General features: G+C 47.5%; 1 protein-coding gene across 1 annotated transcript; it reads right to left on the bottom strand.

Annotated features, from left to right (window-relative positions):
- Positions 1-32,746: 32,746 nt before the first annotated feature.
- Positions 32,747-59,537, bottom strand: LOC143390222 (leucine-rich repeat-containing protein 38). The gene is made up of 2 exons (XM_076842736.1): positions 58,904-59,537; positions 32,747-33,000 (listed from the first exon to the last, which is right to left on the bottom strand). The coding sequence occupies exons 1-2, from the start codon at positions 59,535-59,537 to the stop codon at positions 32,747-32,749; spliced, it is 888 nt and encodes a 295-aa protein (XP_076698851.1).
- Positions 59,538-72,089: the final 12,552 nt, after the last annotated feature.

Raw genomic sequence — 72,089 nt, 5'->3', positions numbered from 1 at the left:
GACAATAAACAAAATTCTTAGAGTTTACTGTCGTGTTTCCATTCCAACTTGAGGACAATTTTCAGGTGAATTTCTTTCACTTCTGGAGCACAGTTAGATAAGCAACTTATAGAGTATTTTTCTCTTAGAAGAGAGGAGTGTAAGAATTTTACTCAAACATTCAGGCACATTTAAATCTACTCTTCAAATATAGGTTGCTTAATTCACATCTGCCAATATGATATTAGCAAAAGCATGTCACCTGTCAAGTTCAACAGCAGTGTGGAAGAAATGAAAAAGGGCAAAAAACATATTTACTGAACAATAACACAAATAGTCTCAGGTAGTCAGGAATGAGGAATTGTCTTTATGAGAAAAGTATTTGGAACATGGGAGATAATTCAGCTTATTTTTGCCAAATGAACTAAAGACATATGTTTTACTGACAGTCATGTATTTAAGATTAGGCCTACTCTTCCCCTTACCTTATACTTTATTATCTTATTTTTTAAAACTCTATTTCCAATTATAAGTGCATTTTATTTATGATTTCACTTTTGGTTACAGTTATTCTTCTTTATAACAAGCCCTTTATAGAGCACTCTCATTTCTATAACTTCCCCCAAATATATTATCAACATTGGAATAAATATTGCCAATTTTTAAATAATTTTCACTGACTAACATGCAGTATTATAATGAACAAGTTTTGATTCTTGTATATCACTTTGTATTTGAGCACCATTCTTGATCTAGGTCCAGGTAAGTAAATATAACTATAAAATTATCAAAACCAATTTCATCAAGAAATATTGATATTTTCACAAGAAATGTTCTTTTTACCTTGTGCAACTCTAATTGTGGCATCTCTGTCATGAATCAGTCTCTCTGATTATTTTAAATTTATTTGGTTAGTTAATTTTTTTTTTATTAGATAAAATTGGAAAATGCCATGTATTCACATACCCAATTATAGCATAAGTAATGGTATTAAATATTTTGGGAAAGTGTGCTACTATGATGTGATTAGTAGAATGAATGAAGAATTAATCAATAATTCTCAGAAATATACACTTGTTTTCTTGTCTAAATTATGCTCCTGTTCAGATAGTTTTTATTATTGAAAATAATATATGAAATGTAACATGAAAGCGACCTGAAATATCATTTAGCCCAGGGGTCAGTAACTATTCTGTAAAATGTCACATAGTTAACATTCCAGACATTGTGAACCATATCACCTCTGCCACAAATTCTCAACTTCACTGTTGTGATGTGCATTTTCATAAACAATATGCTAATGAATGTGTGCTTCAATTCCACTATTTTTCACAAAAACAGGAAGTAAGCTGGATTCTGTCCATGTGCTGTAGTTTGTTGAGCCGTGATCAGATAAAGTAACTGAGACTCAAAGGTATGAAAATATGATGCTATAATTATTCATGAAACTTCTATTATTTGTTGAAGATTATATATCCAAATTAAACCAAATATGAGTTTGAAATCCAGCATTCCACAGTCCTAATGGAAAATTCAATTATCTTTTACTAAACTACTCTATCACATGGGATGGAAATTCATAGCTTGATTTATTAAGCATAAATATGATTTGATATCCTGACACATGGCATTTGTGTTATTTCACTAGAGCAGGTGAGATATTGTTTAAAAATATATGCATACAGTGTGACTAAGTTTGCTATTCATTGCTTTAACTTGACTGATATGGTGAAGTTTTAAACCAGGTGTAGTGGAGCATGTCAGCATTCATGGCTCTTCTAGAGGCTCAGGATTGAGCCAGGAGTTGGAGGCAAGTCAAGCTAACATAGAGAGGGATATCTTTGGAAAAGAAAAATAAAAAGTGAAGTCCTAAAATTCAAGATAAATTACTTCTTATATATATTTTATTACTTAGATAAATACATATTTTTCAAATGATTTCACAGAATTCAAAAGAGTTTTAATGATGTGCTAGTGTTTCAAAATATTTGGTTATTTATTAAATGAATAATTTATCAAAAGTGCATATTTTGACAACTAGTTATCTTTTGTATCCCATATAATTTATTAATTTGTGTATTTATAACAATTAAATCAAACAATATTTCCAAGTGATTTCACATATTCATACTTCTAAATCATATTGGTGTTGAGACTATACACAGTAAATTATGCATTGCTAATAAAAATAGTAGAGAAAAAACTATTATGGAATTTATAGCTTTTATATATTTTACCAACTATATTACCTATTCAAACATTAAAAATAATTAAATCTTAAAAATCAAATGATTACTAGACATGGCACACACCTGCAATTCCAGAATGCTAGAGGCTAAAATGGGGGCATTGAAAGTTCAAGGTCAGTCTGGGCAACACAGGGAAACTTTGTCTCAAAATAAAATACAGAAGCCTAGAGATATAGGTCAGTAGCAGAACACTTTCGTGTCTGTGTTAAGGACTGGGATCAGTCTGTAGTACTAAAAAAGAAAGAAAAACTATCAAAAACTAGAACAAGCCCACACAAATGGAAATGTATTTTATTTTTCTATTTGTTTTCTGGCAGTTTTTTTGTAAGTGGAATTTAGTTGGGAAGAGGTGTTTTCAAGTTTCCTAATGAGAGCTTTGTGGCCATCTGTTTTTCAATTTTTCCTACTTTGAGATGAAAACACATACAGAATCTGGATCTAGATTTCAAGATGATAAGATCAATTATTGGCAGCAGTTACTCCTCCAATGTACAGACACATTTTTCGAGAGTAGGAAAAGCCACAGTCATGGTGCATAAGATATAATTGGAATCCTGTGGATTGATTGTTTTTCCCACTCTAGACAAAGGTCAGTATAATTAGTTATCATTGCAAATAAAATAATTAATGCTTTATTACATTATTCAGCATCTTTAACTAGCAAAATATAAATATAAATACAATAAAATCAGTGCAAGTATTTAAGGAAGTTTTCCTTATCAAATTTGCAAAAGTTTATAAGCTTTATTTTTTCTTATTTTATAGGAACAATGCATGGATACACTCAATATGTTAGATAATTTTAAAATTATATTTATTTTGTAGACTATTATATTGTATTTTGAACTTATCAGATAAAAGACTAAAATTTTATAATGGAAGAAGCTGAGGTAAACTTTTTTGTGTGAGATGATGCCATTGACTTAAAGTGAGTAAAACATGACATATGAGTGACAAATGGAGTATATATCAGCCTACTGTGAAATTTAAATCAACATAATCCTTTGAAAAGTAGCACCAATAAATAGATAGTATTCTATCTATTTACTTGGTGCAGTATAGAACAAGTTTCATATAGCATTACTTTAATAAAAGGCTGATGCATATCAGTTAATGTCAAATAAATAAGAAAAGATCATTAATTATTACATGCCATTGTTTTTGTAGTAGTTAAGATATCCAATGTAAGTAATAAGGATTTCCATGATGAGATAACCAAAGATTAGGATGATCAGATTTTTGCAAGGAAAAAAATAGGGTTAATTTCTCACACTAGGTATAGACAGTCATTTTAATCCTTAATGTAAAAAAATAAAACAAGTAACACTTAGAAGTAGCATATAATATCTTAATGACCTTGAGATAGGTAAAATCCCTTATACAAGACATAAAAGTAAAATCAATATGAGTGCATTGAAATTAAGAATGTACATTCATTAAAAGGCAACTAGAGATGGTAAATAAACAACCCACATGGAAAAACTATTTGTAAAAATTTTTCAGATAAAGCAGTTGTAGCTTTAATAAAAAAGTAATGCTTCTGGGCACAGTGGCATATGCCTGTAATTTCATTGGCTAGGGAGGCTGCAGCTGGAGGGTTACAAGTTAAAAGTCAGCCTCAGAAACTTATAGAGACCCTATCTGAAAATAAAAAGTACGGAGGATGTGGCTAAGTGCTAGAGCATCCTGAATGCTGGTAAGTAATGTTTTAAAAACTCACCCAAGACCCAAACAAAAGAAGAAAATGAGTAAAAATCATTGAATAACTTCCTCAAAATCTTTCTACTATACACAAAAAAGAGACTCAAAATGGCAATATAAGGCAAGATGAGAACCCATATTGTCAAAAATTAAATATCACAAAGATGTATATTAGGAAATATTGGTAACTGTATTGAGCAAGACAAACACTCATTAATTACTTACATCAGTATATATTGGTCTGACCCTGATTCAAAAAATAAAAAAAAGTGAAGTCTGAGGATTGTAGCTCAATGGTAGAGCACCCCTGGGTTCAGTCTCAGTACCACCAGAAAACAATAACAAAAGCCTCTGGAGGTGAGAGCCTGAATTATTTATTTAGAATACTTAGCCAAGAAAGGGAAAGTGAGCATCAAATGAATGAATATGGGAAAAAAAACCCAAAAGTTTAAATATTACCATTGGTAATTAATAAATCATGGAGATTATCATGGTTTATTAATTACCAATTATTATGACTATCAAAAGAGTTTTGGAGTGTGGAGCATGATCCAAGGAAAACACTAAACATAGGGTCAGGAGCAATTAAAGAAAAAGAAGTATTTAAAAGATCTGTTAGGTCAATTTGTTTATATATTGCTGGTTGAATAAATAGGATAAAAAATAAGCATACCTTGAAGAGTGCGAATGTGTGAATTATAGGTGACCTGGATGGGGAAAGGATTCTTTGAGAAAAGGATGAAAATAAAATTAGTATTGGTTGAAGAGAAGGGTAAAAGACTAACTCGAGATAGTGGTACAGCTAGTCCTTTTATTATGCACAGCAATAAAGAAGAGAGGCAAAAATGGAGCAAAAAGAGTGAAGAAGCATTGAGAAATTCGTTTTCCTTTGCTTTCTTTCTTTCTTTCTTTCTTTCTTTCTTTTTTGTTTGTTTGTTTTTGTTTAGATGGGAAACAAATGAAGATGGAAAAGTTCAGTCAGGGAGAGGATATCAATGAGGAAGTCCAACAACTATTTCTAAGTGGCAAGAGATTAGTTTAAGCACACACTTAGGTATGTATCTGCACTGTTATATTATTAAAACTACTCAATAAACAGGTAATTTATTTGATAATCATATTAACTCAAATTTCAAGGGTCCATTTTTTCCTCATACAAGTACAACTGACTTTTTTTTAAAGTAAACAGACAAGAAGAACCTACAGACATAGATGCAGAAATTCTAGTTAATAAGATTAATACAGTGAAAAAAGTTTGTGAAGGATCTTATCTGTTTCTTTTTTGTTTTTGTTTTTGTTTCAATGAAAGAAGAAGCAAGATCAAAGTGAAAATAAGGAGAGTTGGGCTGGGATTTGAGAACAGAAAATAAAGTATGAAGTGTTGCTCTAGGAGAGTAGAAGGGTAAGTGGACTATGATAATGTAACCCCATTGTGGGCCATCATGAGGGGCTTACGTGGAATTGAAGACTAGTCAGTATGACAGGAAGGTCAAATGAGTCATGTTGTCTGTGTAGGTCAACCTGGAGCACTAGACTGTCTGATTTAGTGAGATCTGTGATTTCAACAACAAAACACAATGCAGTGAGATAAGAACACAACGTTGAGTAAAGGGTAGATTTTAATTATTGACCTAGAAGCTAACTTTCAGTTGCAGAGAAGTGAGGATAGTGTATTTGACCCAGCTATCCCTCTCTTCGGTCTATACCCAAAGATCTTTAAAAAAGCATACTACAGGAACACAGCCACATCAATGTTTATAGCAGCCCAATTCACAATAGCTAAATTGTAGAAACAACATAGATGCCTTTCAATAGATGAATGGATAAAAAATAATGTGGCTTATACACACAATGGAATATTACTCAGCAATAAAAGAGAATAAAATCATGGCATTTGCAGGTAAATGGATAGAGGTAGAGAAGATAATGCTAAGTGAAGTTAGCCAATCCCCAAAAAACAAATGCAGAATGTTTTCTTTGATATAAGGAGGCTGATTCATAGTGGGATAGGGAGAGGGAGCATAAGAGGAGTAGACAAACTCTTTATAGTACAGATGGTTTGGAGGAGAAGGGAGGGGGGCATGGGATGGAATGTGATGGTGGATTGTGATGATCATTATTATCCAAAGTACAGGTATGAAGACATGAATTGGTGTAAATATACTGTGTATACAATAAGAGATATGAAAATTTGGGCTCTATATGTATAACAAGAATTGTAATGCATTCTGCTGTCATATATATATATATATATATATATATATATATATATATATATATATATATATCATATATAGATAGTATTACAATTTTAAAAAAGAAGTGAGGATAGGAAGAATTTTAAACACTTAAAGATGACCATGGATCATGTAGTTTCCTCTGGTGTCAGAATTAAGACAAATAAGCACAATGGTGAGAATTTAGGTAGTCAGCCTTTGTCAGAGTTTGAATTTAATTTGGGCCTGCTGTGTTCAATTAAACCAAACCAAAAACAAAAACATAATTTTAAATTCAATAAAATAAATAAATACTTTGGAAGATTTATTAGACCAGGGAAAATGTTGGTAGTAAGAGATGGATCAGATAGAAAAGATAGATTGATAGATTTAACAACTGGAACTAAATAAAATAAATCTACAAATTCAAATATAAATTTATTAAAACTTCAATTCTTAAATTTTAATAATCAGTCCAGCCTGTTTAGGTCTGTGAAAATCTAGAATTCTGCCAAAGAAAAAGGCAGTGGTTGATTGGATTCTGAAGCTGTGGGAAAATAACCCAATTCTGACACAGGAATTATATTCTCATTTTCACTGATCCCCTAAGATATACACTTGATTAAGTATTCCAACTGTGGTGTAATTGACACAGTAATCCATGAGGGAACACACCTGGTAGTAGAGAGTGTCAGAATGCAGACAGTGAAAAAGATTCAAAGAGAATGCATCTAAGTACCATGCTAACTGATAGCTTTCAGCAATGAAAGTTAAACTACAACATTGTGGTCATTGAAACTCAGTTTCATATGTAAGCAATAGTGAATAGTGTTGGTTTACAAGAAAATCAAATATTTTATTATTCACTTGAAATATAAAGGAATTTCATGCTAGATTTCCCCCAATATGAAAAAGAAAGAAATGTATTATTATTATTATTTTTAAATAGAGTAGTTGACTCTAATACAATTCCTAATCCTTATTTAAAATGTTCATTAAAAATGATTTGACATGTCTAGGAAAAATTATGCTACTAAATGTGTTAATCTAGTATATTTAAGTAAAATTAGTTCCAAGTTAATATTGGGGATTTCATTCATGAAGGAAAACAAAATCATAAAACATGGCATATTTTAGGTCCTCTCAATGCCACAGTCTCTGGCTGGGCACAAATCACGAGTCTCCACACAGCTTATAGATTCAAACAGCAATTCTTTATTCCCGAACTCACACCTGCCATCTACAAACACATTCTGGGGGAATCCACGTTCTCTGCCCAAATCCACTTCTGCCCAAATCCACTACTCTGCCCAAATCCACATCGCATGGGCTTCTGTCTCCCAAAATATACTGTCTGACCCTAAGAACTCAAGAGGAACTCAGCAGCAGGATACGCCCTATTCTAAAGGGGGAACACCCTAATCTCCTATTATGCTAAACCACCCTATTCTAAAGGGGGAATACCCTAAACACGGATCCGCCCTGGTCCTTGAGCAAGGTCACCTTACATGCAATGTCCTGCAAAATGTCCTATTTCCATGAGTCCTTCCACTAAAGAAACATGGGAGTACGCTGGCAAGGAAATTGTCATTCCTACTTGGCTGATGGCTCCCAGCATCTCAATATCATTATGAATATAAGTTTGAAGTGCAACAGAACTGTTTATTCCCTAGATATGTAGTTTACTACTCCTGTTCTCAGAACTACTGTAATATGGATTTGCATTATGATGGTGAACAGTTTCCACTTGAAATAATATATCATGAGAAGATACTATTTCAATCTCCTATCCTCAGCCTTAAATATCACATTATAATAAGAAAATGCCACTGATATATTGTGGACTAAACCTAAGTTCTTTAAAGAAAACAAAATATTAGGCATCCTTTCACAAGATTCTTCTTCCTAAAGAACTCAAAAAACTTAACAACAAAAAAACTAATAACCCAGTCAATAAATGGGTAATTGAACTGAACAGACACTTCACAGAAGAAGAAATACAATGGACCAACAAACATATGAACAATGTTCAACATCTTTAGCAATTAGAGAAACACAAATTAAAACTACTCTAAAATTTCATCTCATTTAGAATGGCAATCATCAAGAATATAGGCAGAAATAAATGTTGGTGAGGATGTGGGGTAAAAGGCACACTCATACATTGCTGGTGGCATTGCAAATTGGTGCAACCACTCTGGAAAGCAGTATGGAGATTCCTCAGAAAACTCCGAATGGAACCTCCATTTGACTCTGCTATCCCACTCCTTGATTTATACCCAAAGGACTTAAAATCATCATACTGCAGTGATGGTGCCACAAGAATGTTTATAGCAGCTCAGTTCATAATAGTAAATTATGGAACCAACCTAGGTGTCCTTCAATAGATGAATGAATAAAGAAAATTACATATATTTTCACTCAATGGAGTATTACTCAGCTTTAAAAAAATAATAAAATTATGGCATTTGCCAGTAAGTGGATGGAGTAGGAGAATATCATGTTAAGCAAAATAAGCCAATCAAAAGAAACCAAAGGCAGAATGTTTTATCTGATATGCTGATGCTAATTTACAATAGGGGGCAGGGGACACTAGGGAAGAATACAGTTACCTTAGATTATGTAGAGGGGAATGAGGGGAAAGAAGGGGAGGAGGTATGGTGGCAGGAAGCATAGTAGAATGAAACAGACATTATTACTTTATGTATATAAATGAATGCATGACTGATGTGAATCTACAACATGTACAATCAGAAAAATGAGAAATTACACTTCATCTATGTATAATATAGCAAACTGCATAAATGTATTCTATTGCCATCATGTATAACTAATTAAAACAAATTTAAAAATTAAAAAAAGAAAATCATTTATATATAACAAGTATACAACAAGAAAAAAAGCCTATGCAGGTAAGAAAGTCAAAGCAGATGTGGTTGCAAATAATTCTGTTCAACGGTTGTCTGCTTGTTGATATAATTTACAAAAAAATAAATCAATTAATGTCCACTTAGTTTTAGGTTCTGAGCACAGTCCTTGATATAAACAACCTTGTATTTTATAGATGAGTCTGCATAAAATTGAATCAACTAAAAAATGTTGATATTCTTTGTACACATAGAAGTGGCATTTTGACTGAGTAAGCTCTGAAGCTAGCAAACTTGAGCTCTGTTGGATTTTACTTCATAGTACTCATACATGTAAAACCAATGCTTGCTCACACTCTCTGCACCTCTTTCTTTTTAAAATTACATGGGAGACTCAATTTATCAAATCCAATGTTTTTGAATGGGGACTTATAGAATGAACTAGTAAGATGATGCATGTTACCTGCCAGATAAATCACTTCTTTGCTGATGGAGTCACTTCTATCTTTCCTTCTCTGTTTCCAAGGTGGTGGGAGATGTCCAAAGTTAAGGTGAAATAATGACAGGTAGGGAAGAGTTGCCAAAGTGTGCCAATTACATTTATAGAATTTGCATATGTGAAATGTAAAGCTGCTCTTTTAATCTACAGAAAATTCAGGTTTATTTATTACCCAGATGAATCTATTACTAGCTATGTGACTGTAGGCAAAAATATAAGCACACATAGTTTTAGATTTCCTCTCTATCAACATAACAATATGAAACACAAACATGTGAAATATTACCAACTTTATGTTTATTTTTTTATGCTTAAGAAAGGAATGCATGTTGAAAGAACTCATAAAGAGTGTATTTGACATTTTTATTCATAAGAATATCCCCATTTATTCTATCAACATTACATAAATGAAGTATATAATATTCATTGGGGATTTTAAATTATTTATTTTGCAAACAAATATTTGATTTTTAAAATTTTTATTTATGTTTTGTTTCAAGGGATAGAAATCAGCAGCACTTAACCATTGAGCCACATCCCTAGCCATTTATTATTATTATTATTATTATTATTATTATTATTATTGGTTTGAGTCAGGTTGTCACTTAGTTACCTAGGGCCTCACTAAGTTGCTGAAGCTTGTTTTGAACTTGTGATCCTCTTGCCTAAGCCTCCTGAGCTGCTGGGATTAGAGTCATGCACCACCACATCAACCTAAATACTTTACCTTTATAATTAGCTTCAATCACTTATACATTTATACTACGAATTACCAAAGGCAGTATCTCCTGCTGGGAGGAAGGGGAAGAAGTTCTCTAACTTTCTAAGCAATGTGTAAAGGAAAGGCTACTGCCTAATGCAGGTGAGGTCAGGATTTCTAACTTAATATGATGTCCATACATTGAAGTGATGCTATTTTAAATTTTAGAATGGATGCACATGTCATTTCAAATAATAGGGCTTTGAGAGAAATTATTTCTAAGAGCTAAGCCTAAAAGAGTCAACATGGAAGAAAATGGTAAATGTTTTCAAAACCCAAATGCTATTCCACTAATGAGATTGTCTTTAAAGTTAATAATCATTTAAAATGTATAGCCTCACACAAGTAAAATTCTCCATTTTATGATTTCATTTTCTACAGTTTCAGTTGTGTTGTGGACTGATTCAAGAAGACAAAGAAAATACTTAGATTTAGATAAAAAGTAAATATATGTGGAGATCACAAGAATTTTTTACCTTTAAGTATAAAGAATTTAAATTATTGAACAAAAATTTAAATTGTTATAATCATTGTTGTCATTATTCTTTAAACTCATTTTCTTAAAAATCACATAACACAAAATGAAGTTTAGTTAGTAGGAGCCAGATTAATTTATTTAGATTTAACAAACAATGTGTAAATGGTTTTACCTCTACATATCAAACAATAAATAGAAATAATAACTTAGGTAGTGAAAATACAATTGATATGTAGATAGGTTATTTCTTAACATATATTGTTTTCTATTTTATAAACAGGATCCAAAGTTTCTCATACAGCTATTTTTGATGCACTGGATGGAGATGTACATGAGTGCTTTAGAACTCCTTATATCTCTCTCACTCTCTCTCTCTCTCTCTCTCTCTCTCTCTCTCTCTCTGTCTCTGTCTCTTTTGGCACAGAAGAGTTTTGCTCATTTAAACAAAATGTATCTTATTATGTAGAATTTTACATAATTTAATTTTTATTATATATTTACTTGGATTACAGACTCTGCTCTGTTTTAGGATATAATCCAATAACAACAAGTACTGTTTGTAAAACTTTTCCCTAATAGCATAGGTTCACATAGCCTAGTGAGCTTCACAATGTACATCTGAGGAAAATATGCACTAATTGTGTATATAGTTATATGTTTCACAAGTGAAATAATACCCAGGGATTTCGGGGAGGACAAAGATTCATTGTTTTTACATGTTCTGGTGTGAGGTGCTTTGTTTTTCCAGTACTGGGTCTTACACATGGTAGGGACATGCTCTTCTGCAGAACTATATCCCCAGTCCCAGGCCCTTTGAATTTCATTTGAAGTCAGGATTTTTCTAAGTTGTCCAGGCTGGTCTCACACCAGCCATCCCACTGACTTTGCCACCTGGGTAGCTGGAATTTCAAGCCTGCTGCCACAACTGGCTACAAAGAAAACAATTCTGATTTTAGTCTGTAAAAGATGGGAAAAACGTTATCAGACATTCTGGGGAAAAAATCAATAACAAAACAGAACTGAGATTTGGTTGATGCTTGGGTGGGGTTCTATTCAGTGGTTTCCATTAGTCCTAGCTGCTTCTCAGGAGGATTCCCCTCTGAGGAATGAGCAGAGTTGTCTTCTGAATGACAACACACCACCACCAAGAATTGCACCTGGAGTTCAGGGCCCAGTACTGCTACAGAGTCACATATATTCTAGAGTAAAATAATTCCAAAATATACAACCGCTGTAAAATAGCTGTTTCTTTCCTTTTTCTCTCTTTCGTATTGACCTTTAAATGACAAATTCCTTTTTATTTTGTTCTGGTACATTTAAAAAGAGTTCTTTAAAAAAGCAGAAATATTATACAATGGGGAACAAATACATGGAATCTGTAAAACCAACTAAACTTCTCCGCCTTTTCACAGAAACGTTTATGGATCCTAGTTGACATTACCTATCTCCTCTTCTTCTAGCTTTAACATTCTTTAATTTTGACAGATAAACTGCCGCAGTCTGGCTGGGCACAAATCATGAGCCACCAAACAGCTTGTAGATTCAAACAGCAATTCTTTATTCCCAATCTCACACGAGCCTTCTACAAACACGTTCTGGGGGAATCCACGTTCTCTGCCCAAATCCACACCTCATGGGCTTCTGTCTCCAAAATATATTGTCTTAATCCCTAAGAACTCAAGAGGAACTCAGGCAGCAGGATACGCCCTATTCTAAACGGGGAAATGCCCTAATCTCGGATTATGCTAAACCGGGAACACTCTAAACACTGATCCACCCTGGTCCTTGAGCAAGGTCACCTTACATGCAATGTCGCTGCAAAATGTCCTATTTCCAGGAGTCCTTCCACTATAGAAACATGGGGGTACACTGGCAAGGAAATTGTCATACCTACTTGGCTGATGGCTCCCAGCATCTCCCCCCTTCTGATTAATTAAACAACAAGTAATGTGGCTTAAGGACCGTGCCTGGTAGGTTGTCCAATTCAACATATGGTCCTTACCCGTCATTGGAAAACTGACCTTTAGGCGTCAGCCTCCTGTCTTAGGTTGATACCACTGCAACTGGATCATACCCGTCACTGACTACCAGTCCAGCATACAGCCATACTTGTGGATAGGTCTATGCACCAGTGGGGGGTGAGGTTCTTTACCTCACCTCTGTTGGCCCCCAAATTTGGTCTTGGTGCCAGTGGGGGAGTGAGGTTAATGTGGCTTAAGGACCGTGGCTGGTAGGTTGTCCAATTCAACATATGGTTCTTACCCGTCATCGGAAAACTGACCTTTAGGCGTCAGCCTCCTGTCTTAGGTTGATACCACTGCAATTGCATCATACCCGTCACTGACTACCAGTCCAGCATAAGCCATTGGCCCCCAAATATTAGACCATCACTAGCAGAAGGGAGGAGGATACAGAAATGCCAAGACACCAAGCCAATTGACAGCTCCTTTGGAAAAATTGCATCTCTGGTGACACCATCAGCAAAGATATGCCAGCATTACCACAATTCGCTGCACCAAACGAAATTTACATAGTCCAGGCAAGTTCTGCAAGCAGTTCAAAGCGGAGGAATCTATCAATATGTCCATCTCCTCCCAAAATCTGTTTCCTCCCAAAGTAAGTTGACTCCTTGATTGAGCATACTTGTTGAGTTATATTCATTGGGATGAAGATAGGAATTCTGGCAATGATGCTAAAGAGACATTATCCTGAAAAGAATTATTAAATATAATGAAAAGGAAAGGTGAAAGTAAACAAACAGATCTGTTAACTTCCTTTAAAAACAATCCTTAACAGCTGTTTACCTGATTTAAATTAAGCCATTTAAATCACGTGAATAAAAAAATAATAATTTGGATACATTTTTCATGAGTGCTCCTCATATATGAAATATGGACATACGCACACACAGACATACAACACAAAACACAAGAGTACACAAACGTACAACACATAAGACAATAATAAAGGCCTTGTAACTTTACCTAGGAGAAATCTCCATTGCAATGTTTAAAAACTCCACAGTCAAAAAATAAAACTGATCAGAAAAACATTAACCTAGGTTTGCATAAGCTCAAAAATAAAAATAGAACCTTATGATGTGGAAAAATGCAATAATAAAATAGATATTGAAAAAAGCATCCTGGTTAATCACTGTCGCAGATGTAAGAATGGCCAAGCTGGAGTTCTGGATATCAGCTGTTATGGATTTGAGTCAAATCATCTTCTTTTTGATCTATAGAAATTGTTTTAGTTAGTCTTTCTGGAATCCAAATCGGTTGCTGTTCTCCCTGTGGAAACACACAAACAGAGCCCGAACTCCAGACAATCACAGGGTCAGGACCTTTCCATTGTCCTGTTAGAATATCTCTCCAAAGTACTTTAGGCTTATGTACATTTTTTGGATACATATGTCTTTCCACAGCACTAAGCTTGATGAATTCAAATTTAAAAAGTTTAGAGTAAAAAGGGTTATTTTAAGTTTATCTTTGGGGGATATATACCCCTTTCCAATTCCCTCTTTTTCCTTTAATAAGTATGTTTTAATTCTATCTTGAATGTCTGTATCTAATAGTTGTCTTAGCTTTTTGCATTTTTTATCTGAAATACCTTTACTTGACATTTTCAACAATTTTCTTTATCTTGTTTCTATCCTCTAGTTTTTTTCTAAGGTTTGTACATTCACCCTTAGTTGCTTTTTTTCCTTAGTTTTCTTTTGTTCCCTATTTTGTGGGTTTAAAATTTTTGTCTTCCTACATCTTCTCTATCTTCTTACATCTTCTCTTTTTTTTACCTTTCTGTACTTCTGTCTTAAAGTTTTTCACTTTAAATTTTTAATCTTCTTTATCTAAATATCTTTTATCCTATTATCTTCCCATTTTCATGTTTTTTTTCATCATGAAGGCATCTTAACCACCTTCAATTTAACCTTTTAAAGCCTTTTAATTATCATCTATACTGTACTTTTAAATGTACTTTTTCACCATCTACAGCTTCACTCTTTTAAACGAGGCTTTGATTCTGTTTAAATCGTTTAATGTTAGTTTACATGGCTGCCCTTCAACCAAAGGCCTTTTTTACTCCATAAAGAAGCTTTGTCTCAATCTGACATGTACAAATACCTTTTTCTTTATTCTTCCTTTCTGAAGCTTTTAAAGTAAGTCTAGTTTCCTCAAAATCTTTTTAAATGGCATTTTACAACTTTTTACTTTACCATACAGAGATTATCTCATCTAGAAACATTTCTTTTTCTTTTTTTAACCTTTATATTAAAATATATTTTCACATCTTGAATCTTTTTATCTCTTTTTTAGCCATTAACCCTTTTTATAAATTCACATTCTGAAATAACCCTTATAAAATTTTTGATTTAGACAAATTACTCCACTTTAATAAGATGAAATACTTTCATCTTTTTTTTATGGTACTATAATACTATAATTGAAACCCAACTGAAAATTCTTATACTCTTTGTATATAAATTACACATGATAGAATCTTAACTCTTAGTAACCTTGTTTCAGCAAAGACACAGACCAAAGCAATATTAAATCTTTTTTCCATTTACCAATTTATGAAAACACACATCGTTTAAATATATTACCTTACAGAACTTAATAAGTAAAGAACACTTTATTTTATATTTAGTGGTTGATATTTTAACACTTTAGCTTTGTAAATTAATCAGATGTCTGTAAAAACCAAGATCTTAGACAAGCATAGTAAACAGAATTAGCCATCTCTTTCTTGTTGAAGAAAAATCCTTCTACAGGATACCATGATGGTGCCATTGATATACTTAATAACTCATCTTTAAAAAGCCATGGGCTAGATTTTTGTATTGTATCAACATATGCCCTAACTGTTCTTGGTCTTACTGTAGTTCCTCCTTCCTCTAACAATTTCTCTTCCATGGAGGCGAACAACTTCCAACCTTGAGTCAACCATTTTCCCCAGTTTGCCTGAGAAAGTTCTAGGAACAGGCAACTTGAAATAAAAACAAAATAAATCAGAACAAGAACACATTGTTTTTTGAAATGGTCACCCATTCTCTCACCTTCCCTCAGGGGTGAGCAATTTCACTTACCCCCAAGCTTCAGGCATTCCTCGTACGTGCCACCAGATGCCGCAGTCTCTGTCTGGGGACAAATCATGAGCCACCACACAGCTTGTAGATTCAAACAGCAATTCTTTATTCCCGATCTCACACCAGCCTTCTACAAACACGTTCTGGGGGAATCCACGTTCTCTGCCCAAATCCACACCCACTGGGCTTCTGTTTCCCAAATATACTGTCTGACCCTAAGAACTCAAGAGGAACTCATGCAGCAGGATATGCCCTATTCTAAACGGGGAACACCCTAATCTCCTATTATGCTAATCCGGGAACACCCTAAACATGGATCTGCCCTGGTCCTTGAGCAAGGTCACCTTACATGCAATGTAGCTGCAAAATGTCCTATTTCCAGGAGTCCTTCCACTAAAGAAACATGGGGGTACACTGGCAAGGAAATTGTCATACCTACTTGGCTGATGGCTCCCAGCAATAAACATATATTTAAAGATGATAGTGATTACTCTTATCAAATTTAATTTACTTTACATAATGGGCAGAAAATGGATGACTTACCTAACATATAAAGAAATATAATTTCATTTAACCAATGCTCAAATACAGAATAATACAGAATAACAAAACAGAGTGGGGGAAAATGATCCACAGAAAATTAAACTATCTTGTTGACAAAAACAATGCTAGAAGCTTAGGCAAAATTCCCCATCATGCACAATTAATGTTTATGGATATTATTACTTAGTTGGGTCAGTAAATTTATTCAGAGCTTCAAATTGTATTTAGGGTATATAATTAAAGAATATACATTCTAGTGGATAATTAAAGTATTGTCTTAGACAAATTAAGTTATCTAATCACTATGATTATTCATGTAGGTATTTAGAAAATCTGAATTATCTTCTCTATTCAAAAAAATCAATAACATAAGCAATTATCACTAAACAAAATCAGGTGTCTTTGCATTTTATTTAAGTTTGATTTTCCTGCAACAATTCAACAAAATATGTAAAGAATTTTTCATTGTTCAGTGCAAACCTGGATAACTTTAGCTGCCTCTCCATGGGTATTCCTTCAAGAAGCCACAACATAAATCACATTTCTATAGGACACAACTTCACAATCAAAATGAGCAAAACCATATATGCATTTTATTAATGTTGATAGTTGCTCAAAAGTTGTCAACCTTGCAATCAGCAAAAATGACCCACAATCCCTGTACTCAGAAACAAAACAAAATCCAAACATAATTTGTACTTTAATGGTAAATAATCATTTTAGTATTTGGATAAACTTTAATCACAATTTTATCACTTGTTTCTATGTGTTAGTATCTGCCAGTTTATTGTAAAGTGGTTCAGCCTCCTTTGAACCAATATCCCCAAAATGTGAGGTTCAAGATATATATATATATAATATATATATATATATATATATATATATATATATATATATATATATATATCCTCCCTCCTTTCTAATTTCCCCTGCTTATATATATTCCTCTCCTTTCTATATTCCTCTGCATTGCCAGCATGCTGCCTTGGGGTGTAGAAATATCATATATTCCAATCCGAGGGGAAAGTTGCCACAGGCAGCTTCTGCTCCACTCTTTATCTTCTTTGCCTTTGTTCCTTTGTGCCAATGGCAATTTTTGTTCTGAAGTGGTTATCAATGGCTTTCCCAACAGAGGGTGTAAGGAAAAGTTGAACAACAGCTGAGGATTAAGAGTAAGGGAATGCTGCTTCAGGCTTCCTTACTCCATTCAAAAAGGACATATAATCATTCCTACTTTATGCAGCAACTCCAGTTTGCATAGAAATTTTATAATTTCCATATATCTGCATTCTCAAATGTAAATATGAACAACATTACAATTATGCAAGTATCCCTAAGAACTTCTGTATGAAAAATACCTGAATTACTTTCTGATTTGAACCTCTCTGCTTACATTGGGAGAGCCAATCAACTTGAGGTAACATCTGTGACTCTGAAAGTAATAGTAGGTAGAACTAGTTAACCATTCTGTGTACAAGGGGAAAAAAATCCAAAAATGCTACTTTTGAGATCCTGATGCCACACTTCTTGGAAGAACTGATCCTCTGCTTGGCAAGTAGGGCTAATTACATTACTTGGACCCTGACAGTTTTGGCAATGATTTTATTCAGGTTACAGGGCCCGTTTGGAAGAATCTGACCCAAGGAAGAACCTCTCTACACATGGTGACAGGGGTACCAACAGCTTGAAATATCTGAGGAGGCTACAAAGTGGAGTTCCTCTGGTTTCACATAGCTGAGATTCAGCCATGTCTCATATCTCTTTGGAGGCTGAAACTAAAGGTCAGATACTAGAAAATAACTGAGCTCGAAAATGATCTTTTTATGTTTAATATTAGGGGTCAGCTTGGCTACACTATGGTGTCCAGATGTTCTGACAAATGCCAATCTAAATGTTGTATAAAGATATATTTTTACACATAATTAACATTTAAATTAATATGCTCTGAATAAAGAAAATTTCCTTGCATAATGTGAATGAGGCCTCCTAGAGGAAGAATTTTTTCTGCCTCCTATGCCCATTTCCTGAGTTTCTAGCCTACTTGTCCACCCTGTGCATTTCAGACTTCCCAGTCCCTAAAACTTCATGAACCAATGTTTTAAATAAATTGCTGTCTTTCATATGTATTTATGTGTGAAAATACATATAAATAGATAGATACAAATGTAGACAGACATATAGATACAAAAAGATATAGACATATATATACGCATGTACCATTTTGGTCTTATATCTCCAAAGAACCCTAGATTAATATAGGTCTGCAAAGATTATAATGATAGTACTAGTTTTTATTTCCTGCTTTATTTATAGGAAAAGATGACACTCCAGCACATTCCCTACCTGAAGTTTTCACCAGATGTTGGCAAGAGGGATGCCTTGCATACCCATATGCAATCATAGATTGCCTGTGCTGACAGCTGAATACCTTTAGTTGGTGAGGGTAATAATTTGAAAATAAATGTAGATTCTTAAAGAAAGAAGAAAAAATGGTTATTGTAAATTCAGACTCACTCCTTTTATCCAGGATGAGGTGGCCAAATTTTTAACTCATCTAGTTGGCCCATCAGGGTTTAAGTACACATAAGCCATACTGACTCTACCTCACTGGGCATTGACTGCCATTGTTTTTACTAGTTGTAAATTTTTTTTTATTATCAGTTCCTGGCAAAGACAATGTACTATGCATCTTCTTTGATTGGTTACACCTGTTCTTAATACTCTGGACTTCATGGGCAATGGAGGCATTTGAAAGATTCATGGTCTTCTCAATACCAGGAGAAGATAAAAGGAAATGGAGCTAAAAATAATTGCAACCTGAAAACTACTGCATCATGGTCCAGATTACTCTGGATGGTGGGAACTACATGATAAAGGAACTGGATTCCCATATTACGTTTAGAATTCCCTTTGACAAAATGTTAATACCTTATAGTGTACAATAAGTCGTTATGCAGTAGATCTGCAATTCCCTCTTTAGTGGGTGGGCACCCCAAGAGAATAAAGATGATCCAGGTAAGCAATAGGCTTGTATAACATTTGAAGTAATGTATTTATCCAGTTTTGAGCCTCTGGCTAGAGATGGGTGAGTTCCCCCTCTTAACCAACTGACAAAATACATACCTGAACCATTAAAGTGTTGTTCATACCCTAGCAACCCTATGGCCAAGTTAAAATTGAGGTCAGGTCCTGTATCCTGGATTTCAACAAATTGTTCAAATTACTCAATCCTCAGTGAGCCTCAGCACCCTCACTAACTCTATCCCACCTGCCATGCACATGCTACTTTCTACACCTCCAGATTGCTATTAACCCTGTCTTCACATTCAACCATGTGTGTGGCCTTGCCTGGAAGCTTCTGTATTTTGGAGTTTTATATGGAAATCCTGTCCAAGTAATTAACAGAAGTAATTAGGGGTCAGATGGTCACAAATGAAAATCACTCAGTATCCAGCACTGGTGCCAGGGCCAGCAGGGCCAAGGGCAAGGGGCTGGCCTGATGATGTGGCAGTCTGACCATGGCTCTGGGGGACGGCCAGGTGGCCTAGCAGCCTGAGCTATGACAGAGACAGGCAACTATCAAGGAAGGAAAGGTAAGCGGCTCCCAGAGCACCAGGCTCAGGGCCGTGCCCTTTGTAAGGCAGAGAGGGAAGTTTCCTTTAATGTAGGGAGTGTGGATCTCCCTGTCCCTGGGCCTCACACAGGATGTGCAGCTTTTTAATCCTTGAAAAGGGCAGGAATTTATCACCCATCCATTCATCCCACCCACCTGCCATCCGCAACCCACTCATCTGTTCATAACCCACCCACTTATCCAAACCAGAGAGAGAGAGAGAGAGAGAGAGAGAGAGGGAGGAGGGAGGGACCCAGAGGTGTCAGAGGGATTCCTTAGGGGAGCTGGCTCAGGTGACCATGGAGCCTGGGATGTCCCATGATGTGCAGAAAGTTGGAGACACTGGGAAGACTGGGGTTCAGTCCAAGTCCAAAGGCCTGGGGGTCAGGGGAGCAGGCAGCACAAGTCCAGGGGTCAGAATGCTGGAGAACCTGGGGTCTGACGTCCAAGGTCAGGAGAAGGGTGTTGGCTCCAGAAGAATGTGCCAGTGAGTTCACCTTTTCTCTGCCTTTTTGTTCTGTCCAGGCCCTTGGCTGATGGGACAAGGCCTGTCCACACCGGATAGGAGCCACCATCCACCAACTGAAAGGCCAGGCCCCGCCAGACACCCCCAGAAAGGGCGCTGTTGCAGCCGCTGAGTACCCCTTAGCCCAGGCAAGCTGGTGCCTTAAACTAACCATCACAGAGGGTGACAGGGGAGGGTTTCTTTGCTGGGGTTGGCAGGGAGGGCCTCTCTGAGAGGGTGACCTGGAGAGGAGATCTGGATGCCAAGACAGAGGGAAGACTTGAGGGAAAGCATCCCAGATAGAGAGCACAGCAGGAGCAAGGGTCCTGTGGCTGGGACCAGCTGGAATCATGCAAGGACCCCAAGGTGGGTGGGGGGCTTCAGGGTGCTAATAGTGGGGAGAGGGACAGAAGCAGGTCCCTTTAGGACCTCAGGACAGCATCATGGCTAAGGGCCACTGGGGTGAGCAGCAGGCCCCACTCAAGTGCCCCAGGTGCTCAGGTGGAGTGGAGATACTCTGCTCTGCTTGAATATTTTGTGACTCTAGTACCCTAACCCTTGGGTACAATATTCCCCCCACCAGTCCTTCACCTTCTATGGTTTCAATTAGCTGTAGTCAACCAGAGTTTGGCAATATTAAATGGAAAATTCCTGAGATAAACACTTCACGAGTTTTAATACCATTTACTCATTTGTTTGTTTGTTTATTTTGTACTGGGGATTGCTAGTACAAAATCTGGCTTTACCACTGAGCCTCATCCCCAGCCCTTTTTATTTTTTCTTTTGAGACAGGATTTTTCTAAGTTGCTTAGGGGGCTTCGCTAAGTTGCTGAGGCTGGCCTCAAACCTGTGATCTTCCTGCCTCAGCCTCCTGAATCTCTCGATTACAGGCGTGCACCAGCACACCTGGCTAAATAACTTCTATTGTAGTATAATCCTAGACTTATTATTTTTTATTAGGAGTATTGCTGACCTCTTATGTGTCTAATTTATTTATTTATTTATTTACAGTCCTGGAAATTGAATCAAGGGCCTCACCCATGCTAGGAAAGCACTCCATTGAGCCACATCCCCAGCCCTTTTTATTTGATTTTGAGACAGGGTCTCACCAAGTTCCCAGGCTGGCCTGAAAGGGGTGATCCTCCTGCCTCAACCCCCTGAGTAGTTTGGATTACAGATGTGTGGCCACTGTGCTGGGCACTGTGACTAATTTATAAATTAAGGTTTACCATCGGTGCGTATGTGCAGGGGGACACATGGAATAAGTGGGGTTGGGCACCCTCTGTGGTTGCAGGCATCCCCTGGGGTCGCTGTGAACAAGGGTCTATTTCAAAGCTTCCCCAGATGCCCAGCTAGACGGCTGCAGTGGGCTTCTGAAAGGCCAGCACAGTGGGCTCCACTGTGAACCAGCTGCACTCTGCCCCGCCTGCCCACTCCCAGGGACTCACCCTCCAGCCAGGTCGCTTGCTGTAGCTCTTGACCTGGGAACCCTGTGTCTCTCTCTTTGGGCCACAGTTGAGAGGCCCACCTGGCAGGCCTGGGCCAAGGTTGTTATTTAATGACGAGTGACACCCTCAGTCTGGCCTCATCTGTGGGGACAGAGGATTCCACAGGGAGGAAGGGACCTGTCCCATGGGGCCACCATAGAGCCCCTGAGGAGGTCCCTGTGTTTCTCACCTCCGAGGCGATGGCTCGGGTGCTTGCCAAGTCCACAGCCTCCTGGGAGCCCCAGGACTTTCCGGGTTCCTCGACGTCCATCCTGCGACTGCTCCGGGGCCACGGCTGCTCTGGTTGGGCAGCGGCAGCCCTGCCCCAGGGAAGCTGCTCAAGTTTCTAGACACCAGTGGAGGGAGCCTGAGGAAGGGGAGGTCTTAGAGTCCAGGGAAGAGACTGGAGGCAGACATTAGAGGGCTGGTCCTCAGCCTGTCCATGGGACTAGGCCTGGTGCCCGGCAGCGGGCATGGTTCCCATTTCTGGGACAGGCAGGTGCCGCAGTCTCTGGCTGGGCACAAATCACGAGCCTCCACACAGCTTGTAGATTCAAACAGCAATTCTTTATTCCCGAACTCACACCGGCCGTCTACAAACACGCTCTGGGGGAATCCACGTTCTCTGCCCAAATCCAATCCGCCCAAATCCACTCCTGCCTAAATCCCCCCCGCATGGGCTTCTGTCTCTCAAAAAATACTGTCTGACCCTAAGCACTCAAGAGGAACTCAGCAGCAGGATACGCCCTATTCCAAAAGAGGAACACCCTAATCTCCTATTACTAAACCACCCTATTCTAAAGGGGAAACACCCTACTCTCCTATTATGCTAAATTGCCCTATTCTAAAGGGGGAACACCCTAAACACGGATCCTGCCCTGGTCCTTGAGCAAGGTCACCTTTCAGAAGTCCTTCCACTAGACAGCATGGGAGTAAGCTGGCAAGGAATTTGTCATACCTACTTGGCTGATGGCTCCCAGCATCTCCCCCCTTCTGATTAATTAAACAACAAGTAATGTGGCTTAAGGACCGTGCCTGGTAGGTTGTCCAGTTCAACATATGGCTCTTACCCGTCATCGGAAAACTGACCTTTAGGTAACTGACCTTTAGGCGTCAGCCTCCTGTCTTAGGTTGATACCATTGCAACTGGATCATACCCGTCACTGACTACCGGTCCAGCATACAGCCATACTTGTGGATAGGTCTATGCACCAGTGGGGGGGTGAGGTTCTTTGCCTCACCTCTGTTGGCCCCCAAATTTGGCCTTGGTGCCAGTGGGGGAGTGAGGTTAATGTGGCTTAAGGACCGCGCCTGGTAGGTTGTCCAATTCAACATATGGTTCTTACCCGTCATGGGAAAACTGACCTTTAGGTAACTGACCTTTAGGCGTCAGCCTCCTGTCTTAGGTTGATACCATTGCAATTGGATCATACCCGTCACTGACTGCCGGTCCAGCATATAGCCATTGGCCCCCAAATTTAGACCATCACTAGCAGAAGGGAGGAGGATACAGAAATGCCACGACACCAAGCCAATTGACAGTTCCTTTGGAAAAATTGCATCATTGGTGACACCATCAGCAAAGATCACTGGTGACACCATCAGCAAAGATATGCCAGCATTACCACAATTTGCTGCACTAAACGTAGTTACATAGTCCAGGCAAGTTCTATAAGCAGTTCAAAGGGGAGGAATCTTTCAATCTGTCCGTCTCCTCCCAAAGTCCGTTGCCTCCCAAAGTAAATTGACTCCTTGATTGAGCATACTTGTTGAGTTATATTCATTGGGATGAAGATAGGAATTCTGGCAATGATGCTAAAAAGACATTAACCTGAAAAGAATTATTAAATATAATGAAAAGGAAAGGTGAAAGTAAACAAACAGATCTGTTAACCTACTTAAAAAACAATCCTTAACAGCTGTTTACCTGATTTAAATTAGTAAACAAGCAGATATGTTAAGCACCTTTAAAAACAATCTTTAACAGCTGTTTACCTAATTTAAATTAAGCCATTTAAATCACGTGAATAAAAAAAAATAATAATAATAATTTGGATCCATTTTCTCATGAGCGCTCCTCATATATGAAATACGCACACACAGACATACAACACAAAACACAAATGTGCAAACAAACGTACAACACATAAGATAATAATAAAGGCCTTGTAGCTTTACCTAGGTGAAATCTCCATTGCAATGTTTAAAAACTCTATAGTCAAAAAAAAAATAAAACTGATCAGAAAAACATTAACCTAGGTTTGTATGAGCTCAAAAAATAAAAATAGAACCTTATGATGTGGGAAAAATGCAATAATAAAATAGATATTGAAAAAAGCATCCTTGTTAATCACTGTTGCAGATGTAAGAATGGCCAAGCTGGAGTTCTGGATATCAGCTGTTATGGATTTGAGTCAAATCATCTTCTTTTCGATTTGTAGAAATTGCTTTAGTTAGTCTTTCTGGAATCCAAATCGGCTGCTGTTCTCCCTGTGGAAACACACAAACAGAGCCCCGACTCCAGACAATCACTGGGTCTGGACCTTTCCATTGTCCTGTTAGAATATCTTTCCAAAGAACTTTAGGCTTATGCACATTTTTTGGATACATATGCCTTTCCGCAGCACTAAGTCCTGATGAATCCAAATTTAAAAGTTTAGAGTAAAAAGGGTTATTTTAAGTTTATCTTTGGGGGATATATACCCCTTTCCAATTTTTAAGATTAACTAGGCTTCGAATCATGCAATCTTTCCTCCGTCATGAAGGCATCTTAACCACCTTCAAATTAACCTCTTAAAGCCTTCCAATTATCATTTATACTGTACTTTTAAATGTACTTTTTCACCACCTACAGCTTCACTCTTTTAAATGAGGCTTAGACTCTGTTTAAATCGCTTAATATTAGTTTACATGGCTGCCCTTCAACCAAAGGCCTTTTTTACTCCATTAAGAAGCTTTGTCTCAATCTGCCATGTACAAATATCTTTTTTTCTTTCTTCCTTTCTCGAACTTTTAAAGTAAGTCTAGTTTCCTCAAAATCTTTTTAAATGGTATTTATTTTACAACTTTTTACTTTACCACACAGAGATTTTCTCATCTAGAAACATCTTTTTCTTTTAACCTTCCATATTAAAATATATTTTCACATCTTCAATCTTTTAATATCTCTTTTTTAACCGTTAACCCTTTTTATAAATTCACATTCTGAAATAACCCTTATAAAATTTCTGATTTAGATAAATTACTCCACTTTAATAAGATGAAATACTTTCATGTTTTTTATGGTACTATAATGCTGTAATTGAAACCCAACTGAAACTTCTTATACTCTTTGTATGTAAATTACACCTGATAGAATCTTAACACTTAGTAACCTTGTTTCAGCAAAGACATAGACCAAAGCAATATTAAACATTTTTTCATTTACCAATTTATGAAAACACACATAATGATTAAATATATTACCTTATGGAACTTAATAAGTAAAGAGTACTTGATTTCATATTTAGTGGTTGATATTTTAACACTCTAGTTTTGTAAATTAATCAGATGTCTGTAAAAACCAAGATCTTAGACAAGCGTAGTAAACAGAACTAGCCATCTCTTTCTTGTTGAAGAAAAATCCTTCTACAGGATACCATGATGGTCCCATTGATATATTTAATAACTTCTTGTTTAAAAGCCATGGGCTGCATTTTTGTATTGTATCAACATATGCCCTAGCTGTTCTTGGTCTTACTGGGGTGCCTCCTTTCTCTAACAATTTCTCTTCCTCGGAGGTGAACAACTTTAAACTTTGAGTCAACCATTTTCCCCAGTTTGCCTGAGAAAGTTCTAGGAACAGGCAACTTGAAATAAAAACAAAATAAATAAAAACAAGAACGCATTGTTTTTTGAAATGCTCACCCATTCCTTCGCTCTCCTTCAGGGGCGAGTAATTTCACTTACTTCCAATATTTAGACGTTCCGAGTACGAGCCACCAAATGCCGCAGTCTCTGGCTGGGCACAAATCACGAGCCTCCACACAGCTTGTAGATTCAAACAGCAATTCTTTATTCCCGAACTCACACCGGCCGTCTACAAACACGCTCTGGGGGAATCCACGTTCTCTGCCCAAATCCAATCCGCCCAAATCCACTCCTGCCTAAATCCCCCCCGCATGGGCTTCTGTCTCTCAAAAAATACTGTCTGACCCTAAGCACTCAAGAGGAACTCAGCAGCAGGATACGCCCTATTCCAAAAGAGGAACACCCTAATCTCCTATTACTAAACCACCCTATTCTAAAGGGGAAACACCCTACTCTCCTATTATGCTAAATTGCCCTATTCTAAAGGGGGAACACCCTAAACACGGATCCTGCCCTGGTCCTTGAGCAAGGTCACCTTTCAGAAGTCCTTCCACTAGACAGCATGGGAGTAAGCTGGCAAGGAATTTGTCATACCTACTTGGCTGATGGCTCCCAGCAGGCAGGGTGGCCCTGTCATGTGCTGGGGGCTGAAAGGAAGCTCAGTGTGTGAGCACCTCCAGAAACAGGCACTTCCCGATGAAGCTCCTGGGCAGGCAGGAATGGCCTGAGGAGGGCCCCCAAGGGGCCAGGCAACGCTGGTGGCGGCCATGCTGTCCTGGGCCAAGGTGAGCAGACATGGTGGCCTCTCGATGGATGCCGTCAGACGGGCCTTCTCAAGAGGAAGTCTCCCTGTCCCCACCTATCACCTGAGGGTTGCAGCCTGGGCCAGGGGGACTCTTGCATTCAGGCAGGAAGGGTGACGATGGCCAGGACATTATTTAGGTGTTCAGGTGTCCTCATTATCTTCCTAGGCGAGTGGGCTCTGGGGGCAGGTGGGTTGCATGTGTGGAAGCAGCTCCAACATTCATCCAGATTCTGAGTGCAGAGGGGCAGCTGGGTCCTTAGGCCACCACAGCAGGGCTGGGGACAGCTAGGAAATGGAGAAGCCAGAGGCTGGTCTGCGGACTGACTCTGGGACTCTGCTCTGCTTCCCCAGAAGGCACTCTGGGACTCTCAGGGACAAGGGCAGGGAAGACAGTCGGTGGGCAGGGTGCACCTCTTGGTGCACGGGGCTCTTCCCATTCTGCCAAGAAGTCGGGGTCACTGACCCCCCAAGGAGGGCTCCTGGCTCCAAGAGGATTGCAGCCCGCCAAGGCCACTTGGCTGTGAGGACCGGCTGGTCACTCCCTGGGAGCTGCTGTGGAGACAGCTGACATTCATTCGCTCCGCGGTGGGATTCCATTCAGAGGCGGAGGGGCCCTGAGCACGGTGGTCTGTGCCGGATGCTGAAGGGATGGTTCTTGGAAAAGCAGCTCCTGGCTCCACTTCCAATGGGACTCGGAGCAAAGCCTGTGCAGCAAATGGTCCCAACTGTGGGTGTGAGGATTTCCCAAAAAAGGACATAGTATTTTTCCAGGGCCAAAATATAAGTCATACCCTGGGAAGGTATGTTCATAAAAAAAAAAAAATGATCCCATCTGCAAACAGCAGAGAACAGTGGTCTTTCTCATTTTTAAACTCTCTTTTCCATGGAAAAGCATTTAAAGTTTGGAGGTGTGTTTATTAGCCTGGGGACTTAAGAACAAAGCTACCTTGTTGGTTGCAGGCAGGGGACACCCACAGGGGCCTGCAGATGTGGCTCAGGGGTAGAGCGCTGGCCTCACATGCAGAGCCCCGGGTTCTACCCCAGCACCACAAAGAAAAAAGAAAATGAAAAGAAGACCCAAAGGGGTTTCCTTCTCAGATCACGCACAGGGTTTGAACAGATCACTTACGTAAAGAATGAGTCACTTAAACCTTGAGGCCGCTAAAAAGGAGTTTATAGCCAAGGTACAGAGATGGTGGCTATCTTAGGAAAAAATATTTTTTGACTGTGAGAGATTTTGATTCAATTTGTTGGTGTTTGGGGCTGGGTATGGGACCCAGGGGTGCTCTTCCACTAAGCTACAGCCCCAGCCCATATATATAGACATACATACCTATACACATATATTTGTATACACACACACACACACACACACACACACACACACACACACACATACAGTTGTAGATGGACACAATACCTTTATTTTATGTATGTATTTTTTAATGTGGTGCTGAGGATCGAATCCAGTGCCTCATTCATGCTAGACAAGCATTCTACCACTGAACCACAATCCCAGTCTCACCAGCCCTTATTTTTTATTTTGAGACAGGGTCTCACTAAGTTGCTGAGGCTGGCCTTGAACTTGGAATCCTCCTGCCTCAGCCTTCTGAGTAGCTGGAATCACAGGCAAGTGCCACTCCACCCAGCTGTAATAAAAATAGTTTTAAGACAAAATATTAATGCACTCTTAGAACATTTCTTTTTCACTTGACATTTTATCTGTCTGTGCCCATTGTTATTACAAAATTCATAAATGTCAAAATTCAGCACAATATCTGCACCAGTAGTTGCCTAAAGAAAAGTTAATTTCTATAAAACCATTAACTTAATGCAGTTCTATTAAAAGAGATTCAAAATTCCCTCAGTTAACAAGATATAAATAGTGGTATATATGTTTTAAAGCAGAAAATCCCCAAAAAACAAGGAGAAAATGTTAAATATTTTGGTCTGATGGTTCCTACAAGTGGTAACTTCCAATATGTATAAAGGAAATGTTCATGGTTAAAACTCTAGAGTGCAAGTATAAAAACAGTCAATCAGAATTTACCCCAGGCTACATCGTTAAGTGGCATTAAGTGGGGGCACCATGTATGGCCCCATGTCACCGTGTTCTACATCTAAAGCCTTCCCTGCAAGGCAAGTTGCAAAGTTTAAATGAGAAGTCAGGAAAAAAGACACTATTTTTTTTTAAGCTGGGCATTGAACCCAGGGGTGCTTTACCACTGAGCCATGTCCCCAGTCATTTTTATTTTTTTATTCTGCAACAGGGTTTCCCTAAATTGCTGAGACTGGCCTTGAACTTTTGATCCTTCCTGATAGGAACAGGTGTGCTTTGTTTGACTCTTTTCTTTGCATAAATCACTACTAGGCAGCTCTGTGAGGCTACTCCGTGTGCTGGGAAGCAGTCACGTCATCAGGAACTCTACAGAGAAGAGCAAACCAGCTTTTCAAAACTACACCCATGTGTAAATCACCACACACCCCATTTATTGCCCCAGTTTATCGTGATTATATATAACTCACAAAAAGAAAAATGGCAATTTCTAGTGACAATATTAAAACATATATAGACACTGGCACAAGGAAAAAATATGTATTTTTTATGGTAGTGGGGATGGAACCCAAGGGAATACCACTGAGCCTCATCCCCAGTTCTTTCAGGTTTGTTTTTTTTATTTTTTATTTTTTTGAGACAGGGTCTTGCTAAGCTGCTGAGGCTGACCTTGAACTTGCCATCCTCCTGCCTCAGCCTCCTGAGCTGCTGGGATGACAGGCGTGCACCACCGCATATGGCTTGTTCCCAGTTTTTCAAAGGAATTTTATATCCAGGAAGTAATGGTTTCACTGAGCATTATGGGAAAACCCCTTTCCCCTCCCCCAGAATAATGTTCATGCTAAAATTGTGGGATGTGGAAAGGACTGTCCCTGCCTCACTCAGGAACCCCTTCAGGGACTGCTGCACAGGGCTGGTACCATGACCCTCGGGAGGCAGGTTGAAAGACTAGAGGAGAAAGGGTGGGAACTTCATCCTCCAGAACCCACTAGAACAGGGCCTAGCGCCATGTCCATAGCCTGGGCACCACCTCCTGAGGATTCTGGGAGAAACACACTCTTCAGTGGGGCTGAGAAGGGTTCAAGCCTGCAGCTGTGACCCAGAGTGGTGCTCCTGGGGATGGGGAACAGGTGATGGCAGCTGCTCGACACAAGCCTGGCTGAGTGTGTGGCCAGGCTGTGAGCAGCAGGTGACCCAGAGGCGATGACATGAAGTAGTGTCTGACTCCCGGCTTCTGGGCTCCTCCACTGAGCTCTTCTGAGTCTTCTCCCCTCCCTGCATGGCCCAATGTGAGTGGAGCCTCCCTCTGTCCTGAGTGAAAACCTTCCCCCAGGAGCCTCCATTCCCATCAGGGTGTAAGTGTCGGCTGGAGCTTTTAGACAGAAACTCTAGCAGCATCTCATGGCTCGGGATGACCAGTTTCCGGGTGCCTACATGGTTTTCTCAACAGAAGTGCCACCTTCCCTGACAACAGAGCCCACTTGGCAGCTCCCTAAGGTGCTGAGGTTACCATGGACACCAGGAGGAGGCTGCTCACTTCTCCACCTGCCCAGGGACTGTGAGAAGACAGCCCCTCTGAGCCAAGGATCTCTGCTGGCGACCATAATGCTGGACGGGGAGTCTCCTCAAGGTTGATGAGGGTAAAGAAGGGTAGGGAAGGAGAGTGGAAGAAGAGGAAAGAAAGGAGGGAAGGAGGGAGGGAGGGAGGGAGGGAGGGGAGAGAAGAGGGAGTCAGAACCCGGTTTGAAGGCTACTGATCACAGGAATACTGGTTTTATATGTCAGCTTGACTTGGCTACAGGGTGCCCAGATATTGGATTAGTTCTGTGTGTCCACTGAGGGTGTTTCTGGATGAGATTAACATTGGAATAGGTAGAGTGACTTATATGACCTTCCCTATGTATTGGACACCATCCATTCCACTGAGGACCTAAAGTGAACAAGAAGGTGGAGAAAGGGGACATTTGCTCTCTGTCCCCCTGACTGCTGAGCTGGGGCTTCTCCTACCCTTGGATCAAATGTCACCATTGGCTTCCAGCTCACCAGCCACAGCTCCTGCTCCTCAGCTTCCACAGCTATGTTAACCAATCTCTTATAGTAAATCTCTTTTTACACCTTCTATTGACTCTGTTTCTCTACTCCTCAGAGACCCCTGAAGAATATGCCCGCTCCCTGCTCTACAGCAGCTCTCAAGTTACTTTCTATCACAGGAGTTCATTGATTTTCTTTGTGCAGAGTTTCTCTACATGCAATGATACTTTTGGCTCCTTACTGGTCCTATGTCCTACCCATAAAAATATAAGGCCTCCCAAAGAGAGCATGACTGTCTTTCTTAATTAAAGTAGTATCTGACATTTAGCAATCACTCAATAATTACTAATGGAAGCAGAAATATAGAGATGAAGGAAATATAACAGATATATTATGAAGCTGGGCACATTGGTACAGACTTGTAATCCCAGCTCCTCAGGAGGCTGAGGCAGGAGGATCACAATTTAGAGTCCAAACTCAGCAACTTAGAACCTTAAAAAGGGGTGGGGATGTAGGTCGGTGGTAGAGCATTCCTGTATTCAATCCTCAGTGCTGCAAAGAGAAAACAAAATGATATCTATTATGAGTAACAAAGGAGAAATGTTTTCCCCAAATATCCCAGGAGGTTCTTGAGAGCCTTCCATCCAAGACTCTGTCGCAGCCCGTCCAATGCTGCTCACGTGACGTCTTGCATCAACCCGGGGACACACAACCTCTCACATGGTCTCCAACCAAAGTGCTGCGTTCCACATCCTGAAAAACGCTGCCTGTCACAGCCCACTGCAAGAAAAGTTTTCCAAAAGTTCCAGAGAGGACAAGTCGGGGCCTGTAGAATGGCCCAGTAGGACAGGCTGAGGAGGACTCAGGAGGGGCTGGGGGAAGGGGAGCACCGTGACTCCAAAGAGACAAAGTGACTGTCCCTCCTCTGCAAGTTGCTGCCTCTCAGGAAGAGGGTCAGGGTTTGCGTTATAACAATGAAGGTTTTTCCAGTGACTTACCAAAACAACAGCAGTGAAGGCCCTGTCGCCAGTTCTCATTTATTTCCTTGATAACCATTTTTAAAAATTTATTTTTCAAGGTCCTAGGGATTGAACTCAGGGCACTTTAACACTGAGCTGCATGCCCAGCTCCACCTCCCTTTTTTAAGACAGGGTTTCTGAGGCTGGCCTCACTTGTGATCCTTCTTCCTCAGCCTCCCGAGGAACTGGGATTACAGGCATACACTGTGTTCCACCTGAGCTGAACGCGGTCCCCTAGTCGGCCTGGGCCACTATAACAGAACACCACACCGGGGCGATTTATAAACAACACATTTATTTCCCACAGTTCTGGGAGCTGGAATTGGGAGGTGGGGGTGTCAGGATTGAGCTCCGATTGCTGGTTCATGGATGGCTGGTTTCTGGCTGTGTCCTACCTGCTGAGGGAGTGAGGGGTTCTCTGGCATCTCTGCTCTGAGGGCGATCAGGGGAGTCCCACCCTCAGGACATCCCAAGGGCTTCACCCCCTGGGGATGAGGAATCCACACAGGGAAGTGGGGGGTCACAAAGGTCTATTGCACATAGATTGATTTGTTCTCCACACAACATCCCAAGGCTGCTGAGGCCTATTGTATGGAGAGAATCCTGCTTCCGTGGAGGAGGCTCTGAACTGGAGGCCCTGCCTGGGCAGCTTCCCGGCCTTGGGGGGAAGAGGTTGTTGCTGGTCTCCCAAGCACAGCTCCAGCCCAGAAAGAAGGGCTGGAGATGCGTCTTGGCATCTCCTGCAGAGACCCCGACTGGGTCCTCCCGGGCCCTGCAGCCTGCACCAAGAGTGGGCCCTGCTCAGGAGCGACCCACCCAAGCTCCCGGGCTTCTGGGCGCTGCGATGGGCGGGGCCAGCGGGCGCCCCGGTCCCCTTCGCCAAGGAGACTCTGTTCTGTTCTTGGAGGGTGGCCGGTGCCTCCCTGTCTTCAGCGCTTTCCCCTCCCTCTCCGAGAGGCTCTGCCGGCTGGGTGTTGCCAAGGGACGCGCCCGAGCAGGGGGCTCAGTCGTCCTCGTCCTCGTCCTCGTCCTCCGCATCCTTGTTGGGGGCGCATCTCTGGAAGCACTGCACGACGGTGGCCAGGAAGAAGCTGGAGATGATGGCCGCGATGGAGACCGCCACGCCCGAGAAGATGATGATGAACAGGTCGGTGAGCGACAGGCTGAACTTGCACTCGCTGAAGCTGGCCTCCAACAGCTGCCTCAGCGCCACCCTGCGGTTCTCCAGGGGCAGCGAGCACTGGATTTCGTCCAGGCCTGTGGAGAGGCGGTGGCCAGAGGGTCAGCCTCAGCCCGGCCTAGCGGGAGTCCCACCCCACCCCAGACACGAGGGGACAGGAGCTGGCCCAAGCGGAACTGGGACTTCTCTAGACCTCAGAGTCACCGTCGTTGGGAGAATCAGGACACGGCTCTTCCTGGGCTCCTGGAGGGTTAGGGGCCGGTTGGGTTTGGAGTTAGGGTGGCATGGGGGGTGCTACACTCAACTTAGGGTTGGGGACCTCTCTAGACCCAGTCACAGCCAGCCATGGCGGGGAGCAGGAGGTGGCAGCAGGTGCAGGGACTAGCAGCAGGGCCCACGCGGTGGCAGGACCCTCCAGGCTGCAGGGCCATCGCCCCACTGGATACCAAGCTCCTCTCCACCGTCCTCAGGGCAGACAGGAAGAGAGGCTTGCCACTGTGTAAAGCCCACCACCCCGACACAGGAGAGGGGAGGAAGAGGGGGCAGCTGGAGGGGGCCTTCCCGTGGCATCTGGTACTTTTTTTTTTTTTGTACTGAAGACTGAACCCAAGGTTGTCATCCACTGATGGGGACCGCAAATCAAGTCAAGATGGCGGAGGAGTGGTTTGTGAGGCAACGCCATGGAGCCATTAAGATGGTGGAGATTCCTTAATGGCTGATTGCTGTATCTGGTTGATGCTAATTGAGTCAAGCTGGGTGTCATCAGTTAGGTATATATACCTCTGCTGTTCCGCAATAAAGTGGCTCCCGCTACCTTGGGTGCCCACTACCTTGAGTTCCCCCGCAATAAAGCAGTTCCCACTTCAACCTTCAAGTTGCTTGTCACCTCTGGGTTATTTTGCCCAGCCGGACTGCGGCAATCCACCACTGAGTTACAGGTTTCATAAGCTGCTGAGGCTGGCCTTGAACTTGGGATTCTCCTGCCTCAGCCTCTTCAGCGAATCACTGGGACAACAGGCATGTGCCACCATCCCCAGATGGAGTATTTGATACTTGGAACTTGGGTGAAGCTTCCATGTGCTGAAGAGTCACCAGAAGACTGTGCTTGGATGCAGGCTCCCCAGGGATCCATCCAGGAGGTCCTGGGGGGGGGGGGCGCCTACTCTGCATTTTTTTTTTTTAGTACTGGGCATTGAAACTAGAGGTGCTTAGTCTCAGAGGCACATCCCCAGCCCTTTCATTTACATTTTACTGAGAGACAGGTCCTTGCTAAATTACTGAGGCTGGCTTTGAACTCCCGGTCCTCCTGCCTCAGCCTTCTGAGCTGCTGGGATTTCAGGGAAGCACCACTGCTCCAGCCCACTCTGCATTTTCTAATAACTGGGGGATTCTGTTTTGGCTGGAGGCAACTTTGAGAAGCTTCACTATCCAAACACCCAAGGAGGAGTGGGAGGGGCCTGAGCCCACCCCTGATACGACCAGAGGAGGCCTCTTGCACTCTGCTTTCTGTATTGGGTTGACTGTAGGATTTCACTTGAGTGTTTGACCAATTTAAGAAGAAGCCTCAAACCCTCCAGTCTAGAAAAATGTTAAAGACAGAGCCCATGCTGAGTAAGGGCTTGCTAAAAATAACCACCACACCACCATCTGCACAAGGATCGCTCCATAGGACTCACCCAGGCTCTGTTCTGAGCACCTGACTTAGATGAACTCATTTAATCCTTACAACAACTCCGTAGAAAGGCCTCGATATCAGCCCCACTTTTCAGATAGGGAATGGGCTCAGACAGGTGAAGTCACTACTCAATGTTGGACAACTAGTAAATGGCTGAGCCCGGATTCAAACCCAAACAACCTGGCTTTGGAGCCACTATGCCTCCAAAAGGAAAAGGAGAGAAGCCGGGAAGAGAGGGCAGGGTGGGAACAAAAGACTCTGGCACTTCCTCCCCAGGGCTGCCATCAGGTAGCCACCTGGTCATAGGAGACGCAGTTTCCAGGGTAAACAGTCATAATATTTTTAGAGACACCTCTGATGACTCCCCTGCTTTGGTGAGTTATTTCTCTTGGGGTCCCCCCGTCTGCCATCAGTGGAGTAAGAGGTGGTCAGAGTGACAGGCAGGTGAAGTCTGTCCCTACCCTGGACTTAGATGAGCCTAATGGGTGACCTGCCCAAGGCACAGTCACCGATCCCCGTGACAGGTGGCTCTCTAAGCACTCATTTATTGATTCAACAAACACATGTTGAGGATTCTGCCTGTGCCAAGGAATTGATGACAAGCAAGGAAAATAAGGACCCTACCACCCAAGGGTGTAAGCTCTAACGGGAGAAGACAGATGCTCATTCAATCATTCAACCAAAAAAAATTTTGTGTAACTTACTTTGTGCTAGGTCCTGGGGCTGCAGCAGAGAACAAAACAAAACTTTGGCCTTCTTGTGCCTTATTTATTTATTTGTTTGTTTGTTTGTTTATAGATGGGGTCTTGCTGCATTGCCCAGCCTGACCTTGAACTTGCAAACCTTCAACCTCAGCATCCCAAGTAGCTGGGATTACAGGCCTGTGTCACCGCCTGCCTTCAACTTGCAATTTAGATTGCAAGGGAGTAGATCAAGAAATACATTAAACTGTTAGGATGCAACACCAAGGTGAAGCAGTCGAGGGTGAGTGGGAGAAAGGACTCTGTAGATGGGGAGGTCAGGAGGAACAGTCTAAAGGGTGAGGAGGAACCAGCCTGCAGATCATTCTAAGCAGAAAGCCTGGGACAGGGCTCAGCATCTGAGAAACACAGCATAGCCAGCAGAATGAGAAAGGAGAATTTAGTATGAGCTGAGCTGGGAAATGGACCTATATTGAGATGAAGTTTTTGACTGCCAAGGCCTCTGAGTGAATATTATGGACAGAGCCCCCAAACCTGTCCACCAAACCTCAGTGGACATGAACTAGAGATACAGGCTACAAAATGCTGAGCCACTAAAGGGCCACTTGTTACCAAGCACATTCTACCCATCCTGACTGACACATGCACAAAATGAACTATGTACCAACCCAAATGACTGCTGTGATTCTGCAGACCTCAGATATAAGAGAACATGTGATATTAGAATGCACAAAGAGCTCAGAGCTTGGTTCTGATCTGGAAGAGGAAGGATAAACAAATAGAGCGGTTGTAACAGTTTCATTATGCTTACTACCTGCAGATATGGTTCTATGTATAGGGGACAGGGTGGGGACATAGCTCACAGATAGAATGCTTGCCTAGGATTCATGAGGCCTTGAATTAATACATAGTTCATACTATGCATGCATCAGTCAGGATGGGTAGAATGTGCTTGGTAACAAGTAACCCTTAGTGGCTCAGCACTTCACCAGTCTCTATTTCTGGTTCAGGTCCTATGAAGTTTGCTTGTGGAGATGGGGGGGCTCTGTTCATCAAACCCAGGACTGCCAAAACATGGAAAAAGAAAAAATCTCAACCTAGATGCTACGTATCTATTAACTCGATTCTGACAGTAATGCACGAGGCCCATTTATGAGAAAACTGAAGGACCGTATGCTGTCAGGGCTTTCTTTGGCAACAGGGCTTCATAGTGGAAGTGGCAAAGTGAGGATCTGGGCCTGGCACTCGGCTCTGGAGGCCCACGCTTACCCTTGGAGTGTAAGGTCCACTTCTGCAGTGGAAGTAGCCAGAGAGATGTGAGGACATCATCCTGACATTAACCCACCTGCCTTCCTCACTACCTCCCAACTCTCGGGGAGAACTTCTCTAGCTGTTTTTCAGAGCTTTCCAGTTTCACAGAGCTGACCCTCATCCTGTTCCCAGCATACCTGAAAGTCAAGATGATACCTTCCCACCTTGCTCATCACCAGCTTAAACCCTGCAGAGAGCTGCCCTTTTAATTGCCTGGAACCCCCGTGACCACCTTGGGATTCTTCTTGGTGTGTCGTTCCTCCTCTAGCTCAGAAGCACAAGATGAAGGGTGCGTGTCTGTCCTTGTCCATTTCTTGTATGATCCACAGCCCACCCACCAATGCTGCCCTCTCGCCATGGGAACTGTTGCCTAGCAACCTGACTGCAGTCTCTCCTCCCTGAATCAGTGCCTGCTTTATAGACCCAAGGATTAGGTGGACCAGACCTCTGTGGGCTTCCCTGGCTTATACCTGACTACCCTTTTGAGTGTTTCTTTTTTTTTTCTTTTTCTTTCTCTTTTCCTCTTCCTTTTTTTTTTTTTTTTTTTGAACCCAGGAACACTTTACCACTGGGTTCAATACCTTAGTACCCAAAATTAAAAATTTTAAAAAGGCCTGGGGATGTAACTCAGTGGTATTGGACCCAAAGGTGCTTTGCCGTGTCAAGCCTCTTTCTTTTCCTTAAAGCAGCCAAACTTATCCAGGCACAGCCGAGCGCGCCTGTCATCACAGCAACTCGGGAGACTAAGGCAGGAGGATCACAAATTCAAGGTCAGCCCCAGCAGCTTAGGGAGGCCCTCAGTAACTTAGTGAGAACCCGTCTCACAATAAAACATAAAAAGGGCTGGGGATGTGGCCCCCGGTAGAGACCCCCTGGGTTCCATCCCCAGTACCAAAAGGAAAAAGCAGGAAAAAGAAAAAGAAACCCAACGTAAGCCTACTTCAGAGCATTTTAAGTGTTTCTGAATCACACAGAGGAGCCCTGAGGCAGTGTGTTGGGGGTCCCTTGAAGACACTGGTCTCCTCAGTGGAATCCAGTCGCCTCCCTCCTAACAGCCCCACCCCCAGTCAGAGGTGCCAGGAGGTCAGATGCGAGGTACAGCAGTGGGAGGCGTTAGGCCCCGGCAAGTGTGGGGGAGCGGGAGATCCCTTGCAGCCCTCCTGCTCATAACTGGTCATGATGTAGCGGGGGGATCTTCCTGGAAATCCTCCTCCTCCGTGAGCAGCCTCAAATCCCGGGGCACCCACTCTTGGGCTCCGACTTAAGCTGGCCTTGGACTCCTGGAGTCCCCTCTGATTTCCACAGTGTTCCCTGGGGCTTGAGATCCGTCTCCGCATTTTTACAAAGCGACGGTTTTCGAAATGTCACCTCACATTCTCTGTGGCTGGGAGAAAAGGGCCTGTTCAGAAAATGCCACGCAAGCCCCCACACCCCACCAATGGGGACCAGCCGGCCGGGCCGGTGCCCTGTGTGGCTATCGTGATAAGATGCACCGACTTAATGGCTTTCTGTGGCTCACAAAGGGCAGAGAAACAAGATGAGCTGGACAAAGAGAGTCGCCCAGGAGATGACCCAGCAGAGTGGGGGCAGGGGCGGCCCCTAGAGCCATCTGCAAAGGCGCCCAGACTGACTGCAGAACTCTGGAGCTGGGGTCTCTGACGCTGGGGTGTCCTCCTGCTCTCCTGCAGGATCTTGGGTTGCTCGACCCCCCACTGCTAACCTTGGGGGCAGGAGGCATCTTGGTCTGGGGGTGCTGTCCCATGCACTGCAGGAAGCTTAGCAGCATCCCTGCCCCTTACCCCCCAGATGCCACAGCAGCCCCACCCAGAGTGCCAGAGTCCCTTGATGGGGGCAGACAAAGCTCCCTGCTTGAAACTGACCGCTCCGCTAAGCAGGTGGCTCTGAGGGACTGAAGGCTTATGTACAGGGGGAAAGGAACTTTCCCGCTCTCTCTGACTCTGCACCGTTACAAAAGGCTTCTGTGACCTGGGACACTCGGGGGCTTCTCCCGGCCAGCAGGCTGTGATTCTGCAGTGGACATCAGCTTGCCTGTCCTCAAACCCAGTTCAGTTCTGACGCTACCTTCCTGGAGGTGGCAGCAGGTCCCAGGGTTGAGGCTTGGTGCCCAGGTCGGCCCTGACTCCGGTGCCATCTCAAGGCCAGGTTGCTCTCCTGAGTGCTGCCGACAGACCGGCTGGGAACGGGGGCTCCTGGAACCCCCTCCTCCGGTGGACTAATTTGCTTGAGAACCCAGGAAATGGATTTACCTGTTCACTCTAAAGGGTTTGACGAAGGATGCAGATGCAGAGATGCGGGGAGGGAGGCGGGGGCACCCTCTCCAGAGCCCTCACCTGTTCTGTTACCTGAACCCTGACCTTTGGGGCTTTGTGGCGGCTTCATCTCAGAGGAGGCCGGATGGATTAAAGCTTTGGCCACTGGCGATCAACTTGAACTTCAGCCCCTCTCCCCTCCCCAGGGGCTGGGGGATGGGACTCAAAGTCCCAACCCTCTACTTTTCCCAGGGACCAGTCCCCATCCTGCAGCTACCATTAGCATCGAAAAAGAATCTCTGGCTTCAGAGATGCTACAGATTTTAGGGGTTGTGTGCCAGGAAATGAGGAGTAAGATAAAAAATGTATTTCACAATGTCACACTTTGTGTCCCCCCAAGACCCATAGGTGGAAGCCCTGACCCCCAAAGTGATGGTGTTGGGGGACTGGCCTTTGGGAAGTGCCTAGGGTTACATGAGGCAGGAGGGGGGGACCCCATGATGAGATTAGAGCCCCCATAAGGACAGGCACAGAGCTGTCCCTCTGTCTCCTCCTCTGTCTTTCTGTGTGTCTGTCTGTCTGTCTCTCTGCCATGTGAGGACACACTGAGAAAACAATCTTCCGCAAACCAGGAAGAGAGCTTTCCCCAGGGCATCGCTTTGCCGGCATCCTGATCTCGGGTTGCAGCTTCCAGAAACGTGGGACGAGCCACGTTTCTGCCATGGTAAGACCCGGGTCTGTGGCCGGCTGCTCGTGGCCACTGAGTAGATGTGGGTTATTGGGCACCTCCCTGCCTTCCTGCATCACACACACAGGTGCATTTTCCCTTTGGGCGCCATGAAGGAGAGAGAGAGAGAGAGAGAAGGAGAGGTAAGAGCAGGAGGGAGGGAGGGAGACAGGAAGCACAGTCACCCTGGTCTCCAACAGCAAAGGTGGCAGGACACCAGCAGACACACTCCCAGATAGAAGAGGAGGGTGGCAAGGAAGAGGAGAAGCTGGGAGGATCTGGGAGGAGAGGTGGGAGGCCTGGAGGCCCTGAGGCTGTCCACATGGGGTGTGGGAGTCCCTGGAGTGTCCCTGCTTGACTTTCCTTGCCCTTCCCCAAGCCACCTCTTCAGCTGACTGAAGTACACATAGATCAAAATATCACATTGTTTCCTAGAAATAGACACTGTTATTTGTTGATAAAACAAAGATATCTGGAAAACAAAACAACACAACAAAGAACAGGCCATAGACACATCCTCCTTCCTGCCCCTCTCCCCACGTTTTGTAAATAACCTTCTTGGTGCACAGCCAGGTTGGGTGGGTTCCTCATGATCTATGGCTGCTTTTCACTGCCAACAGTTGAGTGGAATAGCTGTGACAAGGCACATACCCTAAGTATTGACTACCTGGTCCTTTGCAGAGAAAGTGTGAACTCCTGTTTAGCGCTCAGCTCAGAGGACACCCCCTCTGGGAGGCCTGTTCAGGTGGCTCCCAGGCTCCCCCTTCCCTTGACAGACCTCCTCCAAGTCTGACCCCCTCCCCCGGGAGGCCTGGGTCTCCCAGCAGTCAGGGTACGCTGCAGGAAGGAGAAAATCCAGATCAAGTCAAGCAGCCCAGGTGACAGGATCCTGGGCAGCTGTCCCGCTGGGAGCTGGAGGTGGGCCGGAGTGTGAGTGAGGCCTGGTGGGTCAGCAGCACAGCCTGCCCGTGGCTGGCCCCTGGCTAGCTGCCAACCCTGCAGTTGGTTGGTAGAAAACTCTTTCAGACCTGGGATTGAGACCCACTGATGGGCTCTTAGTGGAAAGCCATTGGGAACCACCATTTTTTAATGATTTCTGGCTTCTTCATGGAAGCTCATCCCAGGTGCACTCCTCCTAATTATTACAGCTAATTTTTGAGGGAAAAAATAAGAGCAATTGATAACAGTCTCCTCCCGGAATCTAAGAACTGAAAAATGAATGAATGAAGGAGAAGCTGGGATTCAGGAAAAGGGGGGGTGAGCTGCCGGACCCTCTCCTGGGGAGGACTGTAAGAGCCTCCAGCTGCCTTCCAGCCTCTGTCTTGGAGACTGCCCCAATTTCCCCTGGGAAATGGATCTTTTACAGAGAAACCTACATCCTTGTCACCCTCTGTTCAACACCCCACCCCCTGGGGCTCCCCATCTCTCCTCTCAAAATGAAATCCACAATCCCCACCTCCATCCCCAAACCCCTCCATGTCACCTGGTTTGCTGTTCCTCAAACTCCACAATCAGAGGACTGCCTCGAGGCCTTTGTACCTGCTCCCTCACCTGACACATTATTTTATTGTATTGTATTTTACGTATCAGGGATCCCCACCACAGAGCTATATCCTCAGCCCTTTTTGTTTTTTAGTTGCCCATGCTGGCCTCAAACTTGTGATCCTCCTGCCTCAACCTCCCGAGTTGCTGGGATTACTGGGTGCACCCCAGTTTCTTCAGGTTTCTGTTCATATGTCACCTTATGGAATAGGCCTCCTCTCCCCCATCTAAAGCAGCCAGTCTCCTGACCTCTCCTTGTTCTCCATCCCCACCCCCAACCTGGCTTTGTTTTCCACGCCACCCGTGCCACCCACATCCCTGCATGTGTTTAGGTCTCACCTCCCTGCGCGTCCCACTCAAATGTCACCTCACCCCCCTGCTGCATTCCGGGACTCAGAGCTCCCAAACAGTATTTGTGAATGAACCTACAAATAAAGACAGGCTCAGAGCACGTGACTCCCCAGGCCACCTTCCCTGCAGACGGGTCCCCTCCGTTGAGGACAGAAGCTCTTCCCCAGCTTGATCAGCAGCGGGAGGAGGACGCTGGGTGGGCGTCTCCCCAGCCTTTCCCTCCTGGGAGGTGGGAACTCTCCTTGCTCTTTGGAGGCAGGTGGATGGGAACAAAGCACCTGACCCTCCTGCAGCCTCCGCATGTCCCCTCCTCTCTGAGCTGCCTTTGTCCCTGTAATTTGCAAAATAAACTCTGCAGCTGGCACTCTAGGGACCCTGGGTCACAGATTAAGGGATGGAACAGGTGTGTTCCTTACTTAAAGTTGTCCACTTGGAATAATGGCCGGTAGCCTCTCTCCCCTGCTTGCTCAAGTTATTCTGGGAGGCAGGGCCCAGAGGGCACTGGATTGCAGCAGGATGGGCAGCACCCTCACCTGGCAGAGCTGGTTTGGACCATGCTGCCCCCGGTGGTGGCCCCGGCTCACAGCACCCGGAGCACTAACGGGTTATTCTGAGGGTTCTGTTTGATTTTTAGCTAACAAATTGTCACAAGCCGGTGGCTTAAGGCCTCTGTAGGCCAGAGTCCTGAAATCGGAATGGAGCTGTCAGCAGAGCTAGATCCTGTGACAGTCGGGGCGGAGGGAGCTTCTCGCCTCCTCCACCCTCCGGTGCCCCAGACGGTCCTTGGCTCGTGGCCTCAGCCCGCCTCTGTCGCCGCTCCGCTCTGCAGGGCCTTCTGCTCTGACTCTCTTTCAAATCTCCCCCAGCCTTCCTCTGAGAGGCCACCTGTCGCTGGACTTCGGCAGCCCTTCCCTGAGCCCGGGATGAGCTCCTCTCCAGATTCTTCACTTTAATTACGTCTGCAAAGACTTCCCAAATAAGGTCACCTTCGCGGGTGTCTCGGGTGCCAGAAGTTAAAACCCGAGTGAATCTTTCTGGGGGACACCCAATTCACCCCGCTACAAGGGACATCTATGTGATAGTCCCCCCCCCCGACCCTTTGGCTTCTCACCCTCCATCTCTCCTCACTGGGAGGTGTCCCTTGGGGACAGTCCCCTCTCCCCATCGAGCATGTCTTGAGGCAACCTTCATACAGCACACAGCCCTTTCCTGGCTGCGGCCAGCCGGGGACCTGCATCTCTTGTGTCAGGACAGAATCGCGGTGCGCTGGACGCAGCCCTGGCGGGGCCCATTCAGCCGCACCTCAGAGAGCTCCCCAGTGGGGGTCTGTTTCCTGGATCCCCTGAGCCACCTGGTTCTGTTCTGTGCCTGCGTCTCCAGCCTCATCTGTTCTGCAAATTGCCTGACGTCCTCCGGCTTCCTGTGGCCCGAGCTGCTGCCTAGACTTCAGAGGAGTTCCAGGACAAGCTGGACCCCTGTCCTGTCACTCTCTGTCCCTCTGCCCCAAATCACCTAACGCTGCCCAGCCGTCCTAGCCCCGTGCATAGTGGCTTGAGGGTCCTGGGAGGCAGTGGGAATGAGGCAGCTCGGCCCGCCTCCCCTCCTGGGCGACAGCCCCATGGCAGGCCCCCCTGGTGGGCTCAGCTCCCCACCTTGGCCTTCACATGGGTCCCCCTCCAGCCCACGTCCACCAGAGCTACAGTGGGCTCCGTCTGGCCCAGGCCCAGGTGGGACAGGCCCACGGCTCCCTCCCTTTAGAACCACCCAGCTTCTCCATCAGGGCACACTCAGGGGAGACGGGGCCTCACCCCTGTGAGGGTCCTGCCTGTCGCCCCCTGGCCCCCCGCCAGGCTCGCTCCCCTTGACTGATGACTTGTCCCCGCAGCTGACACCTGAGCTGAGAGGCTGACGAACTGCCACCCTCCATAAATAGATGGTGACACAGCAGATGGTAGATTGAGATTAATCTCTTGCGCCCCGACCGGCCCCTCGCCAACGAGCAGCCTGTGGCCAGGGAGATCTCGGGGCCTTTCCCTGAGCTGCACTCCTGGGACAGTCCCACCCTGAGCAACAGCAGCCCCCGGTCAGCACTGGTGTCCTTAAACATGTGTGGCAAAGGCTGTCCCCACTCCGAGAAAGCAGAAAGGGGATAAAAGAAGCCCATGAACACATGGTTAACAAGCTGCTCTGTGCCCTTCTAGGTTTGTTTCTGAGCGTACGTCTCCAAAAATCTGCAAAGAGAAAGAGCCTCCGCCACTGTGCTGGACCACACGGAGAGCACCTTGCCATGCAACCAAAGACCACTTTTTTTTTGGAACCAGGGATTGAACCCAGCGGGGGCTTAACCTCTGAGTCCTATCCCCAGAACCTTTTATGTCTTATTTTGAGACAGGGTCTTACTAAGTTGCTGAGGCTGGCCTTGAACTTGCAATCCTCCTGCCTCAGCCTCCTGAGTCACTGGGATTACAGGTGTGTGCCACTGTCCACAGCTTCATTGGCTATTTCTGTGAACTGCCTGCCCGAGACCTGTGCTGTGACCTTGGCAAGTCTTCCCCAGGTGTGAGAAGGGCCTGGTGGCAGGAGGGCTTGGGCAGGGAGTGTGTTGACCCAGGCCCTTCCTCCACTGCCCACTCCCAGGGATGGTGGGCTCATCCTGGAGGAAGGACGGACCCAGAAGCTTCTCCTGGGACCCTTGGACACTAGCCCCTGCTCTTGGCAGGAGTTTACACCTCCCAATCACTTGCATCTTCTGCCTGCTGCTCACTTGGCCAAAGTGACGCAGCCTGTGCAGGTGAAACCCCCTCCCCACCCCCCCTGCCTGCCTTTCTGTTTTTGGTTTTGTTTGTTTTTGTTTTTACAGAGAGGCCCAGAGCAGTCAGGGAATTTGTCCAAGGTCACCTGCCATCTGGACCAGAGCACAGATTCCCTGTTTCATGTTCTTTCCAGGCACCAGCTTCTAAATCCAGTCTGAGCACCTGGAGAAGGTGTGTGTGCTGTGGCTGCAGCAGCAACTGCTTCGTGATACAGAGGAATCCTGCACAAGGAGACTCCTGCTCCTGCTCCGGGGCGGGGGTGCCAGGGAACGCTGCCTCTAATTTCCCATAGTGCTGACCTTTGTTCTCCACCGTCACTTTCATTAAATATCCGCCGCCTCACGGGAGGAAAATTCCCAATCACCCTCCCCGTCTCGGCTGGCAGACACTTGGGCTGATTAAGTAATAAGCTGATTTCATGAAGAGGAGGCCATCTCCGCAGCATCAGGTCAAGGGCCCGCCCCGCTCGCCCTGCTCTGCAGACAGAGGGGCTGTGGCAGCCTGGGCCCTGCCCAGGGTATTCGGACCCGCCCTGCAGCCTGGCCCCCACCCTGACCTCAGTCCTACCCCGAGCCCGGGAGACTCCATGTGGGTCATGTGGGTGTCCTGGTGTGTCTCCGCCCCGGCAGGGTCTGAGCCGGGACTGTCACGAGGGCTAAAGTGGGATTCTCTGGAGGTTCCGCCATTGCCACCAAGATCACCGTCACAGCCACCGTCCTGACCCTCACTGCCACCACCACCATGCTATCCACCTCCCCAGATCCACCGCCACCACTAGGTGGTCTCTGTCACGCTACCACCACCTGGTCCACTGTAAGTCCAGGCCGCACCTGACCCCTCGTCCTGACCACTGCCAACCTCCCTGCGTGGGGGGCTGGGCTGAGTAGGGTGCCAACCTGTGCCGACTGACTATGGGGACCCGGTAGCAGGGAACCTTCTGGCAAGGCTGGTGTGGGGAACTCTGAGAGGCTTGGGAGTCTGGTGGCTCCCGGGGTCCTGGTGGCTATCAGAGGGCTCAGACACAGCTCCGCCCTTTCAACCACCGAATGTCCCCAGCTTGTCCCCAGAGGAGGGCTTGCTGGTACGCTGGAGAGGAGACAGGCCGGGTACCTGGGGGGGAGGGGGTGTGTGTGACTGCGGCCCCCTCCCCTGATGCTGTCCCAGATCGGGACTGTGACAGATCCCTCCCAGTCACCGGCTCCCTCAGGACCCTCGACGACCACGTGGAGCAGTGGTTCTGAACTGCAGTGACTGTGCCCCTCAGGGACTCTGTTAATGTCTAGTGACACTTTGGGTGGATGCTGCTAGAATCCAGGGGACAGAAGCCGGGGATGTGGGTGACAGCACAGATGCGCAGGGAGCCCCAGGAGGAGGAACCGGCTGAGTGCAGCCTGCCGGGAAGGAGACCCAGCCAGGCTCTTTCTTGTCTTTTCTTTCTTTTTCCCCTTGAACCAGCGGCTCCCTGGGTCACCCAGGCTGGCCTTGAACTCCTGGGCTCAAATGATCCTCCTGCCTCAGCCTCCCAAGCTGCTGGCATTCCTGTCATGTACCACTGTGCGCGTTCCATCCCCCAGACTCAAGCTCTGTCCCCCTTAAACAACCAGGCCTCCTCCCCTCCCCTAAGCCCTGCAGCCACCAGTCTACTTTCTATTTCTGTGAATGGGACCACTTTAGGGACTTCATAAAGGTGGAGCCCTACACAACTTGTCCTTCTGTGACTGGCTTACTACACTCAGCCAATGTCCTGAGGATCCATCCACATCAGAGCATGTGGCAGGATCTCCTTCCTCTTTAGGGCTAGGTAATATTCCATTCCAAGTACAGACCCGGTCTCAGGGGGTACTAGGGATTGAACCCAGAGGCTTAACCACTGAGCCACATCCAAAGCCCTTTTAAAAAAATTAAATTTATTCTTATTAGCTATACATAAACCAGCCCCTTTTATTTATTTATTTATTTTAATTTTGAGACAGGGTCTCACTAAGCTGCTTAGGGTCACTGAGTTGCTGAGGCTGGCTTTGAACTTGCAAACCTCCTGCCTCAGCCTCCTGAGTTGCTAGGATTATAGGCATGTGTCACTGTGCCCAGTAGTCTAGTCTTTTTAATTTTTTTTTTTAATTTTGAGACAGGGTCTTGCTAAGTTGTTTAGGGCCTTGCTAAGTTGCTGAAGCTGGCTTTGAACTTGTGATCCTCCTGCTTCAGCCTCCGGAGTTGCTGGGATTACAAGTATAAGGGATAGTGTCCAGTGTTATATTATTTTTTAATGAAAAAAACTTGTTCTGAAAGCCCTGTGATGATCCAGCAACCCATGCACTCTCCCCAGCACACGCAGGACGTGTGTGGCTGTGTGTGCCCCTGACGTTCTAGACCCAGGAGACCTCAAGATGTGGACAAGCCGATGCACAGCAGATCCACCCTCATCATAAAAGATGGCACGCGGGGCGGGCAGACGCTCAGGGCGGTAGCTCAGGGTAGCTCAAAGCAGAGTAACTTGCTTTGAGCAAGTTACTTAGTCTCTGAACCATGGCTTCCTCAGCCTAACAGGGTCGAGGCCCTGGGTTCCACATCCAGCACCAAAAAGCAAAAAAAAAAGACACTCAGCGCTGCCACCTCCCTCTCCCACCCCCTCCCCTATCCCCCGGAGGCTCCCCCAGTGCCCTCCTCCTGCCCCCAGCACTCCAGGGCCACCTTCCCGTGAGCATGCCCGTCCCCCTGGGCCCTCAGTTCCCGTGTCCTGAGCAGCTCGGGGACAGCTCGGAGCAACCCCTTCTTCCGGGCAAGACCAAGGGGCAGGTCTGGGCGGGTCCTGGAGGTAGGACCCCGTGGCCACTGGTTCCAGAGCTGAGGTGCTGTGGGGGAGGTGATGGCAGGGGACCCTGGGAGGCTGTGCGGGGAGGGGACCCAAGCCTTGCTGTCCCCTCTGGGTTCACAGGTGGGAAAACAGAAGGGAGGCGACTTCCCTCAGCAGACAGAACCCAGCCCCCAAGATGCCCACAGCCCACTCCTGGGACCTGCGAATGTGTCACTATTAGGATCTCGAGAAGGAGACCATCCTGGGTCACCGGGGGGGGGGGGGGGCTGATTGTCACAGGGTCCCTAGGACAGGGTGCCAGGCAGTCAGAGTCAGCAAAGGAGAGGTCATAGGAATGTGGCTGCAGGACAGGGACGGCCTCTAGAGGCCAGGAAAGGTGAACAGACACAGAGGGTTTGATTTGAGCCTGACAGACCTGCGTGGCCGTCCAGGTCCCAGTCCTGCAAGGCCACTGAGTAGTCATTTTAACCCCCTCTGTTCATGGTGACTTGTTCCAGCAGCCAAAGGACTTCACACAGAGAGCCGGTGGCAGAGCTGTACCCTGGAGCCAGGTATCCACTCTCAGTTCCCTTCACCTTTGGGGCCGCCACATTGAGACACTGGCTCACAGTGAGCGGCTGGTCCCCTGAGTGGCTGTGGAGGTGTGGACTGATTGACTGCCATGGTAATGACAGAGAGGCACTCAACACATGCCTCCTGTGTGACAGACACCATGCCAGGCACTTTCCAGGGATTCTCTCTTTGACCCTCACAATACACATATTATCATCCATGTTTTATTCATGAGAAAGCTGATGCACAGAGAAGTTAAGCAGTCTACCCAGGCTCACACAGCCAGCAACTAAAGAAGCTGGATTGAAACTGTGATGAACCTGAATCCCAAACTGGTGCTCTCAGCCACTGTGCTATGACCCCTTTAATGGCCACCGTGCAAGATGAGGGGACTAATGTTCACCTGGAAATTGCAGGGGGGTGGGGAGGGGTGGCTAGGATCTGGTCTTGGCTTTTCCCTAGTCTGCTTTGTGGCTTTGGGCAAGTAACTTAGTCTCTGAACCATGGTTTCCTACCTAAAAATGAAGCAGGGTAGATGAGATAATCCTACAGTCTTAGCTTTTCTGAATCTTCTGGAATGTTTGCTCCAAGAGGGCAGAGCCGTGGTCAGATTCACCACAGTGTCCTGAGCACCTGGCGCTGGGTTTGCTTTGGGGGGTGGAGTGGCGGTTAGTCTGCTCAGTTTCCGCTACTGCGTTCAGGTCACCTTTGGCTGATAACCCCCAGGGCCGGGTTCCCATGCAGAGACTCAATGGCCAAGCCTGGCTCAGAGCCTAAAGCCGGTGCTATGGACCCTAGGGGTGGGCTTGCCACTAAGAGACTCTAGTTCCTGAAATGAGACTTGACAGGCTGCAGAATGGTTGTGACAAAGGCCCTGGAGCCTCCCTGCTCCACAGAACTCGGGCCTCTCTGGAGCAAGGCACAAGCAGGACAAATATCCATGAATGAATGAAGGAGCCTGGTGGCACTGGCCGTGGGACAGCCCTGGTATGTCTGGAAGCCCGGGTCCCATGGGCCCACAGGGAGGTCTACTGGGGGTCAGTGTCCTGGCCCCGGGGCAGCTGGACGTGAACTGGATGTCCATGGTCCACATTTAGAAACCCATTCTGGTGGCCGGCAGGTGACCTGGTTTCCCACAGGGGCTGGGTGTGAGTAAGAGAGACCTGAGCTGGACAAAGGCAGGTGGCTTCATTTCTTCTCAGCTGCAGGGCTTAAGGGCTTCATGGTGAGGGAAGGAAAGCGGGAGGGGAGCCCTTGTCCTGGGCATCAGGCAGGTCCAGCCCCCCGAGCCTCTGCAGGCCCTGCCCCTTCAGCCAGCAGAACCAGGATAGAACCACGGGACCCCAGAACGTCAGAACCAGGACTGGAGCCTCCTGGGGAACCTCCCCCATAGGCACTCTGTAGCTACACTGAACCGTGGTCACCAGGCCCCTGTGGGAACACCTCCAGTGTTGGTCACCTCCCTTAGCAACCCCGTTACAGAGTCCTGACAGCCTGCAGGTCCCAACCACCAGTGAGTCTTCTGAGGCCACTCACAAGTCTCCTGTGTTCAGTGACCGCCCTTCAGACAGCTGGAGACAGGGACCACACTCTTCCAAGCCCCTATTTTTGACAACTAAACACCAATTTCCAGAAAGACCTAAAATGTTTACTCTCCAATGCAAAGAGTAGCTGCTGCCTCCTACCAGCCACGGAGCTCAGGTGCCTACTCACAAGCTGTGACTCAAAGGGGCCTCAACCTTCTTCCCAGACGTCCCGCACCCATGTCCGCGATTCTACGCAGACTCGTGCCCTGGAGGTCAGGAGACCAGGGCTGCGTACAGACCTACCAATGCCCTGGGATTTGGGCATCAGTGCCTTTTAAATTCCCATGTCTGGGTGCCCACGGGGAGGAGTGTCACCTGCTTGTACACCACACCACCCAGCAGCTCTGAGCTGCCCGCAGAGGAGCTCCCCGGCATTCCACCTCTCCCTGCTCCACGCTGGTCATGGGACGAAGGTCAAGGGCAGGGAGTCTGGACGCTGAGAGAGCTAGGAGCCTCTTAGACTAAGAGGCAGTTCTGAGGGACCAATCGGATTCAAAGAGTTCAAAATCATGATCCTGCATCTAACTAAAGGGACCCTGGGCCCAGGAGTGTCAGAGAACTTATCTGTCCATTCACTGGAAGCCCAGCTGTGGCCCGGACACCTGGGGAGTGGCCTGCTCAGACTCCCTTCTCAGCGCCACTCCCTACACCCCATCCCGTACCCACTGACTGAAAAGCTCCTGGTGACCATCATGGACAAGGTCACCCCATCCATTCCCCTAGCAGGATGGACCAGGAGAGGGACGGCTCCAAGAGGGGGCCAGATGGAGCCTCCCAGAGGCCCCAGGGGAACCTCTCGCCCAGCCTCAGCTCCCCGTGTGAGTGGAGCAGGGTGGCAGCGACGGAAGGTACAGTTTTTGCCAAGGGGACAGGAAAGCAGAGAAAGCTCATGGGTGGATGGAGAGAAGACCATAAGACTGGACAGCAGAGGGGGACCCCAGCCTCAGTCCCAGGACTCCCTGGGCACCGCTGTTCAGGACCAAGGTTCCTGGTGGCACGTCTGCAGTCTACAAACGTCCTTCCATCTGCTCGCACCCCTGAGGTTGGTTCCCGTTTCTGTTTGACAAGCAAAGGTGTCTGACTCAGCGGGGCTCACCGGCTATTGATCCATGCCCTGGGTGTCCTGTGCCCCCTCCAGCCACGGCCACTGCCAGAGACAGCACCACACATCCCCAGCTGCCACCTTCATTGGTCAGCAAGTGCTGGCAGTGGGACAGGGGCAACTGGCCCGTCTGTCTTTCACTTGGAGGCTCGAGGCTCAGGGAGGCCACAGGATGTGACCAGGGTCACAGACCCGGGAAAGAAGCCAGGGGAGCTGCTTCCCCAGCTCCTACCCTTGCTGAAGGAGGTCTGGACATGCTCTGCTGGCCAGAATTGTGCCAGCCTGTGCCAGGAAGGCCCCCAGGACCGTGCAGCCACCTCTCCTCATCCCACCGTCCACCATCTACCCAGGCCGGGCTCACAGGCTCCTCGTCTCTTGGAGCCTCCCTTTCCATAGATCGTGCCAACCTCAGCGTCATGATGAATGCACCAAGGACGGATGACGGAGGGATGGCGGGTGGTGAGGGATGGCCTCTGGGGGGGGGGTGAAGCCAGCTACAGACCTGGTGATGGGACAACCTGGGGCTGCATGTCACCAGGCAGAGGGGGAAGGAGCCCAGAGGCTGGGGCTTGGCTTGCTCCAGGGACAGAGGAGGGCTCTGGTGGCAGGAGGGAGGAGGAGTGCGTTTGTTCTGAAACACAGGGAGCCAGACACGGCCTGCCGGTCAAGCAGAGGACCTAGAGGCAGAACAGGACCCAGGATCACACGGGAGGGACTCCTGGCCCAGCCTGGAGCCCAGAGAGGGGGAGGTAAGAGGATCAGAAGAGCGTGAGCCAAGGGAGGGGAGGGGATCAGGAGCGGGGGGGGGGGCACAGCCGTCAGCAGCCCCAGGGCCGAGAGCAGCACAGGAGGCTGCGTCTCTTGCTGATGCACGGAACCTTCACTACCCCCAGCCTACACAGCGTGGAGTCCCCACACATCCTGAGGGCCACTGCTCCCCTGAAGGCTGAAAAGACACGCCAGCCGCCTCATCTCCCAGAACACTCTGGAGACCACAAGACGGGGGGACAGCAGTGACCAGATGGCCACGTGGCTGGGAGGCCTAGACCCTCTGGGATCTGAGTCCACTGGCAAAATCCCCCACGGGGTGTCCCTGGGGCTGTCCATGTACTGTCCCATGCTGTTCAACAACAAGATGTCCCTCGGAGTTAAGTGACAGAGTGACATGACAGAGGCAACCTTTTTAGAAACATCTGGTCTTTGGGAGCAGAGTAGCGGGACTCACAGGCCATCTCCAGAGAGCACCGGGCAGGCTCACAGGGGTCACCTCAGGTCGTGTCTGCAGGTGGCTTTCCACCGGAACTCAGACACAGTGCCCGTAAAAGCTGATGCCAATCCCTGGACACCAATAGAGGCAAGAAAGGTGACACTCCGGTGACTCACCTCTCGGAGACAATTTGAAAACGCGGCAGCCTGTGACACCACAGGACATGTACAAACAGGTGACAGGCAAGGGAGAGGCCACTGGCAAGAGCAACTGAGACCTCAACCAACCCTGCGCGGGAACACGGTTCCTTAGGGATATAAACACACACAGAGCGTTGCTGGGCACTGTGGTGCACACCTGTCACCCCAGCGACTCAGGAGGCTGAGGCAGGAGGATTGAAAGTTCAAGGCCAGCCTCAGCAACTCAGCGAGACCCTAAGCAACTCGGTGAGACCCTGTCTCGAAATAAAACATAAAAAGGGCTGAGCATGTGCCTCAGTGGTAAAGCACTTCTGGGTTCTGTCCCTGGTACCAAATAATAATAATAATAATAATAAAATTAAAAAATAAACATATGCAGTGTCCACGGGGACCAAACAATAATGCAGGTTAAAGTGACCAGGAGAATTCTTTCTGCTGCTATCCAATGGGGGGACTTTTTTTAAAAATTATTTTGTTGTTGTTGTTGATGGACCTTTGTTTTATTTATTTATTTACATACAGTGCTGAGAATCGAACCCAGTGCCTCACACGTGCTAAGCAAGTACCCTACCACTGAGCCCCAGCCCCAGCCCCAGCCCCAGCCCATGGGGGAACATTTAGAGCAATAACAGGTCAAGCCATTTGGGCTCCAGACCTCAGTTCTGGGCTCCACTTACTGTAAGTCACTGCAGCTGCTGCAGATACTTGTGTTCCAGGAGCCACGGGTGTGGACGCAGACAGCTCGAGGGAGCTGGGGGAGGTGAGGGTCTCTTCCTCTAGTGTTTTCTAAGGAGTTCTCCCTGGGGTCATTCTTCGGCCTTTTCTGCTCTCCTTGCTCCTCCTGTCCTGGGCCTGGGAACTCTGAGCACTGGACCCTCTTTTTCCAGAGCTAGCATTTGAACCCAGGACCTCACGCATTGCTAGGCAAGTGCCCCACCATTGAGCAACACCCCTAGTCCTTTAAAATCGTATTTTGAGAGAGAGTCTTACTAAGTTACCCAGATTGGCCGTGAACTTGCGATTCTCCTGCCTTAGTATCTCTCAGTAGCTGTGATGTGACAGGTGCACTCACCACTCTCTGCCCTCTGAACCTCAGTGTCCAATGCAAACATTCCTCAAAAGGACTGCTAAGGACCAGCCTCCTGAGACCTAGACTCTCTGCTAATGGTCTCTCCAAGCAAAAATGTATCTATGGCTTTAAAAAGGCCTGAATCATCACCCTCTGTTTCCATCCAAAGAAACAGTTGAAAGTTATTTACATGCATTAGGACCCCCAGCTCTGCGCTGTTTACATACAAAAATACATGGGAACAACCTGCCTGGCTAACCACAGCGGCAGGTCTGGTGTCTCTGTGAAACAACCTTGCCTCCGGACTCTTGGGGTTGATTTTCAGAGCTGTGGATGGAGCCCAGTGGTAGAGTGCCTGCCTGGGGCGCATGGGGACCTGGGTTCAATCCCCAGCACCAAAAATAAATAAACAAACAAACAAATCCAAAGAACTATAACGAGAGTTCTCTCATTTCAACTCAATAAGAGAAAAAAGTATGAACATGTGCAGTCTAATATCAATTGGCTTAAAAATACCTATGAGCATAAGAAGAAAACTGTAGAACTTGAGTAGTGATGGGATTCTGAGTTTTCATTTTTTTTTGTTTTTATTTTCTTCATGATATTTCCTTACAATTCCCCAGTTTAATTACAGGAGCCAGTTATTTTCATAATCTGAAAGCGAAAATTGCTTTTATTTCTTAGAAGAAGAAATAGAGTCGCCTTGGGGGTTACTAAGGAGAAAGTACCGGTGTGACCTTCAGGAGAAGGCAGGCTTTGTCTACTTGGCTGAGAAACAGTTCCTTTTGTCAGTGACAAGAAATCCCCACCCATGTGACAGCTCCCGCCCTGGGAAGCAGGTGCTAGGAGATGGGGGTGGGTCCCCCAGCCAGCCCCAAGTCAGGCCAGGTAAGCAGGTGGGGCTAGTGACATTGTGACTGTAAGCAGGTGGGGCTAGTGACATTGTGCCTCTAGGCGTGTCCTGCCTGAAATGACTGCCCAAAGGGAATGTCTAGTGTGGCCCCAGCCCCTGAATGACCTGAGGCTGAGGGTGGATCTTTGTGAGGAGGCTGTCCCCACTGGTCAGGGCCAGCAGAGACAGAACATGTCATGTGGCCCTGTTAGTTCTGCCCAGGTCCCCCTCCCAAGCCTGCACTGCACCTCCATGTGTCAAGGTCACAGGGTGAAAGACCCTTCACATCTCTTCCCTGGTGCCATGGGCTGTGACCCACCAGCCACCAAGGGCTGGGAAGGGCACCTGGGTGAATCCAGTCCCCCTCTCTCAGGCCTGGAGTGGGCATGTCCCCTACTTCACCCACTTTCAAAGCCAAAGCACATGGAGCCCCACGCCCACCAGCTACCACTTCTCAAACCTAGGGGCCTTTTCCCCCTGTGGCTCCAGGACCAAGGCTGGGGACAGCGTAGGGAAAGTCCCTCCATCTCTGGACAGTCAGCTCAGAGTCCCAGCTGGTCTAGAAGCTACGCCTGCTTCCCCACGACAAGAGAACACAGCCTTCTGAATTTCAGCAGAGGGGTCTTCAGAGGGCCCCTGGCCTTCCCAGGCCCCAACTCCCCAGTGGACCAGGATAATATCCCTTTCAAACTACATACTGTTCGATTTGGAAGGCACCTTCCAATCCTCCTATTACTCATTTGATTGCAAAAGAAAAATCTGAGGTTCAGAGACAGCTGGCAACTTACACAAAGTCACACAGCTAGTGGAGTACAGAGCCAGAGACCCAGCAAATAGCCCTTCCCACTGCGAGAGCAGATCTCAAGCTTGTGTGCACCTAGGAAACGCGGGCGGTGGGGGCGTGTTCACCTGCAGGTCTCCAGCCTCGGCCCGGGAATCTGCATTTTAACAAGCGCTCAGGGGGTTCTCACCCAGGTGGACGCTCTGAGAACCACCCTGGAGCGCCAGATCTTTGTGTCTTTGCCGCCTTCCCACTTGCTGGGCTGCCGTGACACACACCAGTGACAAGAGTGTCATCCCTGCTCCTCCTGGTCTCCTCCAGAACTCCCCACCCTTCCCTCTGTCCCCTGGCAGGTCACCCAAGTGATTTCCAAGGACTCCTGCCTCCAGGTCTGGAGCCCTTTCTGCTTAAAGGGAGATCATCACTGTCCCCTTGGGGACCACTGCCCCCCAACGGCTTGGGACCCCTTTACCTCACCGGAGAACCATCAGACCAGGCATAGAGCTGGGGCTGGAAAGAGGAGGCAGCCCACTGTCACTCCAGGGAGCTGAGGACAGGGGAGCGAATGCGCTGGGGGTGGTCTCACTCTCCCTTCCCACATCTGTGAGAAAGGCCAGGCCCGGGGCTGGACACCCTGGAGTCTAAGCCAATCTCAGCCCCTAACCGCGGGGCCTTGTGAGGCCACTTCACCTTATTGGGTGAACTGTGGACAAAGCAACCTGCCAGGGAGGGCTGCTGTGGTCACCGAGGCAGCATTTGTACCTGCCATGTGACTGCCACCCAGGGGCAGAGCTGTTCAGTAAAGTGAAGGACGCCCCCTTTAATGTCGAGTTCCAGAAAAACAACAGATAATTTTTTGTATCCGTCTGCCCCAAATTTTGCACGGGACACATTTATATTGAAATATCGCTTGTTGCTTATCTGGAATTCAACATCCATCGGGCGTCCTGGGTTTTTGTTTCACGGCTGTGTTGGGGTTTGCTAACTGGCACTTGGGCACACGGGCCTCGCTGAGCCTCTTCCCTCCAGGAGGGCAGTTCCTTCCCACACCTCGGACTCTGACTGTCCTGCCTGCCGCAGCCTGGGCAGAGGGGACCAGAGGGTCTTGCCAAGCCCTTCCCTTCCTCCCAGGTTTGCTCTGTGGCCAAATACTCCCCCTCAGTGCTGTGGCCACAAGGGGAGGCTTACCTGGCAGAAGAACACATTTTTGCGACTGTCAGAGCTAGTCAAGGTCACCGGGAGAAAGCGCTGGCTCCCTCCTGCTTCTCTGGGGGAGGAGGGTGCAGGGGAGGCGAGAGGACAGGATCCTCTTTGCTCTTTCTTTGAAATCCCTCCCCTGGAAGATGCAGAGCATAGAAAGGCCTGGAGCTTGTCCCCGGTGAAGGCTGATTTTCTTTGGCTGAAAGTGGGTGGTCAGCGTGGCAGGGCTGGGAGCCAGAAGGACACTGGCGGGGAGAACCTGTGCATCCCCCGGCTCTGTGAGATCTTGGGTAAGTCACACACACCACTTTGCAGGGCCTCCCCGTTACAGCAGACAGCACAGGCGGCACCAGCTGCTGTTGCAAGCACTTCATACATAAATAACACCCTCCCAACCTTCCCAGCAGCCCCGTGAAGAGCGACCCTATCATCCCCATTTCATAGATGAGAAATTTTTTATGGCCTGAGAGCACGAAAAGGCCATGCATCTGGTAAGAAGAATGGTGTGCAGATCAGTGCCAGAGGCAGGGATCCCACCTTCGACCTTGGCCTCTGGGAAAAGTGCAGGCTGGGCAGGGGCTGCGGGGATAGAGGGCACCATCATGCAGTTGTCCAGAGGTAAGTTCTAGCATTCCACAGCACAGAGGGTGGCCAGAGTTTGCAACCACCTACTGTATATTTTATTAAGTAATTCACTTTTTTATACCTTTATTTTATGTATTTATTTTTATGTGGTACTGAGGATCGAACCCAGGGCCTTGCACATGCTAGGGGAGCGCTCTACCACTAAGCTACATCCCCAGCCCCTACTATATATTTCATAAAGAACTAGCAGAGAGGAATTCAAAGTTTCCCAGAACAAGAAATGATAAGTGCTCAAGATGGAAAGGCTAATCATCCTGATAGGACCACTATGCCTTGTGTATCACGTTATCACAGGGTACCCACAGATACACACAACTATCATGAGTTGATACAAATGTTTTTAAAGTGTTTAAGAAGCAGTGTACCTGCAGGAAGGAAGGAGTGACGGGCCCCCTCGGGGCCACCACTGGGTGCTGGGCACTGCTGAGCCCTTGCTCAGCTGGTCTGTTCAGACCTCACAACAGGCAGGAGGAGAATGACGTCACTACATTCTGAATTAAGAGGGAGGAAAACTGAGGCTGAGAGAGGTCGGGGGCTCACCCAGGATTATACCTCTGAGTCCAGACCTGAACTCGGGTCTCTCCCTTTAAGGCCTGTGCCAGTTCCTCCACCACCCACCCTGCCTCTGGTTTTCAGGGTCAGAACACTGCTCTGGCTACACAATGAGGGCAGGGAGACCCACAGCCACTCTTGCCGCTGTATCCTGGAGGTGCCCTCACGTGGCCTCTATCCGTCCTGATTGAATGAGACCAGTCCTCCCCCAGCCTGCCCTGTCCAGAGCCTCTCCTTCCTTCTCCCCAGCCCCATGTAGCCCCTGGTGTCTGTTTTATGCCCTGAATGACAGACGCTGGGGGAGGGCCTGTTCCCATTGCCATCACTCCACCTTCTCCCAAACTACCTGGTTTGGATGCTGCCAGCCACTAAGTCAGATGGACCACACAGTGTCACCCACAAGCAAGGTGAGACCCAAACAAGCTAGGGACTACCACGACTAGCCCAGGTTTTAAGCCAGGACTCGAACCCATGACTTCAGACTCGAATCCAGGGCTCTGTGGAGATCTCAGAGGTCAGCTAGCTACTCTAGAGATGAGGAGACTGATGCCCAGAAAGAGTAAGTGGACTGTTCAAGGACCTGGCCGCCCTCAGCAGAACTGACCCTGACACCTCTGCCCCAGTGCTCGCCCTGCTCTGGAAGAGTGGGAGCCTGTTCTACCAAGCAGACCAGCAGTGGAGCAGACGAGGCCAGCCCACCAAACGGAAGGGCCAGGGCAATCAGCACCACGGTGTGCCCCCATCCCAGCGAGCCCCGCCACCCACTCCTGTCACCAGCACAGCCTTCTGGTGGATCAGGGGAGCGAGACAGGAGGACAGGACAAGTTTAAAGCTGGGGACTCTGTACCTCACAGACTAGATCTTTTCATGATCTGTGTACGTGGTAGAGCCAGCCCAGAGTGAAATGCCAGCTGGGAGGCCTCTATCTACTAGGGAATGGCCACCCCAATACCCAGGTGTGGCAATGGCAGCGCAGAACAAACAGGTGAACCCAGGAACTTTGCATGCAGGTGAGCAGCGTCTCTGAGTTCTCAGTACATGGAATAAAAGGTATACTGCAGCCAAGTCTGCACCTATGTCACCTTTTAAAACATGTGCCTTATGGTGCTGGTCCCAAGACCTCTAAAGCCTTGGAGGCAAGGTGAGAGGCGGGATCTGGCTCAGAGGTCACTGTGGGCACGATGCTCACAAGCTGGAATCCATCCAGCGTGAGGACGTCTGCCCGGGTGGAGGCTGGTGTCCCTCCTCAGCGCTGCACTAGCGTCCCTCCTCTGACCTTCCCAAAGCCCCTAAACTCTGGGCACCCTGTATTCCTGGTATGTACATCCAAGTGGGTATGTACATACAGGTCGGCCCTGGAAGAGTCACCAGGAGAGCAGGGGATCCAACAAGCTCTGACATTTTTGTTCGGCTTTTGCACATCTGGGCTGAAAAAACCACAAACCCATAAATCATTACAGCATGACTGGCTGAGCTGCCTGTATTCCTCCCCAGGAGTACTCCTCTCCCCTTTTGGACAGAGCAGCAAATTGGAGCTGGGAAGCAGAGACACCCGCTTGGGCTCCAAGGATGCTGAGCAGCCTTTAGAACTGGTGGCTCTTCTCCAAGGTGCTGGGAATGTGCTGTTTCCCACAGATGGAGAGCTTTCCACTTAGGAAGGACCCACAAACAACTGGAACCCAGCTGTCCTGGGCCTGGTGAGTTGATCTGGCCAAGAGGGGCACAGACCTGGCAGGAGAATTGGCGGGTCCCAAACTTGGGAAAGTGAGTTGATGAAGAAAAGAAAAACAAGCACCTGGGTCAAGAAGCTCCAGCCCCCTCCTGTGTGTGCCTCTCCTCTTTCCCAGTAGAGATCAGACCCACTCTCCCTCGTCCCTTGCTGATGAGCCCCCAGACTCCTCTTCCGGGCTCAGCCCCCGAGGCAGGCAGGAATCCCGGCTGCGGTGGCCTCCTACTGCTCTGGCTCCCTCCCGCCCAACCTGCCCAGCTCACCTTTGGGCAACTTGGACGTGTTCTCCTGGATCCAGGAAAAGAGATGGGCAAAGTCACAGTCGCAGAGCCAGGGGTTCCAGTCCAGGCGCAGGGTCTGCAGCGCCGGCAGCGCGTCCAGAACCGCCACGTTGAGGCGGCGAAGATTGTTGTCGTTGAGCTCCAGCACCTGCAGCGACTCCAGGGTCTCGAAGGCGGCCTCGTGCAAGCCGGCCAGGTTGTTGTTGGCCAGGCTCAGCTTGACCAGCCTCCCGGCCAAGCGGAAGGCGCCGGCGCCCAGCTGGGTCAGGTTGTTGTAGCTGAGGTCCAGGAACGCGAGCTTGGCGGAGCCGCTGAACGTGCCCTCCTCCAGCGAGCGCAGCGAGTTGTTCCTGAAGTCCAGGTAGACCAGGTCGCCATAGAAGTTGAAGAAGTCCTCGGGGATCTGCTGGATGCGGTTGCCGGCCACCAGCAGCTTGCGCACGTCCAGGGGAAAGGGGTCGGGCACGCTGGGCAGCCCGCGATCGCGGAAGTCCACCGTGTGCGGGTCGGTGCAGGCGCAGCCCGCGGGGCACGCGTGCCTGGGCCTGAGCAGCAGCAGGAGGCTGCAGAGTCCGAGCGCCGCGGTGGGGCGGAGGGGGGCGGCGGGGGGGCTCATGGCCCAGGGACGGGGCCGGCCGCGGCCACACGGACGCGACTCTCTGGGGAGCCCTGGCGCGTGGCCGCGCAGCAGGGCCCAGGCTGCAGGGCGCCGTGAGCCTGAGGGCGGCGGGCGGGGAGGGCGTGCGCCCCGGCGCGCGGGGGCGACGGAGCATGGCGGCGCTGACAGACTGGGGGAGTCACGGCGGCAGGATGCGGGAGGGAGCGGCGGGGAGGGAGCAGCCAGGCGCTCGCAAAAGGATTTACCGGCACAGGAAATTAACCCGCTGGAAAATCCCGGGGGAGATGGGAGCTGCGGGGTAGCCTCGCGGCTGTCGCCAGCGTGGCCCAAACTTGGCCAGCGGCACTCAACGACTAAGTTCAGTTGCTGAGCCCCGGAGCGGCTTCCATAGGGCGTGTCTGGGGCATGCGCCCCGCACCCCAGTGCCCGCCTGGTGCCAAAGCGCGCTCTCTGCTCGCCAGCCCACTCGCCAAAGGGAGCGTGGCCTGGTACACTCTTGCTTTGAGCCTGGGACAATCCCCACAGGCTATCTGGGTCGCGCCAGGGGCTGCTGGGTGACTGGGCTTCCCTCCTCCCACCTCCAGTTGACCCATCTTGGTGAGGCGAAGAGTGAGCGAAGCCTTGGTTGCCAGGGCCCCCGCGGTGGCCCCAAGGGCAGCCAGGACCAGTCAGCACTTTCCATACTGGCCTGAGCTTCAGAACTGGCATCCAGCCGGCACGGATCCGCTGAGGGTCTAACAAGAGGTATGGTGGCCCAAGGTCCAAGACTGTGTGGCCTGGGACCAGTGAACCCACCTCTTTGAACCCGGTTAGCCCCTTCTGTGAAATGGGAAAGGATACTATGTATCTAGCTGGCTGTGGGAGGACTAGGGAGCCAAGCAAGAAACCATGTTCAGAAATTTTTATTCCCTCCCTCTGCCACCAACCCCAAGCTTTGATGGGTAGGTGAGTGACCCGGGATGTCCAAAGGCTGAGCAAACCTCAGACATTGTCAGAGAGTTCCCTCTTGGCTACCCCACACCCACTTTACAAACTTTCCCGTGGGGAGGTCCACACAGAGCCATCAGGAGATGGTCCTGCTATCAGCTATTTTGGTCCAAATACCCTGGAATTGGCAAGCTCCCCCGGGACCAAAATAGCGCAGGGAACAGCTGTGGGGGCAACAGGCTCCCAGAGCCCCTGCCCAGGCCCCTGGCCCTGCTAGGGATTGGTAGAGCCTGAGATTCTGAAACCACAGAGCTAAGCCCCCAGTCTTTTTCCAAAGGTACAGGCTGTTGACGCCTCTGAGCCCTGGGATCAAACAATTGAGCCTCTGGGATGGAGCCAAGGGCTCCAAGAGAAGAGTGTTTGCAGGAGTCCAGAGGAGGAGGAGGCACCCTGGGAGCTTTGACGTGCTCAGGATCCATAAGCTCTTCCCCTGCTTATACCCAGGATACCAATCTGGACCTCCGGTGTCCCCTGTCTATGTTCCCACTCTTCCAGGGGTCCCAGCATGCCTTTATTGACCCCAGCCTGGAGGGTTCGGCTTCCATCTCTGGTCTCACTCTCTTGAAAAGGAGCGTTCGAGAGACTGGTCCAAATGCTCCTGAGCAGGTGTGAGATTCAGTGATTCCGTTTTCAAGAGTCACACACAGTGCAAATGGGTAGCAGAAGAGCCCCTCCCCACCCCCACTCTTCTTGCAGAAGCACCTTCAAATGATCTGTTGTACCTTTCCAACCTCAAGCTTGGTTCAGAATGCTCAGCCCAGTACTGAGGGGCCCATTCCTGGTCTGCCCCGAGCATCATTGCTTCATGACGCCTGCATTTGGTTGCGCTGCCATCTTGCACTGATGCTCCTATGCACCTGGGTCTCAGGGTGCACACAGGCCTCCCTGCCAAGTGGGCTGCTTGGCTGAAGGACTAGCCTATGAGCCCCGCCATGCTCCTTGAACTTCAGGTCTGATCCTGACCCCACCACAAGCCAGAGTCTTCCTGGGGGCTTCCCAGCCTGGGTCTGTTGGAGATGACCTCTTTGAAATTTCAGAAAGTCTGGTGAAAAATTGGTCTTTTACCTAGGAAGAGGTCATCCAGCGTCGACACTGTCATTCTTGGCAGCGAGCTCCGTGATAGCACTAGTTCTTCTGTGCTGGGCAGACTTTAACTGTCACTCATGAGTTTGATGAATGAAAACCATGAATTTCTACCTAATAAATGCAGAGCATTTTGTCAATGAGGGCCTAGCAGGTGTCGGGGGGGTGTCGAGGGGTAGCAAAATAGTAAAAGGGGGGTCCTGGTAATGAAAGGATTGTGCAGTTCCACCCACTGCTTCAAGTCCCTCCTCTTGAAGTGAGGGAGAAAAGGCTTCCCTTCTCCCCTTGCAGTGATGTGAATTCCCCATGCGGGAAATTATTTGTATGGGACTGTGCTTCGTATAACATGGGAGAAACATCCTCTAAGAGTGGCTACGCCTCTTACAATGGCAGGGACGACTTGCTTTTGGCTTTGAGTGCCCCCCCCCCATCCCTTGGATCCAAATCTACAATTTTTTTTCTTAATTTTAGCAGTAGGACCAGACATAGCTGGGGCTCATGGGGAGCAGGAAGACCCCCAGAGTCTAGACTCCCATCCCTGGGGAAAAGGCAAACTTTGTCACCTCTGGTCCCCCTCCGGCCCCCCTCCCAAGAAACACAGAGCCATGACCTCAGCAAGGTCACACTATGAGTCAGTGATAAGAGCTGGAAATAGAATGCAGGCACTGAGAGTCCCCACCTGTGCCACGCACTCACTCACCCTGCACCCTCCCCAGGTGGGGGTGGGGGGCTCTTAGGACTGGAGGACAGACACTGCAGGAGAAGCCACGGGAACCTCTCAGAGATTCCCCTTGCCAGCTTTGCTTCTGTTTTGTGCTCAGAGGCAACAAAACAGAGTTTGTTCTAACCCAGGCTCTGACACCTAGCTGTCCTGATGTTTTAAAAATCTGTTTTCATACCTTCCCAGCCCCCTCCCCAGAACCCTTGTGGCCCTGCCATGCTCTTTGAGCTTTAGGGCACCTCCTGTCTTGCCTTACTCCCCACCCTATCTGATTCCCCATGGGGTGGCACCCTGGCATGGTGGTCCCCAGGAAATTCCAGCCAGTGCACACACCCCTTCCCCACAAACCTGGACCCTGGTAGTAAAAACAGTCCAGCAATGACTTCTAAATTAGCCAAAGTCAGAGGCCCTGAGTTGTAACTGATGCCAGTGTGTTATGTGCAGGAGTCAGAATTGAGGTGCAAAGCCTGGGTTTGAATAAGAATGTGGCGTTTGGTGATGTCATTTGGGTTACTGGTGTGAATCACTTCTGATCAGTGCCTGACTGCCTGGGCAGGAGGCTCGAGGACATCCCTGGGGCCCTGGGAAAGGAGACACACTCTAGCCCTTTGCCTGGGGCAGCTGGACTCCATGGACTCCACTCTGTGCTCCCTGGGACACAGCTGTGTTTCACGAAAAGGGCAAGCTGAAGCTCCCACCCACTGGTCCTTCCTTACCACTACCACCAGGGGGCACCACCTGCCCCTTGCTCTGGTCAGAGTTAATCCAGTCCCTGTAGCAAGTGGCACCCACCTGATTTCCTCTATGCAACCAGGAAATTAATCTTCCACCAACTAAACCAGAGGCAGGGAGACGATAGCAGCCGTTGAGAACATGGATTTCAATGGAGTCAGACAATGATACATCACCTTGAGCAAGTTACTTAACTTTCTAAGCCTCAGTTTTCTTAAGTAGGAAATGGAACAAATTGAGTGTCAACTTCACTGGGCTCTTATGAGAATAAAATGAGATGTCAATCAGATGTTTAACAGCAAGGTTGTCCCAGGTAGTCATATTGCAAATGGTGATCAAGTAATGGTTCATCTTGATAGGTATAGTAGATAAAGACTTTATGTCAATTGAAAAGTCTTGTCTCTGGAACTTGTTAGTGATGCCCTAAGATTCTCAGGTCAGTTTTAATGACTCTCTGCGCTGGACGATTCCCCACTCCAACTGCAGCCCACCTGAGACAGACACATACCTACTCCTGAGTGCATGGGAGCGGGTACATACATACCCCACTCCCTTGAGCCTGTCCAGTTCCGCGGACTCTGTGAGCACAGGTGCAGGTGAGTGGCCCCCCTCCCCCTTGCCCACTGGCTTTGGTCGGAGCATGTGCAGGTTAATGAGAAGGAGGACATGGGGTCAGTCACTTGACCTGGCACAAGGAGACATCTGTTCTCTGCTCATGGGCTGGTCCTCCGGAGCTGGCCAGCCATCCAGCAAATGTATAGCCTTGGGAGGGCTGGAGGAGAACAAGGATACTGCCACCCTCTCTGTCCAGGAGAAACACAAGAGTCCAGGCACCATCGTCCCCCAGGCAGGAGGCACGTCTCAGTGGGCCCCTGGCATCATCCCCAGCTCTTTCATCTGACTTCTCTGCCTCTCCACTGTCACCCTTCAATCCAGTGTCATCTCTCCCAGGAACCCCTAACTGGCCATCCGCCTTCCACTCTTGTCCAGCTCCCCTCACACACCCAGTGCCCAAGGAGGCTGAGGTGACCCATTGAAAATATAGGACAGATCATGTCACCTCCCTTCTAAGACACCTCCAATGGTCTGTGTCACACAGACTTTTAAGATGCTCCTGGTGATCCGACCCCCAGATGTTCCTTGAGTGGGGGTGGGACCTGTGACTTTCTTTTAACCAATAGATTATGTCAAAGGTGATGGATGTCATTTTTGTGATAAGGTTACAAAAGATGGTGACTTCAACCCTGCTAGCAGGTTCTGTCACCTCCTTGGCTTGCACAGTTCATGAAGCACGCTGCCATGTTGGAGTGGCTGGCATGGCAAGAAATACGGGTGGCATCTGATCAATGGCCAACACGGAACTGAATCCTACCGATAACCACGGGAGCTTGTTCAGTCTTCCCTGGCTGAACTTGGGATGTCTGCAGGCCAGCCAATGCTGGGACTGCACCCTGTGAAATACCCGTAAGTAAATGACCCAGAGAAGGACTGCCAGATTCCTGACCACAGAGACTAATAGACTAAAAAAAAATGTGTTTTGTTTTAAGTTGTTAAATTAGGGATGTGGTGATTTGTTACACAGCAGTAGCTCACTAATACATCAAAGCATTTGGAATAAAATCCCACCAAACCCCACGTGGTGTGGCCCTACATGCCTTTCCCACCCATCTTGGACCCTTTTCCCTGTGGTTCTCCACCCCCCCAACCACTTTGGTCTTTCTGTACTCCTGATTCCCTGTGTTTGTCCCACTGCAGAATCTTTGTCCTTGCTGTGCCCTCTGTCTGGACTACCTTTCTGCATGTTTGGCACCATTTGGTCATTTGGGTTTTCTCAGCCCAAATGTCAGCCCCTCTGACTGGCTTTCCCTGACTTCTTATATTTCCTCGGGTCTTTATTTGTTTGTTTATTTGTTTTTCCGAAGTATTTTTACATCGCCACCTGACTGACCTTGCTGACCTGGTTCTGAGCTTATTCAGCCTACCTTCCCCCAAGGTCAATACTTGATCCTAGTTCCTAGAATCAATCCCCAAACTTAAAAGACACTGAAGAATATTCATTTTATTGGCTCATTGCCACCTGCAAATAATGCTTCCCCATTAGCTCCCAGGTGTGCAGCAGCCTCCGATAGGTGTCTCACCTGGAGATCCTCATTTACCTCTTCTGGTGAGACAAGGGCCTTCATCCCCCCAGAGGTGGCCTTGGCTCTAGTCCTGTAGAAAGCAAGAGGTTCATCCAGGGAGCACAGAGTGCTCCAGCTGGGCCCCTGCAGTTGCCTGGGAGCCGAGAGATCCTCCAAACCTGTGTTTAGGTCCTCTTTCTCCCCGGAAAGCAGACAGCACACACATGATTTTACCCATCCCCTGTCTCCCGTCAGACCCGAGCTTTCACGCATACCTGCTCCTGGCTTCCCTCACACCACCTTCCAAGGTAGCTTCAGGAAATTTGGTCTCCTCCAAGGTGTCCTTCCAGAATTACCCTGAACAATTCCCTGGTTCCCTTTATTCTCCTTTCTGGGAAATAAGTGACATGCTAGGGATGGAATAGGCCAGCCCCAAGCTCAGGAGCCCTGGCTTAGGAAGGAGCCATGAGAAGAACAACCAGGGGTTGTTTACTGGTCAGGGTGCACGAGTCGGTCTGTAAACTCACAGGCATGCTGTTTAACCAAGCGCACGGGAACTGGAGCAGGAAATGTGGGTAGAGCAGGAGCTCAGAGCATGGGTCCGACCATTCGACCTGCGCTCAGAGCCTAGTCCCGTCACTTCTGGACGGCTCCTCTTCTGCAGGCCAAACAATCTCTCTGGGCCTCTGTTGCTCCATCTGTCAAATGAGGACTCTTGTCTGCTTGGTAACTATTGTGGGGACTGAACAAGACAATAATGTACAAATCTGCATTTGGAACAACACTGGATAGTGCTCAGGAAATAGTAGCATCCTGAAAGTGGGAGCATTTTCCTCCACGTGGACACCTCTCGCAACAACATCCTTTACCTGCTGAATATTCCAAAGGAAGGCACTGGGCTGGGTCCCTGGGCACCAAGAGAGCATAGACAGGCTCCGTTCTCAAGTGACTCACAACCGCCTTGAAGAGCCAAGCTTGCACAGCAGGGGACAAACCATTCAAGGACTTGCTGTATATGGCAACTGCCAAACAAGTGCCGTGGGCTAATAAACGTCACAGGCATCTGCAGGAGTCGGCGAGCTGGGGTGGGGTGAACTGGGGAAAGGTACATCTCGACACCATTGACCGTGTTTCCCCAAATCAGTATCGGAGCACGTGGCCGAATGGTTTCATGCTTCTGTCGCCTGGAACACAGCGTTCCTTCTGCTGCTCCACCTGGCAGGCTCCTGCTCACCCTTGAAGACACCATACGTTCTTGCCTGTGGCCTTGACCTGCCCAGGTGCAGCGAATCCCTCCCCCTCTGTGTGTCTCCTTGCCCAGGCTCCTTCCACTGCCTCTGCCTGGGGGGGGGGGGGTGATGCTCAGAGACTGCATGTGGGTCTCCACCACTGGGTCATTACTGAGCTCCAGGGTGAGAAGACGAGGTCCTCAAGAGCAAGGACAGCAGGAAGGAGTCCTCCTGAGCAAAGATGGAGTCTTCTCTATCTTCACGTCTGGGAATGAGTGAGTGAGCGAGTACCCACGCATGTGAACACATGATCCCGCCATCTGAAACGATCACTGACCAAGTGCTTGGAGGCTGGACTGAAGGGGTCCAGGTTCTGTAATTATGCTGCCGAACCACCCCATCACCCCACCCCTGGCCAAGCACTCCAGATCACTGGGTGGTCTCTCCTTCGTGGTCTCGCTGCCCGGTCATGGGGTGATGGGAGAATTCGATGGCAGCTGAGCAGAGGTAGGGCCTCCAGCTGGAGTTTGGCCGTTGGTTTTGGATTTGTCACATCTGATTGTTGAGCATATTTAAGTGTCCTCACCAGCCTCCTCGGCCCTCCCCACCCGGGTCACGGAACCGCACACACCCACGGGCACACCTCTCCCCTTCCAGGTGCGTCTTTCTGAGAGAGCAGAAAGAAAACCTGATCTGATTGAGGGTGGAATAGCATAAAGCCACCCGAATTCTTTCTAGTAAATGCGGAGGCACACAGGGGGCTATTTTTGTGTGGATTTGCATGTGATTTGCATACATTTACATGTGTTTCCAGAAGCCGGCACACTGAGTTCATGGAGCAGACAACTCCTGGGAGAAGCCCCGATATCTCTGCCAGCCAATGGCAGGAGCGGTGGCGGTTACTGTCCCCGCAGTCTGGACGTCTTTCTCTGTTTCTGATGTTTTTATTAGTGCCTCGTGGTCATGCACAACGTTGGGGTTCATTCTGGCAACCACACATGCATGGGGGGTGATTTGCTTCACTTAAGTCCGCAGTGCTTCCTCTTTCCTCCCCCCTCACCGGTCCTTCTTGTCCTCTCTACTGATCTCCTCTCTATTTATTTATAGCTTTTTAAAAAAATTAGTGTTTTATAGCTGTAGGTAGTGGTGAAATTCACAGTGGGCTCTTCACACATGTACACAGTGTTCTTTGGTCATTTTCATTCCCCTGTTGCTCCCCTTCCTGTCCTTCCTCCCTCGTCCCCCAACCCCCTTTCTCTGTTCCATTGATCTCCTTCCAACCCTTCTAACCTGAAGTTATTCTAATTTGCTAAAAAATAATCATTTCAGTATTACTGAAGACCCCAAAGGCTGCAAAACCCTCAACATTTATGCAGTAATAAAAATAATTAAATAGTGTCTAAGACTTATTGATGACTGATGTGGCTGGCTGTGCCCTGTGAGCTTTATGCATAGCACCTTCATCTCAGTAATCCAAAAGGTAGGTCCAGTTGTTAGCGCCGTGTGACAGGTGAGGACACGGAGGTGCACACAGCTTGTCAGGGATTCCAATATGGGCCTCTGGCTCCATTCAAGAATGCGGTATTAGTCTGAGCACCTACTAGGAACCAGGTATTATCCTAGGACACACTACAATGAATGAAAAGGACAGAGAACGCTTGTCATGAAGCATTTATGGATGTCAGTCAGGGTGAGGCTGGCTGCTATAACAAAGAGACCCCCAGAGTTTATTGAATTAAAGGACGTGGAAGTGGATTTCCTTGGTGAGAGGAAATTCAAGGTATGTGTCCCAGCCTGGGCAGCCCTGGTCCCCCAGAGGACCCAGGTTCCCTCCACCTCATTGCTCTGCAAAGTAGCGGGGACACTGTCATCACCTGCATCCCAGGGGGCAGCAGGAAGCAAGAGGGAGGCAGCAGGGGCCACACCCGGCATGCTACAGCCCAGGCCTGGAGGCACCTCTGTTTCCTTTCTGTGCATACAAACCTAGGCCCGCGGCCACGTCACATTTCAAGGGGGCCCAGGGAACCTGCCAGGAGGTTGGACTTGGGTGGCAGCCAGCGCCTTGGCCAGGGTGGCAGCACAGGAAAGTGGGTGCTGTTTATTGGATGATGTTAGGGAGCAGAAAGTGCAGGGGAGAAAAACAATGGGGTCCAGCTGGGAGTGACGGGGTCGCATGTCTGCTCCATGCCACCAGCTCTGAGGCACTGTCCCTAGCTGACCCCAATCACACCGGTGTGCACAGTGCCCATGCCAAAGGCTTAGGAGAGCCTGGGGCACTTCATGAACCAAATAAGGTCACCTTACATCCAGCCGAGCAGCAGGGGGCTCTGGCCAAGCAGGGCTGTGCTGGCCTTGACCTTCCTGGAGTCCCTCCTGCCTTCTATCGGAGTATTCTTATTTACTGGTTATTTTATTCTCATTAAAAAAATGTATTTTAAAGCTGCTAGGGCAGATCCTGCCATCTCTTTTCAATGAGAAAAGAACTTGAGACTTGGAAATATTCAGTTCAGTTAAAAAAAAATGTATATATACTCTATTAAGCTCTTCTGGGCCAGGGAATTGTGATAATGAAACAACTTAACTTAGATGGTTCTCTCAGACAAGTAGCTAGTGTGGTAGGCAGACACACACACACAAATAACTTGTGTAGCAATGAAAAAAAAAGTATATACAAAATCCAGTGGCGTAAAGAATGCATAATTCTATCTGGGTGAGATGGTCAGGAGAAGGTATCACAAAACGGGTGATGATTGACAGGGTTTTGAAGGATGAATAGGAGTTCAAGTAGATGGAGAATCTCTTCCTGATAGAGCAAATATATTCCAGAGATAGGGAATTGCATTCATAAAAGCATAGAGGCCTAACAGTATGAAATGAATTGGGCTATGAACATTTAAGAAAGACTCATTAACCTTTAAAATCAATACTAGGGTGAGGCACCGTGGTGCCCACCTTTAATCCCAGTGACTCAGGAGGCTGAGGCAGGAGGATTGCAAGTTCAAAGCCAGCCTCAGCAACCTAGTGAGTCTCTGTCTCAAAAAATAAAAATGGCTGGGAATGTGATTCTGTGTTAAGTGTCCCTGCGTTCAGCCCTAAAAACAACAAAGAAACAAAGAAGAAGAGGAGAGAAGAAAAAAGAAACTTTGTTTCAAAAGGACTGGTAACATGAAGAGTTACATGATTCATTGAAAAATCAGCCATTTACAAAACCTTACAGGTGGCAGCCTGGCTGCGCAGCTCAAGGGCAGACCACCTGCCCAGCATGTGTAAGGCCCTGGGTTTGACTCCCAGCTCAGGAACAAATGAATGAATGAATGAATGAATGAATGAATGAATGAATGAATACCTCTGGGCAAAACCTTACAGGTGGCACAGCCCCAATTTTGTTTTACAGATTGAAATTGAAGTAAAAACTTCTAAAACCTCACCTCTGCCCTCGGAGTGAGCGTGAGCAGGGTGGAGGGCTTCCGTGTCCAGATGTGGCTTTGCTTCCTTCTCCAGGCACCTTCTCTCCCACTCTGGAACAGGCGAGTCCTACAGGCCTCTGCCCTGCTGGGTCTCCACGTGGGACTCTCCCCTGCTCTAATCGTGTCTCACCTGTGGTCTCCGAGTGCCTGGTGCTCGCCGGGTGCACCCTGCCTCGCTGAGCTAGGGGTGTCTGCTGATGTGCTTGTCTCCAGCCCTGTGAGGGCCGGACGGTGACTTGCTCTCAGCCCCCATCCCCAGCACAGCTCCTGGCACAGCAGAGGTGCCCAGTGAAGAAGTCCTATTGTCCTACTATCATGGGTACCCCACTTACTAGCTGGTAATACGTGCAAAGAGTCTCTATGGTGTCAAGTTCAAAGAAACTTGTAACATCAAGTCATTAAATGATAAATTCTGTGCTTGCTGGTGTTTCTTGAAGGACATTAAAGGAGATCTGAGCTGGGACAGGCAGAGCTATCCCACAACCGAGGAGGAGAAGGCAAAGTGAGCCGGAGACGTGCACTTGCCCTTAGCGCTTGTCACCTTCTAAGTCAGACACAAGCACACAGCGGCCAGGCCAAGGCGCCCAGACACACCCTCAGAGCGCCCGGGCTGTGCGGCAGCAATGCTCCCGCTCTGGGAAAGGGGCTCCTGGCCTTTCCCACATTCCTCCCCGGGGAAACAGAGCAAAGTGGAGAGCTGAGTCCTCACAGGACAGCCACCCCCGCGCTCCCCCTGGGGGCTGTGGTCCTCGGGCCAGCTCTGCAGAGGTGGCTCTACCCTAGGAGTCGGCCACCCAGGCCAGCCTGGCTCTGCCACTGCCTGGGCAGGCGCACCTGTCCACTTCTGTTCTGGTTGTACGTTTGCCCTTCCCCCACGTGGGCTTTCTCACAACAAAGAGAGTCCAGTCCTCTGTCCTCTTATTTCTCAGTCGACTCGGGACCAGGTAGGGATGAGGGATGCTATGTATCCCCCGAGGCTCGTGCCCCCCTCCGGGTCCCATCCACCTAGCCTACGTTTTCTTTTCTAAGCTACAGTGGTCACCCATGGTTTAGCTTCCCATCGTTTTAGGGACTCAAATTCAACCATGGTCTGAAGGTGTTGCAAGGAAAATTCCAGAAATAAATAAGCCACAAGTTTCCATTGCGTGCCTTCCGGCTCCATCCTGCCCTGGATGTGAATCACTCCTCTGTCCAGCTCCTTCTTCATGCCGTTTGCCACACCCCCGTTGGTGACTCGTAGTCCTCGAAGTCATCTGGTCACTTGTCCCAGTTCCATGGCACTTGTTTCAATAACCTTGCAGAGTAGCTGTCACTGGGCCACGTCACCCACCTGGCCTCCTCCCACCCTGTAGGCATTGGGCCGTCTCACAAGGTCAGAGAAGGGGAGTACAGCACAAGAGGATCTTTTGAGAAAGAGAGAGGGCAAGAGAGAGAGAGAGAGAGAGAGAGAGAGAGAGAGAGAGAGAGAGCACATTCACGTAGCTTCAGCAGAGCACACGACTATAACTATAACTATTTTCCCACTAGCCGTTGTAGTTAGTAAATTTTTAGCTCCTCTTCCTTCCTCCTTGTACTGGTTAGTTGGCCCTTGCTTGCTTTCTGGTTGGAGTGCAAATTGATTTTTCCTAAAGGTGTACGAGGCTAGACCAATTAGTCTGCCTGCTCAGAGCCTCGGTCCCCCCCCCCGCCCCCATAGAATATCTCAATATTCTAACTTGATTTCGGTATTCTAAAATTCTTTTTAGATTGGCTGCAAGGATTAGGCTGGATAATCTGCAAAGCTTCTGGGAAGTTCTAAATTGCTTCACCATCCTGAGATCCCATCCCCATCCTCTGAGGACTAGACAAGGTTGTCCTTCACCCCAGGAGGCAAGGTCAGAAAAGCAGGACATGCCGTCTTTTGCTGTCCTCCACCTGGGGTGGCCTGAGGAGAGCTCCATGGGGCCGGAAGGGGACACTTTATACTGGGACTTGTGTGTAGATCCCACCAAATCACTTACCTGGAAGATTATGAGCTTCCTTGATGAGCAACCAGGAGACTGGAAATGATGCGGTCACCTAGCGGGTTTTCTGCGATCTGTGCTGACCAAGTGCAAGGATATTTCATTCATCTGAACATCCAGCAACTGGGTTCCCTGATTATTTCTGAGATCTGAAGACTACATGCAGGCTGGTCCTCGGAGTGAAAATGAATTCATTTCCTCTGGCTG

Source organism: Callospermophilus lateralis, unplaced genomic scaffold (genome assembly GCF_048772815.1).
Source record: "Callospermophilus lateralis isolate mCalLat2 unplaced genomic scaffold, mCalLat2.hap1 Scaffold_193, whole genome shotgun sequence".
Taxonomy (NCBI): domain Eukaryota; kingdom Metazoa; phylum Chordata; class Mammalia; order Rodentia; family Sciuridae; genus Callospermophilus; species Callospermophilus lateralis.
This window is presented reverse-complemented; position numbering and strand designations above follow the sequence as displayed.

What these genes read in the sequence shown, in the direction of transcription:
- LOC143390222 (XM_076842736.1), bottom strand. Translation starts at nt 59,537, where the DNA reads ATGAGCCCCCCCGCCGCCCCCCTCCGCCCCACCGCGGCGCTCGGACTC. An exon ending in CACGTCCAAGTTGCCCAAAG is followed by an intron (nt 33,001 to 58,903) that starts GTGAGCTGGGCA and finishes GCCTCTCCACAG; the next exon opens with GCCTGGACGAAATCCAGTGC.